The sequence below is a fragment of the Nicotiana attenuata genome, unplaced genomic scaffold, assembly GCF_001879085.1.
Source record: "Nicotiana attenuata strain UT unplaced genomic scaffold, NIATTr2, whole genome shotgun sequence".
NCBI classification, from domain to species: domain Eukaryota; kingdom Viridiplantae; phylum Streptophyta; class Magnoliopsida; order Solanales; family Solanaceae; genus Nicotiana; species Nicotiana attenuata.
Genome location: NW_017674618.1, coordinates 27,957 through 90,757, shown reverse-complemented (window position 1 = coordinate 90,757; position 62,801 = coordinate 27,957). Strand labels below are relative to the sequence as shown.

The following is a 62,801-nucleotide window of genomic DNA, read 5'->3' as shown; positions in this document are numbered from 1 at the left end:
TAATCTTGTTTACACATATAGTCGTCTTTAAATTCTATCCCTTACAGTTGCTAGGTAATTACTTGGTTAAAACAACTATTTCTTTAATCTACGATGTTATGTCTATTATGCCGGATCTTTGCATCAACGCTTTCAATCGTATTAAAAGCTACGACAGGAATAGTTAAATCTATCTGAGCATGCTTAAGTAAGCTATTAGCACAGATACTGTGTTGCTGCTTTGATATGATGAAAAAACAGGGAGAAACCAAAATTTTTGTTGCTGCTATTTAAGATCATTAACTGTGAAATTCATTATTTCTCCAAATCATGGTTGCCCGCTACATTGGGATCAAGTTATTGTATCGGCTGCCTTGGGTTTATATATTTGCTCTGTCATATTTTTTTGGATAGAAGAACATTGCAAATAGAGTTTGATATAGTAGTATTCCTAGCTAGGTAGATAGTCAACAGAAAAATTATTCTTTGTAACTGGAATGAGTAATGAGGTACTACATCAAATGTGGAACATAATAAATTTCTAACTGTAAGTTCCGACAAACATATAGTCAAAGAAAATAGGATATTTATTATCCAGGTAAGTTAACTAAAATTTTCTTCAGCTTATATCACGAACATAATAAATTTTTCTTGATTGATCATGTTTCCAGAAAAAAAGATATTTTTGCGAGGCATATCGAAGAATTCTCTTCTTCTAAATTTGATGCTACCTTTCAACACATGAGACCTCAGCTTCTGTCAAAAGATTCTACTTCTTGTTTCAATCTCCTTAAACTTATTATGTAATGTCTCCGAAATTAACATAGAAATATTGTTGTTCTATAGCCAATATAATGCTAATATATGTTTGTCAGAAAACTTATACTTCTTTAACAACTGTTCCATCAATCAAAAATTCTCTTGTATTGGTGAAAATTTTGAAGGTTCATTTTTAACCTTCTGCCATCTAACTTAATTCTTGTCATCGATGATAGTGTTAGTAATTTGTAAAAGTATTAATTGGTGACCATAGGTGCAATATATTAGAATCAAGTTGAAAAGTATTACTACTTGTTAAAAGTAGGAACTCTTTTCCTAATTTCAAGATGTAAACATTGAACTCTACAGTTCATTTGATTTATTCATATTCATGGCATGTTAGTTGGTACTGGGTACAAGGAAACTTGTACGCTTTATTTGTTTATCCTTTTACGTTCTTGTTTTTAAAATTTAGCGAAGAAAAAGTATAGTTTATATTACTGGAAAAAAAGATTTGAAAAGAGTCATATGGTATATTTAAGTTACATAGGATTTTATTTTGAATTATAATCGTTGGTCCAGTAGATAGAAATGAGCTATCCAATTATTGCTTATACGATACTACAATTAATTGACACGGAGAATCGGATAAGAGGGATTAATGAAATTTTACTCTCAAGTCTTAATTAAATATTACGAAGTTCAATCGTAAATATGATTTTTCACTCTTAGTCAAACGTCCCGGTCAAGCGATGCGGCAAAAAAATAAATTACCCAAGGCTCTGCTTCTAACTTAACATCATCCATGTTTTAACTTTTGATGCCTGCCTAAATTACTTTGTTTACCATGTTTTATCCAAAAGTTGCTTACCTTTTGGTATATTTGTTTAATACCACCATAATGAGTGCTGATATTCATGGGTTTGTAGTGCCATATATTTTACTTCTATAAGTTTTTGATTTGGTATATTATGTGAAAGCTAAATGCAATCAAAGATGTCAAATTTAAAACCTGTGAACTCCAACATGCTGGAAAAAAAAGGGAAAAACGTCAATGCTCTGAAGAAAGAGCATACCAAATTAAACAAGACGTCGCGAAATGATAGGACTAAGGGCGGCTGAAATATAAAAGAAGAAACAAAGAGAACTAAATTTACTGGAGCGCCGAACGACATACCTTCATTCTAGAAAGCAGAATCCAACCAGTGATTCCACTGAAGTATCAGCTTGCTACCAATTTAATAGAGAATTAGCGAAGCAGAGAGCTGCACTAACAGGAGCCTCATCTTCTACCTTGAGAACAGGTTCTACCTTGAGAACAGGTTTGCGCGCTGACATTTTGTTATCCTTGAATAAACTATGTGATTCACATGTTTTGTATGCTCATAACTTCCTCTTATGTTTTAGTATAAATGTGTTCACAGTTAATGATTCCACTTTTTCTGATAATGGGAAAGATGTACATGATCGTTCTCCCGTTTTTGAAGTTGGTAAGTGCGAAAGTATAGTGTTCAAAGTCGTGCAATCTTTCAAGACTCAAATTTATATGATAATTCGTTTTTTCTTAGGGTCTACATCAGGAACGTGTAGTGAACAATATAATATTACCATGCGTAACGCTACAAGCAAAGGTTCGTTTCCATCTAGCTTTAATGTCATTTCAGTCATTTCTTTTTCAGGACTGACCTTTTTCCATTCTGGTAAATCTAAAATATATAGGTCGTACATCTAAAAAAATGTGTCTCTGGAACACTAATGACTTGCCCAATAGTCCTTATATACTGAAAACTGTGCCGAATTGCAAATTTTGTAGAGCCAAAAGATTTCAATATGAATCACCGGGATTTTGTTGTGATAATGGATCAGTGAAATTGATTCACTATGGACTACCTGCTAAATTGCTAAATCTTTATTTAGGAAACTCTGAGGAGTCCAAACATTTTCGTACTTATGTTAGATTGTATAACAATATGTTTGCATTTACTTCTCTTGGAGTGAATTATGATAGAGATTTAGCAAGAAGAAATTGTGGTATTTATACGTTTAGAGTTCAAGGGAAAATGTATCATTTCATAAATGACCTCCTGCCTTCAAGTCAAGCAGCAAAAAATCTACAGTTATATTTCTATGATACTGATAATGAACTAGCAAATCGGATGGCATTCTCTGACAAGCTTAATGAATCGGTTATCAGGACTTTGATGGACACATTAAAAGTTAATCCATACTCTATCTTTTTGAAATCTTTAACAGATATTCCAGAATTATCAAACTTCTACATTGCGCTTAAGTCCGACTCTGGTTTAGATCAAAGAACATATAACTTACCGACATCATCTGAAGTAGCAGCAATATGGATAGAAGATGAAAGTAGTTCCAATATTTCTCTACCACATATTCGAATTTATACACATAGTAGTAAAAGCCAATTGGTAAATTACTACTATGGTTGTTATGATCCATTGCAGTATCCATTACTATTTCCTTATGGACAAAAGGATGGCATTGTGGTATTAAAAAAATTATTCGAACGAATAATACTATTAGCCATGGAACTTATTGTGAAAATGAACAGCTACCAAGTGTAGAAAACATGTGTTCAGTCGACATGCTACTTGACATGGAAGCAGAACTTCTGGAAAAAAAGAAAAGAAAAAGAAATACTGTGTCATGCCGTGAGTATTATTGTTACAAGCTTCAAATGAGGGACGATGAAGAAAATGGGGTTTTACATGCCGGAAGAGTATTCCAACAATACTCAGTTGACGAATTCATCAAGCTTGAGACTCAAAGGTTAGATTTCTATTCATTTAATCAAGATTTATTTAGAATTGATGCGTTAGCGGGGATTCTTGATGTTCTAAGACACGGAGAGAGAGAGAGCCATGCAACATTGGCAGACAAAGTTTTCTTCCTGCAAGTTTTATAGGAGGTCCTAGGGATATGCGCCGACGATATATGGACGCTATTGCGTTGGTGCAAAATTTTGGGAAACCTGATATATTTTTGACAATGACATGTAATCCATCTTGGCCAGAAATAGAAAAACATTTATTGGTAACAGATGAGGTACAAAATAGGCCCGATTTAGTTAGTCGTGTGTTTAGAGCAAAGGTAGAAGAGATGAAAACAGATATTCTAAAGAGTAATATATTTGGAAAAGTTGTTGCTTTTATGTACACTATTGAATTTCAAAAGCGTGGTCTTCCACATGCTCATTTTCTTATCATACTCAAAGACGAATATAAATTGTTAACTCCGGAAGCTTATGATAGAGTTGTTTGTGCTGAAATACCCGATTCTGATAAGAATGATTACCTGTTTTCAGTTGTTACTAAACATATGATGCACGGACCTTGTGGTAGTTTAAATCCTAAATGTCCTTGTATGAAGAACCGAGAATACTGTAAGTTCAAATATCCAAAAGATTTTGCTGATCATACATCAAAAGGAAAAAATGGATACCCAATTTACAAAAGGCGAAATAACGGTAAACGTGTAAATATTAGAGGACAATTTCTTGACAATTCGTGGGTGGTTCCTTACAATCCATATCTACTGAGCAAATTTAACTGTCATATTAATGTTGAAGTTTGTTCTGATATTAAAGTTGTCAAATACCTTTATAAATATATCTGCAAGGGACATGATAAAATTGCCTTTTTCGTACATGCTGATGATCCAAATATTGAAATAGATGAAATCAAAGAGTATCAATCTGCTAGATGGGTATCTCCACCAGAGGCAACTTGGCGTTTATTTGGTTTTCCCATTAGCGAAATGACTCCATCTGTTTATCATCTTCAGCTACATCTTGAAGGACAACAATTTGTCTCTTTTAAAGCCACACAGACCATAAATGCAATTATAAATAATCCCATGATTAGAAAAACAATGTTGACGGAATTCTTTTTGATGAACAGAGAAAATAAAGATGCCAAGAAACTAAATTTACTCTATAAAGAATTTCCAGAATATTTTGTATGGTCCAAACAATATAAAATGTGGACACGTCGACAACAGGGCACTGTTATTGGACGTATTGTGACATCTCATCCAACAGAGGGGGAAAGATATTATCTTAGATTATTATTAATGAATATTAGAGGACCAAAATCATACCAACATTTGCTAACTGTTAATGGAATATGTTGTAGTACATTTAGAGAAGCCGCAGAAAAACAAGGATTATTACAATGTGATAATAACTTGGTTGACTGTATGTCAGAAGCTGTAAGATATCAAATGCCTTATAGTCTAAGACGTTTATTTGCTACACTTTTGGTATATTGTAATCCTGCTAACCCAAAAGAACTTTGGAACCGATTTGAAGATTCTATGTCTGAAGACTTCAAGATTTTGCCACATTTGAATGAGAAACAAATTCGCCGTATGGCTTTAGATCATATTAACAACATTTTGCATTCAATGGGTCGTGATATAAATGAATTTGCACTTGTACCAGAAAGAATTGTAGCTTCATCTGCTGCTAGGGAGGCTCAAGATTCTCATTTTGAAAGAAATATAATTGTTAGAGAAGAAGATTTATTACTAGAAACAAAATTGAACAATGAACAGCGAAAAGCATATGATGTAATCCTTGATAGAATATTTACGAATAAATCTGGAGCTTTTTTTATCGATGGTCCCGGAGGAACAGGCAAAACTTTTTTGTATCGTGCATTATTGGCTGCTGTACGATCAAAAGGATTCGTAGCTTTAGCAACAGCAACCTCTGGTGTTGCAGCTTCGATTCTTCCCGGAGGACGGACTGCTCACTCCCGTTTTAAATTTCCTATTAATATTGATGAACAATTCTTCTGTAATATTAGTAAGCAGAGTTCGCTTGCATCATTGATACGAGATGCCAAACTAATTGTGTGGGATGAAGTATCAATGGCCAAAAAACAATTGATAGAAGCTTTAGATTTACTACTGAAAGATCTAATGGATACAAAGACACTCTTTGGTGGAAAAGTTGTCGTTTTTGGCGGTGATTTCAGACAAACTCTTCCAGTTGTTCGGAGCGGAAAAAAAGAGGATTTCATACGAGAAAGTTTATTGCATTCTGAAATCTGGAACCAATTTGTAAAATTGCGATTATCAGTAAATATGCGAGCAAGAACAGATCCTGCTTTTTGCGAATATTTGATGCGAATAGGGAGCGGAAAAGAAAAAACAAATTGCCAAGGTAAGATTGAAATTCCTGATTGTTTCATTGTTCCTTTTATAAGTGAAAAAGAATCGTTGAATCTTTTATTTAGAATAATTTATCTAGATTTATATACATCTGCTTGTGATATGTCTTCTACAACTTCTCGTGTCATTTTGACAACAAAAAATGATTTCGTTGACGAAATAAATGATATGCTAATAAGTCAATTTTTAGGTGAATCTAGGACATATGTAGCGTTTGACGAAACTATTGAAACTACCGACCAAAGTCAATATGAAGATTTCTTGCATACTTTACACCCAGCTAGCTTGCCTCTGTATAAATTAACTGTGAAAAAGAATTGTCCCGTTATTTTACTGCGTAATTTAAATCCGTGTGAAGGTTTATGTAATGGTACACGACTTATATGTTGTAATTTCGAAAGACATGTGATAAGTGCTAAAATTGCAAGTGGTGACTTGAAAAACACACATGTATTTATTCCCAGAATACCTTTGTTGTCTTCACAAGATGAAAACCTGCCTATTCCTTTCAAAAGAACACAATTTCCTATTAGATTATGTTTTGCTATGACAATAAATAAAGCTCAAGGTCAGACGTTAGATTTTGTTGGAATTTATTTACGAGAGCCTGTTTTTTCCCACGGTCAGCTTTATGTTGCTTTATCACGAGCAAAAAACTCAAGTTCTGTGAAATTATTGATCCGACCACCAACACCTGATAGCAACGATGATCATACAACATACAATGTAGTATATGATGAAATCATTCAAGCGTCTCTCTTGTGAATTAACAGTAACACTATGAGCAATCACTTATTTGAGATTTGATGTACATCTGACTGATATCCTACAAAAAATTGATCCTCAGCATCTACAAATTGGATTGATATCACATAGATGTTAACTGAGGTGTCTCTGCATCTTGAATCCTTGCTTCACTAAAGATCCTAAAGATGGAATACTACTTGAATATTGCACTAACTATCCGGTAAGTAATTTTTTTCTTGAATATACATCTAATACTTGAAACCTTGCTTTGATTAATAATTTTGCGTGTGCATCTATATGTTTACATGTTTGCCTATTTCTGGACAGATTCCAATAGTATACCAAATAAAATTCTTCTTCTTCTTTAGCTGTTGAAAATATGATATCTCCTTATCTTCTCCAGAATGAATGAAAGAGCTTGGCTTAGTTTCTGCAATGGAGATCTAAAATGAATTCGTTCAATATCAACTTACTTCAGATAATATTCCACAAAACTACTTGATGATTCCAAGGTAAGTTTCTCTTAAATAGTTTTAACATGTTATTTGACGAAATTTTCTAAATTGTTTGAGTTCTTTAGAAATGAATGACATCTTAATATTTTCATTTTACCTTTTCAGTTTCCCTTAACTGTATAATTTCTTTTGCTGAATACTTCTGTAGATCCTGAAGACATATTTGAAAAAAGAACTGTTATTCTCGCAGCTTCTTGCCATTATTGGTTGCAATAATTCTGCTAGCTTTAGGTTTGGGCGTCATTCAGTGTAGACATAAAAGAACAGAGAGTTCAATGCTAAAAAAGATAAAATAAAATATACTATTTTTGGTACTTGGCAACCATAACCAGATAATCAAATAGTATTGTTCTCTAATTGTTTAGTTTTCTTATCAACTTTATGGTCTAAATTCTCTACTTGTATAAACATATTGCAGGAAAATTGGCCCACAACCATAACAAAGATCATAACAGTTCATTGCTTGGTCTGCTTTCTACTTTGTCACAACCATTTATAATTCTTGATCTGGGTGCAGAGCCTCAAGAAGTCAGACGTTTAGCATGCCAAATAGTAAGTACTTCTGTGATAAATTCAAGGCTTTTTACTAGACTTAAAGTATGTGCATGCATAAACTAAATTTAAGATATTATATCTTATTATTTTTTCAGTTTCTACCCAATTGAAACCTTTTCTGTATGAAAGATTATTTTTCCTGAAAAATATGGCTAACTATGTATAGATACTCCTCTAGATTTCCAACTTAGTAACTTTCATCTTTGCTGGCATCTATAGTTAACTATGATGTTATGTTCTATCCATGATTTGTTGTTCAGTTAGGTGACAAATACTTTGCTGCTATTAACAACAATGAGATAATGCTCTGTGCATTCTAAGATCCAGAATCTATTTCAACAAGGAGACTGATCTTTTAACAAGGTTTAGATAGTTCGCTGCCTTAACAAATTGTTCCACATTTTTTGCGTAAATAGTTGTAAGTAGTGTGTGCCTATGTTTGTGAAGGCAATTAATATTAATTTTTGGATATTGGAGCAGCCTCTAAATGTTTTGCAACAACATATTATACTTGAATGCATGTACATTTTCAAAAGTTTACAACGTTTACCGCATGATGTTTTCCTTTATACTACTGATGTCAACGCTTACTCTTTAATAAAAGATTTACACAAATATCATTTACATAATTTTAATTTTAGTTCAGTTATAAAAGTGTGTGGCCATGTTTAACAATTCACTGCCACTAAAATATTGATAAAAACATTTTTTTTTCTTAAATGAAATATTTATTATCGAACATCACTAAACACTTTAAAGTTTATCTTATATAAACTACGTCATTGAGGGCGGGCTATACATGGGCGACAACCAGCTAGACTACATTAGAAGTCCAAATTAACAAATGAGACAAGCGGTCATTTTTCCTTCAGATTTAGTTACCTCAGTTTGTTATTTGTATAATATTTGTGTTTGTCAAAGCTACATTTTCAGACAGAAGCTAAAAGCTAAAGAGCTTCAACGCATCTTATGATAACTTATGATAGAGTCAAGCTATGATGGAGTCAAGGTAATGTCCAATAGATTGCCTTTATCTCAGGTTTGTTGAGAAAGTAAATTAATTTCTTAAATTATCTTACGACCAAGGTTTGCTAGCTATGATTATAATCATATTTATCTGTCTAATATAAATATTTGTTGAATTTCTTCACTATTCAGATAAACAACAAGGTTTAGGTGGACTCATTTGGTCATTTTTGTGCAATATTGGTAACATCGTCTTCTGCCAACTACACTTTCAATCTGTCAAGGTAAGTATATGAGTTCAAAAAAATTCTCACACTGCTACGTTCACGATATGGATAACTGTTCAATATGTTCTAATATGCTATTACTAAATGCTCCACCCTCAGATTGCAGTTATATTAAGCTGCCTTTGTTTAATATGCCTACTCAATTGTGAGATGCTGCTACTCACTCTATGCAATATACTTTTAAGGGCCATGAGACAACTTAACTACCAGATAGACGAGCGTGTGAGCTCTAAGGTTTTTTATATTCGGTGGAAGGCAGGTTGAAACTCTGCCGCAAGCAAGTGAAAGTTGGATAACAAAGGCTAAAGTGTGCATGTACTGAGATTTGAAAAAAAGAGCCAGTTGTAACAACCTGATTACCTGGTAGTCAACGACAATGTATTGGTGCTCTTCTCTTAGGGCTCAAAACAGCTATGTCAATAGTGGCAAGAGAAAGATTCATTACTCAGGTCCGATGCTTAACCTTCTTTGCCTTTCTAATACAAACTTATATTCTTTCATTAATTTTACTCTATCTATTTTTTGGTTTCTTACAGGCTTATTCTTGATTTTTGATTTTCTCTGTTTTCCTCTTGTAGATCACCACTTTTCTGATAGCAATAGCAGAACGGAGAATTGAAATTGAAGAGCTTCAGTATACGTTGCAGCTGACAATGACTATGGAATTCTTAACAAATACTAACTCACCATCAGGAACAGTAAAGATTCAAATTTTATGAAGTGCATCAGTGAGCTGTCATTTCGTCTATATCAAGAACAAGTATATGCGAGCTGACAATGGCAATCCCAATTTATAGTTATTTGTAGACCTTTGTCTTTTTACCTAGCTTATTAACCAAAAACTCATGTGATTTCAGTTCGTTTTATGATGTTTCCCTCTTCCACTGACCTTCAACAACAAAAAAATTCCAACAACCGAACTTCTTATGGTTGAAATCTTACGGTATGTGCTTGAATTTGTTCAGGATGTTCTTCAGCTCATTTTGTCGCTGTTGCAAAAAAAATACTAGCTAACACGTGAAGATGGTTTATTATGTTGAAAGCAGAGGTTTTTCTATGTGGGTCAACTGAATTGTCGTTTACTTCTTTACTGTGGTTCAATATTTTAGTCATTGTCACAACTTCGTTATCAATCATTTACAAATTCAGACGACTTGCACAAACAAAATTGTGAACACATTTTTTGTTCAAATTGATCTAATTGGTCCATACCAAATCTTAATTTAATATCCAACATTCTAATACCTATCACAATAATTCTCGATAATTAAATTCAATCCAAAACTTCAAAGACCAATAGACGTGCGTCTATTGTGTTTTTAAAATTCCTTCAAACAAACCATTCCAAACTAATAACAAATATGCAACGAATATTTAATTTTTTACAACTCAAATGAAAAAGTAAAAGGAGAAGTAAAGTCTAGCATATGATGTATATTTATTTAACTTCTAAAATACGATACTCATATAATGTTCGTATTTTCTAGCACATGGAATGCAAATAACGTACATTGGCCTCTCAACTGGATAAAAAAAATGGATATAAAGTGGATAAGTGCACCATTTTGTAACAAGTTATAAGGACTTTAGTTTAGATGCTTGTCAATCGATAGATCCTATCCCTGCAACTGACCACTGTTGGGATCAGTATAATTTCTTGCTTTCTGTCAGAGCAACATATTTTATTTTTTGAGTACTGCTGAAGGGTTAAATCACTTTTGGATTTACAATTATACTTCTGCGAAAATGAAGTAGCAAGCATAATTGCTCAAAAAATTGATACTTTAGCTCTAAACTGCCCCGTGCAACTTCTTTTGAATCTACTGCTTCAAATAATCATAGAGGATATATGAAAACTTTAAGGTTATTGGGCCCGGGCATAGCCCGGGCTAATCGTACCTAGTATTCTATAAGAGAGAGTTAACAGGTCTCCGTCAACATGCCTGCTTGTGCTAAGTGGGTATCTTGGTCATTTTACATTACATTCTCTTAATCTATAACAGAGAGTTATCTCTAACCTTCCTTGTGGATTTCAAATTACGAAAAAAATCAGAAATATTCAGCTCCCAAGTATGCAGCCTTTTGGAATTCCGTTTCATTCCTTAAGAGATCAGGTTTCCCAAATTGCTTCTACTCGGTCTGCTGACTCACACTCCTGAGAGAACGCCATCTGCTGTTTTTGCTTTTGGGTCGGTGGGCAATTTCAGATATTACTTTTCTTCCCCTACAATTTTCAATCAGTTTACACTCTGTTTGTTGTTTAGTTTCGCTCTGTTCTTCGGCTTTGTTGCTGCTACTCTTCTGATCACTTCCAGGTGAGATCAATTTATCCTATACTATTTCCATTATCTCCGTGCTCTTCTCTTTCTACGTGGTAGCTTCTGCTTTTCTGTTTTAGCCTCTGCCTGTTGGTGTTTGAGAAAACTATTCAACGAATTAGGCTTTTCTTTTGCACCAGGGTGTACTGGTCAAATTTGAGGCGAAGCATTTAGACATTCCTTAAATTTTTGAACTAAAAATTAGCAAGAAATTACGTTGAACTACAAAAAATTAAAATCTTGGAGGAGAAAAAATGAAGATTAAAAATATGAAGAAAGACTAAAATTGCAGAAGGAAAACGATAAAATAATTTGTAGGAGCCTTTTGATTAAGTGATACAGTGCATTTGGACTGATGTTCCAGCTTACCTGTAGAGCAAATGAGTTTGCTTTTCAAATTTTCATAATTATTTAAATTTTACTACTTCATATTGCTCTATTTCCATCTCTCTGTAATTTGTTTTGCTTCTTCAAGTTTGCCCACAAGTTTAGTTGGTACAAATCCTTACAAGTCTCACTTACCTTAAATCATTCGAAGTTTTGTCCTTTCTTGAATCTTCTTACTTTTTCTTTAAGTTGTTCCTGAAAGAAATTTAAAGAAAGGAATTTCAGAAGACATGATATTATAGTTGGTGATAATTTAGAAGTATTTAATAAAGGAAACCGGAGCAAAAAATTAGCACTAAATACCTGTTGAAACCTTTTTAACTACTTTATATTGGAGAAATTCTTTTACATGGTGATTTCCATGAAACTCATCTTAAATTATTGAAACGTGTAATTTTTATAGTTCAGATGATCATTGGCTTTTAGCTCTGAGCGGAGTGACATTAACCTGATGGCTTTTATGAATATTCAGACAATGGATTTTTAGCGAAAATGTGGTTTGCTTATTTTGCTTTAATGACTGATGCACACTGTTTGCAGGTTTCTGGAATTAACATCTGATTACTCTATCTAACTACTCCGTCTTTACGAGGTAAGCTAATAGAAAGCATCAGTTCCCCACCAAATTATTCAATTTTGCCTTTCACTTGATATCTTTTTGGAGAAAGGGTGTAGTTTATTTTTTAATACTGCTTACATTGGATGAGTATAGATGTCGGGGGATAAAAAAGATGTGCCTATATCACGTTCAGGACAAAAGAACAAAAGTCCATGCTTGGCAGATAGAAGTGTTGAAATGAAATTCAATCGCCGTAAAAAATATAAGGAAATATCAACAGATAGTAGGGGTGTTCAAAACCGATCCGAAACCGAAGACCGATCCGAACCGAAGCTTAATGGCTTACTGGTAACGGCTTAACGGACGGGGAACGGATTGGATTTTTTTTATTAACGGCTTATCGGTTTGGGGGCGGATTATTCAATTTTCTTAATGGATAATCCGTTAACCCGTTAAGAATATATATATAATTTATTTTTTATATATATATATTAAATATAAAAAAACTAAAACCCTTGAAAGTGATTAACAAAAACAAAAGGCCGTCTGTTCTGTTCTGTCTCTAAACAAAGTAACAAACCCGTCTGGATTGGTTACGAAGTTTGTCTCTGTAGTGTTTTGTTCTTGATCTTTTTTGGTGTGTATATATGCAAACAACTGCTGCCAATACCTTTTTAGTGTTTGTATATGGATGAAGTACTATGTTCTCTCTTTTCATACTTTCATTTTGGTTTTTCTTCAATTAGTCATGTTACTACTACTAGCCTTTTGGTCTTTGCCTAGAAGAAGAATAAGCTGCATTTTTGGTGATGCATGGTTTATGAGTAAATCTCTGTTGAAGTAATCTAATATTCATTCAAATCTATTATCTCTGGCAAAGCAAATTGAATGCATTATATTGCCTCTGAAATGTTATTTTTTTATGGCAATTCATTATTTCTAAGACGGGGAGAATGGGAGATATTTAGTGAATATGTATGTTAGGCCGATAAACCGCCTGATAAGAGCTAAACCGATACCAATCCATCTGATATCTTATCGGGTGGATAACGGATTAATACATTTAAAAGCCGATAACCGTTAAGCCAAACCGTTAAGAGTAAAAAGCCGCCCAATCCGCCCGATAAGCAGCCCTAGCGGATAGAAAGGAAGCATTATTGTTAAACCGCCGTACGAAGGAACTCGATTCAAGAAAATGTCTTCTAGAAAGTCGTACTCTGGATAACTCAGTCAAATCAACATCTCTAAGTAATTCGATGCTTCAAAGGGAGAGTGCTCTCATAATAAGAGATTTTTCTCTTACTTCAAATCAAGGTTAGCAAATTTAAACTAAATATGTTTCACGCGTCTTTATTAGCTGCTAAATGTGAAGTTAGTACTTTACCTGCTGCTTATGCGAAAGGAAAAAGTTTAGTTGGTCGTTTTTCCATCTTCGAAACAGGCGAGTATATGAAGCATATTATTTTAATAAAATTTCTATTGTCGCAAACCATTTACTTATGTAATTCATAATTGCGTCTATATTAGGATCCACATCAGGTACATCTAATGACCGATGTGGTGTTGGTTCAGAGAATGTAGCAAATAGAGGTTTGTATCACTCTCAAGTTAGAATAGTATTCATTATCTTCCTTTGGAGTGAAAATTGACTCCTAATTATTTCCGTAATATTCAGGAATTAGACTACATACAAGAGCCCCTCTGCGCGTTATTGGTTCATAAACCGAATATGTTGCTCTCAAAGTTGTCCCAAACTGTAAATTTTGTGCTGCAAAAAGATTTGGATATGAACCCCCTGGATTCTGTTGCAATAAAGGTTCAATCAAACTGACTTCACATGAAATGCCTATGGAGCTACGAGAATTATTTTTGGGTACTACTGAAGAGTCTGACCATTTCCGAACATATGTTAGGACATACAATAGCATGTTTGGATTTACTTCACTCGGGGTAAAATATGACAAAGACTTAGCTAAGAGAAATCATGGTATCTATACATTTAGAGTTCAAGGAAAAATGTATCACTTTATAGATGATTTATATCCTGCGAACGAGAAAGGAAGAAATTTACAGTTATACTTCTACGACAATGAAAATGAGTTAGCAAACAGAACTGCTTGTTCAACTAGAGTACATGAGTCAATGATCAGAAAATTGATGAATGTACTACAAAATAATCCGTATAGTGTTTTCTTGAAATCTTTGGCAGATGTTCCGGAATTATCGAACTTTTATATTGCGCTCAAATGTGACTCAGGTTTAGATCAACGAGTATATAACTTACCTACTGCATTTGAAGTTGCAGCAATAATGGTGGAAGAAGGCGCTCATATTTCAGTTTGCAAAGCCTATATGAGTTCTGTTATATGGATTTGCAAGATAAATTTCATGCTTTGAATGTTCTCACTCTTGAACTTATACTGACATTTCTGTCTTCATGTGACGCTTGTATCTAAATCTACTTCACTCGCTCCACCACGAAAGAAAGGGATGCGTCTTCTTTGTGCTTATTACTCATTTTATTTAACAAAATTTCGTTCCTACTATTGAGCTAACTTGATTTTATAATGTTTCTATTAGCTGTTCTGTTCAATGAAACTCTCTGATGTGCTCTCTCGACAAATTTATCTTACGCAGTAATGGTGCTCAAAAGTTGTTGGATATCGTGGTTGTTATTGCTGAGGCACTTACTTATGTTCTCTCATGGATGTATGGCAGTGTTAGCCAATTGGGTGTTGGAAATGCTATCCTAATTATCCTTCAACTCTTCTTGGCTGCTATCATCCTTATGTGCTTAGATGAACTTCTTCAGGAAGGATATGCTTTTGGCTTCTGGAATTTCCTTGTTCATACCTACCAATATCTGGTAAGTTTGTTACGGGCCACCACAAAGAATGTCTTGGGTTCCTCAATACAATCTTGGAGCTTTTGATTTCTCGTTTGTTATATTTTGCAGTGAAAACATTATCTGGAAAGCCTTTAAGATCAGTGCTATTCGAGAGGCGTTCTATCAGCAAAGTCTCCCCAATGTGACAAATCTGCTTGCAACTGTGCTGATCTTCCTTCGTGATGCTAATGAAAAAATTATGCTAACACTGTGATACAACTCAACCCACGTAATGTACACTTAACCATCAAGTTAGTCTCATTTGAACTTTCAAACCTATTGTACTTGCAATTTATGATTCAGCTGTTTAGCAAATAATGTTCGGAGTCTTGAAAAAGAAGAAAATAGAACATTAAAGTGATAAATTATGAGTAAGATACCGCCATATTGTTATCTCCTTCTACTTCAAGAGAGAAGATGAAACTGTAGATAAGCAGTAAGTTAATGAAATGATCAGAACAATAGACTACTTTTTGACCTGTGAATCTTTTGTGTTTGCATATCTTTCCACACAAAGTCGTCATTAGAGATTTCTCTGGTATTTTGTATAATGGTAATTCCAACTTTGTGGGATTACGCTGCATTTGTTGTGAAAGAGTTCTTAAGGACTCATGACCTTATGTTGTGATGTATAGTTTTCAAATTTACAGTTTTGGAGGAAACAAATTATACTACATTCAGAATTGGTTAATTGGGAATGAGATGAAGTTATTCAAATGGGAAAGATAAGCAATAAATACATATAATATCTTGACTTTCACATAGATGCCGGGATAGAACTTAGTTATAGGTTTGAATGCGAGGATATGGCTCTCAGATTGCGCATAAACTAAACATGTAGGTACATGCTACTCACCTTAATTTCAATTTTTTTTACACAGGACAAACACAAGGCCTACATCAAGTGCTACTCAGTTCACATGTAAGAGTATATTCTCATGATTTCTCACAAGATACTAGAGTGTTTGACTAGGTGTTTGTTCTTTTCACCATAATTTAGATCTACTAAGAGGGTATCTATGAATTAAATAATCAAGTGAAAGATGTAAGAGTCTTCTGTGGAGAGTGGTTCCCAAAAGAAAACGGACTTGAGTCCGGTAAGTGACTGCGGTGATCAATCCAACAGTAGCTATGGTTGAGAAAAAGGCATAAAAGAATGCAAACAAGTTCACCTAAGGTTCGTATCTGCTGATCTTGTGAGATTATACACTGCATCAAAGTTTCTGATTAAAAAACCTAAGGTTTAAAGCCATGAAGGCCATGGAAGCTGATGTGAAACGTGATCTAATCGTAAAAACAGAAAGAAAAATACACATTATGGTCCTTTGTTCAACTTTGTCACATTAATATTTTTAATAGTTGAAACAATAGCTAGATAATCATATACTTTTTCTCCAGCATGTTTGTTGATCAGGTTTGTCAAATTGCTCCTACTCAATCAGCTGATTCACACACCCTATAAAGGCCATCTGGTATTTTCGCTTTTGGGTAAATGGTGGGCAATATCGATTTCACTTTTCTTTCCCGTACGATTATTCAGGTCACACTGTTTATCTTTCTGTTTAGTTTCACTCTGTTCTTCGAGTTTCTTGCTGCTACAAATTTGCGTTTGATCACCTTCGGGGTGAGATCAGTTTATACTGTAATATTTCCATTGCCTCCATGCTCTTCTCTTTCTGTGTATGTAGCTTCTGTGTTTCTGTTTTAGCCTCTACCCTTAGGAGTTCAAGTACAATGATCAAATTTGAGGCGAAGCATTTAGACATTCCTTAAATTATTTAACTAAAAATTAGCAAGAAATTACATTGACCTACTATATATTAATATCTTGGAAGAAAAAAAATAAAGATAAAAAGTATGAAGAAAGATTAAAATTGCATAAGGGAAATGGTAAAATAATTTATAGGAACCTTTGATTGGGTGATACAGTGCATTTGAACTGATGTTCCAACTTATGTGATGATGAAAATGTATAAATTGTTCGAAATATATATGCTTACGGATAAAAAATCCCACAACACCAACTTGATGACATTAGCAAATAAGATTGTTATAATGTAATCTAAATGAACTCTGCCAATATCTCCATTCTTTCTAAAAGTCGCGTATTTTTTTTGCTTTTGCTCATCTATTGGTAGGGACTGTGTAAACACCGTGCTCTTCAACTGAAGTTTCTGTGTGGAATTGGCTACTGTCCTGTTGGTGCCCTCTCATTGGTGATAAACATCTTCAGTAAAATGTGTCCTATTACTCATTTCAAGACTTCTCAAAATCTCTTCGGAAACAGAACAACACAGGCTTATCTTATTCAGACCATTGTGTACAATAATGGCAGTGATGAATGTAAGATGAGGCATCTTCTCTGGTTTGACCCTACTCTGGACTTCCATTGTGTACTATAATTTCAACAAAAAGTTTCATGTTGAACAAATTTACCTAAGCACAACATATTTGAGATTAAGGTATAGTTAATGACGATCAATACTCTTTTGAATGCAGATTTTTTGTGAAAAAGGTTCCGATAAGGGTATACAAGAACGCGAATTAGACGAACAATTTCTTTTCCAATTGAGAGGCCAATGTAAGTACTTTCTAGCACATGGAATGCAGATAGCTTCGCTACTATAAGAGGCTTGGACAAGATAAACAGTTTATCATAAACTGCACAAGTGCACCATTTTGTAGCATGTTATAAGAATTTTAGTTTAGATGCTTGTCAATGGGAACCCCTTGTCTCTGCTCGTGTTTCCACCACTATCCACTGTTGGGATCAGTATAACTATAATGCTTGTTGCTTTCTGTCATAATCAAGGGTCAAACCAGTTTTGGACTTACAGTTATACTTTTGCAACAAATAAAGTAGCAAACATGATTGCTCAGAAAATTGATACTTCAGCTGTAAACTGCTCCATGCAACTTCTTGAATCAACTGGTTCAAATAATCATAGAGGAGATGCGAAAACTTTACAGAGGTTCTTATCATGTACAAGGTAGAAAACTCTCGAATTTCAAGTGTTTGATAGATGTTCCAAAACTCTAGAGTTCATCTAAAGTTCTTTCGTAAATGATATTTGCTCACTATCCCGTTTTCTCATTTCTGTGCTACAATGTATTTCTCTGTTTTATGACTTTTATCTACTAACAGTGAAGCCATTGTTGTAAACATTTCGTTTAGGCAGTGAATTTGCACTTTCACAATTGAGAGATCATTGATATTAAAGTTCTTTTTTACTTCTGAAATTATAGTTATTTCTATAGGGTAATTTGTTGTTGTTTGGAGATTTAAACAATTATAGCCGGAATGTATTTATGGACAATAACTGGTATTAGCCCAAGTTTTCATTACATTTCTTAGTGCTTGCAAGTTTTTTCAGGGGGTTTCACTTTTTTAAGTTTTGAAAATTCATAGAGTTTCACTTATATAAGTATTGAACTTCAAAGAGACATGGTCTCAAAATTTTATTCATTTAAGTTCGAACTTCGGGACATAATCCTAGAGTTTGACGTGCAACAATTTGAAATACAGTTAATATATCAGAATGTTGCCTGATGGTTCTATTTTTTCCATTCTGATAATTTGTATTACACACATGTGCTAGGATGTTTTTTACTTGTGTATTTTTCAGATTAGCTTCTTGTCTCGGCCATGAGGCAAAAACATTCTACTTCCTAATAACACAAGTATTAGGGAACTGGTAGAATTGTAGCACTTTGTACTCTTCGTTTTTTGAAACATTTTGAATCAAATTGTATAGATTTCTTCCGGCGTTGTCTCATGACTTGTAAACAAAAGTTTTTTATGTTAAATAAAAACTAATAAGGTTCTTGGGCCAGGGCTACTACCTCCAACTAGTATATATTCCTACTATTTAGAAGCGAGGGTTAAAAGGCCTCTTCGTCGTCCTGCTTGCTGTTCAAAAGGGTAATTTCGGGATTCCGTTTAAATTGTACATCTCGGAGTGTTGTGCATAAATGTAGGCGTGTCAGAATTTACTTTTTGGGGTGACATTTTGCCCTTGGTTTAGCCTTTTATCACTTTAGTTTACCTTTCAGAATTTGTAATATCAACCTCTTTTAGGGCCTTCTTGGTAAATCAATGTTTACCCTCCCCAACACCTGTCACCATCTTCATCTTCTCTCTGTCTATCCTTGTTCTCTGTATCATCTTTCCTTTGCTCCAGTAGAAGAACCGTCTTCAACTTCATCGGTTAATGGTTGGTTTGCCATTAGGTTGTTCTACAATTTTAGTAAATAGACAAAATTTTTGTTGACACATGAAACTGCAAAATCAAATCGTTTGAGTTTCTTCTAATATCTTTTAAGTGTGGCAAAACAGCTCAACAGGTTAGCCCTATTTTACTGCTCATGTGACATCTTTTTCAGCTTATCAAGTCTGAGATATTAAAATAGCTTTGAAGGGGATCCTCCAAATTAGGGTACTTCTCTAGAGCCCCCAAGAATCGCAGTAGATAAATCAGTGGAATTTTCATATGAAGAACTTGCTAACAAAACCAACAACTTCAGTCTGTTTACTATGCAGAGTTAAGAGGCGAGGTTCGTTGTTATTCTTTTTGATTGAAATGATTAACAATTACTTATTTGGATGCACAGATTGATCAGCAGCTTTGTTGGGGCTGCTTTGTTATGTCACTATCTCGTCATTCACATAATCGTCTGGTTCAACAGAATGTCAAATCTACCTACAAGTGCAGGAGCTGATATATTTCCTCAGCTTTTTGTGCTTGAAATGCAGAATGGCAAACAAACGATCCAACAAGAAGCATTAGGGGCATTGGCTTCTTTAGCCCAATCTGCTAAGGTATTAAATGGTGCATTTATTCCTGACCCAGTGCTATTTCTACTTAATATAATGAACCATTAAGGCTAAATATTATGCATCAGTAGGAGCACTGCGGAACCTACGGTAAATTCTTTGTGAAAATTTTTGAGGAGCTGACATTATTTAGTGTAAAGACTGACAAAAAGCTACATTTCCTAGAAACAACGTTAAGCTCTTGCCTTTCCTGCTGCAATTTTATACCTGCATGATGGTGCCCAAGCTTTGCAGGTGAATGTCATGTATTTGTTATCTCTTTCGTCTACCTCTTCTTTTTTATTAGAGAATAATGAATTATTTAACCTTCTTGTTTCATTCTATATCATGTAGTTCTTTTGGGATATTTATCATATTCACGTGAATGTGTTTGCTATAATCAGCCCAATGAATTTGGTAATCAGTTTTTGAGCTCTTTAACTTTGTGGCAGAGGTTTTCATCTTGGTTACTTGTCAATGGCATGACGTGGTAGGCATAAAAGAGGCAGCCAATTATACCAAGTGTGGTAGTAAGAACCTCTCAAATGACTGAATGGGTATTCTAGAAATATGGCATTTCTGTGTCCTCTTCCACTCGAAAAAAATGAATTGACGATTTAACATATGGCATCATAGGAAACTGATGATTTCTGTCTAAATTTGTTAATTATTTCATTTGGCCCTGCACTATGAAGAATATCTTGGATGAACTCTTAACTCCAACATGAAAAACTGATATACTGTTTCAATATTTTTTTGGGAGAATTTCTTGTTGCCATATCCATGTCAGGCCCATATCTCTGAACATTCTGTGGGTTGAATCATGTATATTGGTTGGTCCTTTGCTACTTCTACAAATCATACCATCCACAGATGATAACAATTTGGCATGATATCTTCCTTGTACAAAGTGCTTTGAGCTCATCAGTCTAAAAGATTCACCCTTGTATGCATTTAAATCGTCAATGTGTTTAATATATGACTCAGTAGTAAAAAAACTATAAGGGTATCTCAAGCACTGTCAGTGTAAATATATCTATCAGCTTAAATCTGATGCGACAAACTCGCAGGCTTGTAATTCTTATGTGGATCCCGCAGCATTCCTAGCTGCTATCGAATCAGGAACTGTAAGGGTACAACTTCTCCACATAATTATTTCTATTTTAGTTCATAGACAACATAATACAAAATAGTTCAGCACTATGAATACAAACTACATAACCTCAAATACTGCTTCATTAAGAGTTAACAAGTTCCTTTTTGTAATTCATCATCAAGAAAAAGTTTTCTTCTACAGGTTGAAATTGGAAACTATGACTCATTCTATGACGTGAGATTGGTCTTCCATCTTGAGCAGCTATCAAGAATTATATTTTACAATGAATACAACTATAATGTGTTGTTGACAAAAATAGTTGACCATCCACCCCTCCCCAGACCCATATCCCACCAGGTTGTTGTTGTTGTTGACAAAAAACACTTAAGATTTAACTATAGTTTCAACTGTGAAAAAGCTTTGATATTTTGATCAAATTAATTTCAACTAATTCTGCAAATGTGTGTTCTGTTCTTAATATTTGATGTCAATTTTATTTTGAGTATAAACTTTGACAAAAGGTGGCAAGGTCGAAGCCAATGAGGCATTCATCGGTGTACGCTTCTTATGAGAGAAATTTTTTTCCACCCGGAAAGTAGAAGATGCATGGTAAGATCCAGAAGAATAGTTGTGAATCTTATACCCTTTTTTAAGAATATTTGATTTAAATTTCTTTGCCTAACTCTATATGTTCCATTTGATTCGTATGTAAGTTTATCACTTTAAGTAATATGTTCTATCCGATAGCTACGGAATACCAATTAAAGTTAAGGAGCTATAATTTCTATTTGATCATTATCAGTCTTCTTATTTTAGTTGTTACAAATACAATATTTCGATTATTTATATAGGTTTCATTTCAGAGAAAAATGATTCTGCGAGGTAACATGCGAAGTTGCCAAGGTGAATATGCGTACTCGAAAAACGATGAGGATGAAAAGGATGACAGCAATAATTGAATCATTTATTGTGTGCAAGATATAATTCATGATTCACTTTCATTTGCAATTTACAGTCTCTCTGTTATGAATATTTGTCGTAGCTAATTTATCTCAATGGCACACTACAACCAGTTGGAGGCCACCTTAGTTGATGCAACAGTAGCAATATGTTTGATAATTTTGGTTCAATGTGACGGGGTCTTGAAAAGCTGATTGCAATAGCGAAAGACAATATACGCTTCCTTGGAAATGTGCCGCAACAGAAAAAGCACAAAATTTGCAAGAATCTTAATGTTAAGTTGCGTGACCAACTCATTTGAGGCTATGACTGAATCTGTAGATTGAGACATGTAGCTCTTCCGATAGAGGAATCAAATCAAGCACAAGTAGTATCACTGGAAATTTCCGATAAATATTGAGTGGTTTGACTAAGCATATTCAGTACTACAGGAAGACACCTTCAAGAGTACTCTTTCTTTTTTGGGAAACAATGGCATTTCTAAACTGCTTCTTTCTGCCTTTTTGTTGGTATTTACTGCAGTAAATATTCAATTTTGGGGTTTTTAGGAGATGGGTGAGAATGTATAATCAGTCAATGTGCTGCTTCTGCCGTCTAATTTTATAAACAAGAAAAAATCATTTTTATCTGAATTTCCTCTTAAAAATGATAAAAGAATTATATTTGATGAAGTACTTACAAGTGATTAGAGAAGTCTATGACAACTAATGCAATTTTAATTATTCATTATTGATACACTGTCTATAAATTCGCATTCTAGGTTTTTTTTTTCTTTCAGTTGTTTTGCTATAGGAAATGGCGTAATAGCTGCTTTGGTTTGTTGAGTAAAGCACGAGTAATGAAGCCGCTTAGCCAACCCACATCTACCGCAGCGCGCGCACGGAAACAAACATAGAGAGAACTTTAGAAAGTTGATTTTTCTTCCTCAATAGGCAAGCAATTGGATGAAACAAACATAGAGAGAACTTTAGAAAGTTGATTTTTCTTCCTCAATAGGCAAGCAATTGGATGAAACAAACATAGAGAGAACTTTAGAAAGTTGATTTTTCTTCCTCAATAGGCAAGCAATTGGATGAGTTCTGAATCTTCTGATATCACTTGCTCTCTTATGTTCCTTCTTTTTTGTAGAAAATTTACCTTTTCTATTCTTACCTTTATCCGACTTGCATCTCACTGGTTACATGTTTCTGTTGTAAAGATCTTATTATTCCCTATCCTTGCAAATGTGTACATAATATGTTTATTTGTTACAAATGGATGGTGAAGCTTAACTCCTTGCCGAAGGACTATTACATGTAACTTTTCTTTAGGATTATCTAATTGTTTACCTGGCATGAAACTGTTTTCTCTTGTAGCTTTCGAATAGAATCTGTTATTTTCTCTGTGATTATAATTTTTTTATATGTTCTGCTTTTCCCGAGATTCATGGAGAGCGCAAGTGAAGCAAACTTCAGATAAGCATGTCATTATAAAAACTGAATTTTCGAATACGAGGACTGAAATTCTGTTGTTTATGTTAAAGATATGTGACTATGATTTTCCAAATAAGCTTCTTCGGATAACATTGCCCTTGTCTTAATATTGGCATCTTCTATTGTGGGAACTCATGCGTCAATTATATTTATTTATTTATTTATATGACTTGTGCTGTACTTTACTGCATGACATTGTCCTTATCTTTATATATTTGTTTTGCTGCTTTTTATTTTTATTCATACATGCTCTATCTCATTTTTTTCTTTAATCATTTGGCAGTAGATTTTGAAGGAAAAAATGTATACAATGGAGAAATAGTTGGAGGAATTGAGGAAAAAGGTTCGTTATATGAAAGGTGAAAATGGGTCGGAAAGTGAAGCAGGTTTTGAGAGAACTATAGGAGATTTAGGTGGCCATCAAGAAGAAGATTAATTATTGTGAACTGTTTCCTTCTGGCTTCTGTATAGGTTTGTTTTATATTTAGGTGGTAGAATGTAGATCTTATTAGATATTACTACGTCTTGTTGTTGTATTGTTAGCTTTTGATGTGTAGTAGTATCAGTGGCGGGCCTAGGATTTTGTGCAAGCGGGTTCAATCTTAGAAATACATAACTTTAGTCGTACAATAGTAGTTGTCAAGTGGGTTCAAATAAAATATTTATATAAAATTTACGCAGCTTTAATTGTAATTTATACATATATACAGTATTATTTTTTGATGAAGCGGGTTTAGTTGAACCCGTTTGCCACCACGTGCGTCCGCCACGGAATAGTGTCAATACTAATCATCTGATCCGACTAATAAAATTTGTTGATTTTGATTAATTTTGAGTTACATTTTTTGTTTCACCTTTTCTAAGAAAATATTTTTGGCACTCGATTTGATTGGGATCTCTTCAAAATTCATTTTCAGTAATGAAAAGAGGAGCATAAAATCTTTATCCAATTTTGTCATTTTTACATGTCCTAAAATAATCCGTATTCAATAATAAATGTCGAAAAAAGCCTACATGTCCAACTTCTAAAGATCTTTTCAATGAACTACTAATAAATATTGACTTGTAATATTGCTGCTAGGGATTGCATCTCAAATAGTAGGTTGTTAGCTTGAAACTCATGCATCTCAACTCCACCAATTAATCTTAGTAGACTATAATAACAAAGAGGATACAAATTCCTAACTTATTATGTTCGGGCCCGGGCTCAGCACGGGCCATACCCTACTAGTAATGAAATGGGAGCGGATGGTATGCCTACCACGAGATATAATGAAATGGGAGCGGGTGGTACGCCTACCACGAGATATAATGAAATGGGAGCGGGTGGTACGCCTACCACGAGATACATGAAATGGGATCGGGTTGCACGCCTGCAACGACATATGTACTGACAGTGAAACCTGATTTTATTTCCCTTATCCGTGTTAGATTTAAATTATTGATGTTCTTTATTATTCTCTTGATATTCTGTTTTACCTGTTATCCCCCGAAGCATGTTTCCCCCTCCCATCATTACTTGCTTATAGTTGCTTTACTTTCTGCTGTAATTTATATAACTGCACAAGTTTATTTGATAGTCTGGTCCTAGCCTCGTCACTACTTCGCCGAGGTTAGGCTAGGCACTTACCAGCACATGGGGTCGGTTGTGCTGATACTACACTCTGTGCTCTTTTGCACAGATCCAGGTATTGGACAACATCAGTAGTTGGAGGGCTTCCTTCAGTCCACACGGAGACCCAAGGTAGACCTGCAGGCGTTCGCGGGCCCTGGCGTCTCCCTCTATCTTTATTCCCTGTTTCATTTTCTTTGTTTCAAAAACAGCTTATTGTATTTTCCTTCGGACTTTGTTTGTAGTGACTCTTAGACAGTCTGGGACACTGTGACACCATATCTTGGGTAGAGGCTTATGTTGGATTTCCGCATTTTCTATTCAGTTTTTTAATTTAAGACTTCCGCTTTATTATTTAATTCCATTGTTGCATGTGATTGCTGATATTTGCTAAAAGAGGTAATTTAAGGTTTGGCTTGCCTAGCTCCCACTAGTAGGCGCCATCACGACTCCCGAGGGTGGGAATTCCGGGTCGTGACGTAAGGAGTTTTCTCCCTTTGGAACCCCATTCCCTGCATGTTTCCACCATTATTGACGTACATGGCAGTGATAGCTTCTGAAGACCAAGTCCACTTTAGGGACTTTTCAAGATCATTTTTTATTCTTTCCAGTTCAGTCTGGAGATGCTTGTTTTTCTCAGATTCAACATACAGACTAGTTCTCACGGCCTTCAATTCGTTTTCAAGCCTAATGTGTTCCTCACTTGCTACCTCTTTTCCTTTTCCAGAATTTCCAGGTTTTGACTCAGTCCCTAGTCCCTCTATTGTTTCCCTCAGGTCTGCAATCATTACCAAGAGATCATCTCTTTCTTCCTCAATCTCAGTCACTCTTTTCATCAAGGCTTCTCTTTCTTTACTGAGGTTTTCAATAGTTTCCTTATGGTCAACAACTCCAGCCACTAAGTCATCTCTTTCAGTTTCTATATCAGCAATTATTTTGGTTAAAACAAATTTTTCTTTCTCCAGCCCACAAATGGTTTCCTTCAGATCAACTACACATACTACCAGATCATCTCTGGTTTGTTCAACTTCTCCTAGCTCTAAGGTCAAAGCATTCTTATCCTCCACAAGACTATGATAGGCAAATCAATACACTAGCTAAAGACATGTGTTTCTTAGGAGAGTAGGACTTCAGATTTCTCTGAACATCCCTGAAATTTACCTCATTGTTGTCATCATCTTCATCATCATCTGATTGGGCCATCAAAGCAAATATTGAATTATAGTCATTTTCCTCACTTTCAACTGCCATCATGGAGCTGTCACCTATATCAGTTTCATCTTCAGACTCATTAGAGGAGTCTCCCCATGCTGCGAGAGCCTATTTCACGACATTGTCAGCAGATCTCTTCCTCTTGAAGTCCTTTTCAGGAATCGGGTTCCTCTTGGCTGCTTTCTCAGGGTTGTACTTGGAGTAATCTTACTTCAGGAGAGGACAATCTTTGATGAAGTGCCCAGGCTTTCCGCACCTATGGCAGAGATCATAGTTCTTTGGTTTGCTAGAGCTGCCCCTTTTCAATATTCCACTATTTCTTCTGACCATCTTCTGAAATCTTTTGGTTAAGTAAGCCATGTCACTGTCCTCCTCACTCGAGTCATTGCTATCAGCTTTGAGTACCAGGTTCTTTTCTTTCTTTGGTTCTCTTCTTTCACTGTCTATCTTCCTCTTCATCTCGTAGGTCTTCAGATTTTCAACCAGCTCGTATATGGTCAACTCCTGCAAGTCCTTTGCTTCAGTAATAGCATTCACCTTGCTTTCCCAAGAACTGGGCAGGATACTGAGAATCGTCCTCACTAGCTTGTTCCTAGGAATGGTTTCACCAAGTGAGTGTAACTCATTTATGATGGAGGTGAATCTTGTGTGCATATCTTGAATAGATTCATCGTCCTTCATCCTAAAAAGTTCATACTCGGTAGTGAGCATATCAATCTTAGATTGCTTTACTTGAGTAGTTCCCTCATGTGCTGTTTGTAGAGCTTCCCATATCTCCTTTGCAGTTTCACAAGCAGAAATTTTATTGTATTCATCAGGTCCTATTCCACATACCAAAATCTTTTTGGCACGAAAATTCTTCTCCACAGCTTTCTTGTCTACGTCGGTGTATTCTTTTCTGGTTTTTGGCATTGAGAATAGAAGTTTTGCAAGTGCCTTTGTTGGGATGTAAGGACCATCACATATGACATCCCACAACTCAGAATCCTCAGCCATGATAAAATCATGCATTCTTGTCTTCCACCACCCATAGTATTGCCCATTGAACCTGGGTGGTCTGTATGTAGATTGACCTTTTTCAAAATTTGGTGGAGCAGCCATACGGATCCTTCCTAGGTGTTAGCCTGATAGGAGGAACCCGCTTTAGTTTATATGAGTCCACCAAACTATAGAGTACCTGGTCCTCTATGAGTTTTCACTGAGAATACTAATGAAACAGTAAGTAACTGAGACACGAAATTTTTACGTGGAAAAATCCCAACTCAAGGGAAAAAAAACCACGACCTACACCTGTAGGTTTTCAACTTCACTAACTTGTAAACACAACCACTTTGTAATGACTTTATTACAAAGATTTCAACTCAACTAACTTGTGATACACTTACCACAAGCCACTTTGTCACTCACTAGTTACAAAGACTTCAACTTAACTAACTTGTGATACATTTACCACAAGCCACTTTGTCACTCACTAGTTACAAAGACTTTAACTTATGACTAACTCTAGTCACAACTCAAACTCGGAAAGTTTATGGTTTTACAACGGGGTTCCTAAGCAACGCTTCTAGCTAAGCAATTTAGGAATTACAATAAGAACAATCACAAAGTTACAACTCAACTAAGGACAACAAAATACTCGATTTAGGAACTGGTCCGTAGTAGCGTTTAACTTTGTTCTTCAAGCTCTTGAGAGATAAGTTCACTGTTTGCAGAAGACTTGAATGCTTGAAGTGAATTCTCAAGTATTCAAGTGATGTTTTGTTATAATACTCTTGTTAATACACCCTTGATGACATCACTTGAATGATGTAAGCACTTGGTAGGTCAAAGACAAGTGACTGCAAAACTGCTGCACTGTGTGCACTGTTTCTGTGGCAGTCACTTTCCAGTTGTGCACAGTCAACTTTCGTACTGCTGTCGGGAGACACAAGGGATCAGGTCCTTGACTTGTTTCTTCATTTTCTACACTTGCAGCAGTTCACATTAGCTAGAGTCCAGGTTGGAATCCGTTCATTTGTAATGTGCACCAGGTGTGTCAGGTTCCATATCTGGTTCTTGACAGTAAGTTTGTTAGATCATCAAAACACAAGACAAAAACATTGAAAACCCTTCATTTTCTCAACTACCAAATTATTTAGTAGGCGTTTGGATATCAATTTGGTTGAAACTTGAAAAAAAGGACGTTTGAAGTTGTGTTGAAAACTAATTATTTATAAGTTGAAGTTTGAATATGCATTTTACGTGGAAAAAAAAATTAAAGTTCTGTGAGTAGTAGAAAATTTGCACCCAAAACTGGTCTCCACCAGCTTTTGGAACTTGAAAAATTTTTCTTCTAATTTTTTAAAAATTGAACAATTCCATGAATAAATAATATTTATTTTTTAAAAAACAAATAAGAAAAATGATGTCCAAACGGGAGCTTAGAGTTAAACTGAAGGACTCAATATATTCAACCAAATCTAGAAATAGATTTCGGAATCTTATCAACAGTCATTCACTATTGCAAGACAATAAATACAAGAGCGTATGTCATCTTCGACAAGAAGGCTACGTCTCATTTTATATTATAGTTAAGAAAAAAATTCTGGTATATTAGTTAAATTCATATAATTATCTCGATCTATATAACTTAATCATAGTAAACTAATAGTCAGATCTTCGACATGGTAAAGAGGATATTCCAACTTTCAAAGAAGCATAATTGTGTACGAGTAAAATCGGGGGCATGTCTATCCCGATTCCCCGATGAGAGAACGAAGGAGGAGCGCAAAACCGGGAGGTTGAAGTCGAGGTCAAATGCCTTTCGTATCGAGACCCCAGAAGAGTGAACGGTATATCCGACATCGGACATGGTAAAGCGATGCGTCCGAGTCGAGTGTGAGTTCAAGACCTCGGGAGACACGGTGAACGGTTATGCATGACGGATAGAGGGCCGTGATACCCGCCCTCTGCCAGATATCATGGCACGAATCTCGCTCGATGTCGATTATGGATCAACAATTATCGGGAAGAGAAGATTTTTATCCTTTTTAGACTTATATTAGGGATGAAATTAACTCTCTTACTATATAAAGGAGAAGTTTTTCTTTAATCGGACACGTTGTAACATGCATTCCAAGGCAAAAAAAGTTTATTTTTGTTCTCTAAGCTACTGTTGACAGCGTTGTTCACTAGTTCTGTTCTTTATTCACGACTGGGCCTAAATCGAGGACACAATCGAGGACGAGCTCATTATTCAATTCAAGATCAATCCTGTCCTTAACATTGCGAGTGGTTTGATTATTTGTTTCATCTTTAATTCACTTATCTATTATTCTTGATTATTCGTGTTAAATTAAATCTGAAATCGCGTATAAATTCAATTGTTATCCAATTTTAGGGTAAACAATAATATTCAAAACCAAAAGAACAGGTGGCGGAAAATAAGCATTGGTTATATTTGTTTTATAGTTAGAATACGTGTTTAATAATTGTCAAAAGGACCAAGTTTAGACAAATAATCTGCTAAATTTAATCAAATTATTATTTAGTTAATTGTCTCATGATCATTTGTTTTTAATATTTAGTAAGAATCATTGTTGTTTTTGCCTAATCTGTTAGTGTAAGTGTTTCATTTTGGTAGGTAGATAGGTTTTGAAAAATTAAGGTACATCAATGCGCCACTACAAATTAATTACTAGTCACGTTTTATTTTCTTCTCTTTGGGCATTAATTACTCTCTCTTTGCAATGTAAGTGACATATTTGATTCGGCATAAAATTTAATATAAAATAAATACTTTTAAATTTTTTAATTTTAAATATATCATAACATTTGTGTGATCATAACATCTTCTCATAAAAAAATAAAATATGACGCTCAAACTATTATTTTTAAATATAAATATGATTCTTTAAAAACCGGATTAATACGAAGATAGTGTCGAGTATATTGAAATGGAGGGAGTATTTCATAGCATCACCCACTATTTTACATGTGATTCAATTCAAATAGCTAGATGTCACCATCCTATTGGCATACATGTCAAGCTCAATTTCGGAGAATGTCCTGTCTTAAGTGGATACTTTCAGCGGTTCACAATAAGTGATCATTTTTTTTTGTCCATAATAAGTGTCCATTTACATAATCAAGAAGGAATTAATTTTATTTACCAAATTTTCCTTTATTTACATATTCTAATGTGTCAAGGTAACAATTAATTAAGGTTAATTTAGTGAATACATTTTTTTTTCTCTAGAAGTTCGTATTTTCTTAATAGGTGTCCCAAAAGTATTATAATTTAATTTTTCATACCAACGTTGTCCGACTCAATTTGCGCAACAAAAACAGTATCCACTGACCACTTTTCGATCATGTCTTTGAAAAATAGCTATTATTCCGGAGTTCTAAATATCACAAGTAAAACTTCAAGATAATATATTGGAATATTACTTGTAGAATTTGAAATTTCAAGACAATAGTCATTCTCTATTACAGCAGTTAAAAATTGACTATTTATGAATTTTACCCGTTTACGTAAATGGCGTGGCTTACCCACTTTTTAACATGGTATTTAGTTTTTATTCAGTATTTTCAATGCTGAGCAAAAATAGCCACCCTCTATTAAAAATAATACGAAAAGGCGTTTTTACCCTTTCTTCATGAGTGCAGTGTAAATATTAAAGACATGATTAACATTTACACTGCACACATGAAGTTAAGGATGCCATGTCCTTAACATTTACACTACAGATACGAAGTTAAAGACATGATGTCCTATAGTTTGACAACAGAAGGTGCAAATACAGGATATTTTATCCTTAATATTTACACAACATTCATGAAGTTAAGGACACCATGTCCTTAATATTTACACAACACTCATAAAGTTAAGGACACTATGTCCTTAACATCTACACTGCACACATGAAGGTAAGGACACCATGTCCTTAACATTTACACTGCACATTGAAGTTAAGGATACGAGGTCCTAAAGTTTAACAACAGAAGGTGCAAATACAAGTTAATGACATTGTGTCCTTAACATTTACACTACACAGATGAAGTTAAGGACGCCACGTCCTTAACATTTACACTGCACATATGAAGTTAAGGACATGATGTCCTAAAGTTTAACAACGGAAGGTGCAAATACAGGACACGTTGTCCTTAGTATTTACACAGCATTCATGAAGTTAAGGACACCATGTCCTTAATATCTACACGCACCCATGTCTAGCATTGGGATATTTTCGTTCGGACGGGTAAAAATTTATTAAGCACTGGCTAAAGAGTAAATACATTTTAAACAATGGCTAAAGAGTAAAGACAACTCTAATTAGTGGCTAACTGTGCACTTCCCCACAGCTTGCTCTATCAACAAGCCCAATTGCGAAGTAATCATGTCTAAACCTAGCAAATGGGCTGATTAGGCCTATCTGATCCACAAGCTACTATTGCTAGCTTGGGCTGTCTCATTGTATTTGGAAGAATAAGAGACTTTTACATCGTAGATAGGGGTGTGCATTCGATTTATCGATTCAATTTTGACCCTTATCGATAATTACTTATCGATTATCGATTTGTACATATGCTTATCGTTATCGTTTCAATAAGGTTTCGATTTTTTAGATTTCGATTTATCGATTTTGGGGGCTTATCGATTCGGTTATCGATTACACCAATAAGAAAATTTGCGGGATTCCACGAAAAGTATATTGTTATAAACGCGCCTAACTAATATGGACAAAAAGAAGCTAAAATAAGACGAACACCATTTATAATATTAAATTATGTCAACAAGCACATGCAACAAAACTAAAGTAAGGGATCAAATGTATGCCACCAACACTCCAACGGTATAAAAGAAACAAAACAAAACAAAACACATCATCACGGCTAATTCTGTTTTCCATTAATTTGAACTTCATTCCCTTGATCTTTAAATATGATCATTCCTTAAATGTGGTAAAGGAAATAATAGGGTAAGGGACTTAGGGTAAAGGAAAGGGTATAGATTAGGGAAAATAATATTGTATAGCCTCTTTCAAAATAGTAGCGGAATATATATACATTTTGTATGTTATATTAATCTACACAAATAGGTAATTACTCATTTAACAAGTGTCTACAGTCTAGGGGTGTGCATTCGATTTATCGATTCGATTTTGACCCTTATCGATAATTACTTATCGATTATCGATTTGTACATATGCTTATCGTTATCGTTTCAATAAGGTTTCGATTTTTTCGATTTCGATTTCGATAATAAATAATCGATTCGATTTATCGATAAACCGATTCGAATGCACACCCCTAATCGTAGATCACTTTTTTGAGACTTTTTTTTTTAAAAGAAAGCATTTTTCATTTATTCTAAATATAGCAGATTTATTTACAAAAAGAACAGGGTTTAAACATTAAACGTCAGTGACTTGCCCACATTTCAAGGGATCAGTTATGATCCATTTTAATCTACATATTAATCTTTCTCTCTCATCATTATACTAAAACTAAAGTTTTTCACTCCTAACTTACGCCATATTTTTAGCCTTACAAATATTGTCTTACATTCTCTCCAAATCAAAGAAATCTAACCTAATTTACTTTGTGGAATCAAAAGATATAGAATTGTTTTCTATTTTTTTCTACTGATATATTTCTAATGTAAAAACTCATTGGAATTTCAATTACTTCAATAACACTACCAGGTTCTGCAATCGTGTTACTTGTTCTTACTCGTAACTCTTTCATGACTTTTAATTCGGGAAAGACTATATATTTCAGCCAAATATGGGAATGGAAAAATATTTGATTTTATTACAAAGGATTCATTCCATCTATACAAATCATATCTGAATCACTCATAATACTATAATTATACAATTATTATTTTATATATAATATTAAAACTAATTTACATAAAAAATATATATCTAAAAGGTCTTGTGTAACGACCCGACTGGTCGTTTTGAGCAATTGAGTTCGGTTCGGCAGTTTGAGGTCACGAGCAGCTTCATATTATGTGTGTCGACTTGCGTGCATGGTTGAATTCTGTTTCCGGATGAATCAGAGTCGAATTGGAAGAAGGAATCTAGTTTTGGAAGCTTAAGCGGTAGGAATTTGACCGTAATTTGACTTTTGAGTATACGGTTCCGGAATGAGTTTTGGATGATGTCAGTAGCTTCATATGGCAATTTTGGACTTTGGCATGCGTTCGGATTCGGATTTGGAGGCCCGTAGGGTAATTTGAGGCATTTCGGCGAAAGTTGGAAAAGTTGAAGTTTGGAAAATGGAGAGGTTTGTCACGACCCAAAATCCACTAAGGGTCGTGATGGCGCCGGACACCATTGTCAGGCAAGCCAACACCAATTTACTAGTAATTTCTTGTTTTAATATTTTTGAAATCGTTTCCTTTATACATTAAACAATAAGTAATGAATTTTACTGAATAGATATTGACGTCTTTAACAAACTTAATATTAAATAATCCCATAATCATCCCAGAACCCGGTGTCACAAGTGCATGAGCAATCACTAAGAAATGAAATAAAGTACATTAACTGTCCGGAATACAAATTGGACAGAAGGTAATTACAATATACTGAAAGAAACTATACTGGCTGCGGGTTGCCTCGAGGAATGCAGCTCACCTACTCTCCGTATCATCCATGCTTCTACGCCCACTAGGCCACTAGAGATACATGTGCATGTGCAACAAAAATGCACAATAAGTGTAGCATGAGTACGAAAACAACGTGTACTCAGTAAGTATCCCGTCTAATCTCGAAGAAGTAGAGACGAGAGGTCAACTTCGACACTTACTAGTGGTCCAATAATAATACGCCAGTAATATAATAAATCAAAGATTTTATAAACATGGTTGCAACTCAATAGAATGAAGCAAATAAACAATTCTTTCTTTCATAGGAAATTTTCAAATTCCTTTTCATCATTTATACATTTATCTCAGGCCAGGGAGAACGAATATCAACATTTATAAATCTCAAGGCAAACATTACAAGCATGCGCAAATCATGCCGAGGTCGTACGGCCCGATCCAACAATATTTAAATTGTGTACTGCCAGAGGGTCGAATGGCGCGAACCATAGATGCATCTATTACCCCGCTCGTGAATCATACGTGCGACGCGGTAAAATATGAATAAACAATCACCCTGCTCGCGAATCATACATGCGACACAGGTACACATAGAAACACACATTCAAACAGTCAATCAAGACAAGGGAACAATTATTCAATGAGGTGTAAATTTCTCTTTTACAAGTCAAGAAAATGAAGTTTAACTCTTTTAGAAAATCATTTGCCACTTCGATATGATTTAAGCAATTTAAACTATCAATAAGGTTACAATTATTACAAGTAAGCATGCTTTTAGGTCCTAGACTACCCGGACATAAGCATAATAGTATCTACGCACGGACTCTTGTCACCTCGTGCGTACGTAGCCCCCACAAATAGCAGCACATATTCAATTAATTCACCTATGGGGATAATTCCTCTTACAAGGTTAGAAAGGAGACTCACCTTGCCCCGAAGTTCCATAAGAGGCATTCCACGCCCTTCTGAAGACTCAATTCAATGCAAAAATGCTCCTAAACTAGCCAATAATGATGTAAACCCATTAATATGTGTTCAACTACTCATTATAATCCAATTTATAATAATTTCTAACCCCGATCGAAAAGTTGACAAAATTACCCTCAGGTCCACGTGCCCGGATTCCGAAATTTTTCGAAGATAAAGTTTACCCATGACCTCACAAACTCAAATATATAATTTATTCTGAATCTTATGCCCAGAATCGTGGTCAAAATCCAAAAATCTCAATTTCTAGGTTTTTCTTCAAAATCCCTAAATTTCCACAATTTTTACATGTTTAACTCCATATATAACACTTGCATTTAACCCATAACTGGAAGAAATCACTTACCTTTTTGATGATGATGGAACTCCCTCTCAAATGCTCTCAAAAAACGCCTAAGACCAAGTGGGAAATGAGGGAAATGGGCTAAGTCTCGGGATAAAAAGCCCTGGGTTCCAGTCACAGATGTCGCATTTGCGACATCCGGCTCGCAAATGCGATGGTCGAATTTGCGACAAATGCATCGCAAATGCGAAGCCAAGCCATCCCCGCCCAGGTCGCATTTGCGACCAAACTCTTCGCAAATGCGAACGTGACAGCCTCGCAAAAGCGGCCCTTAGTTCGCAAGTGCAAACTTTTCCAACAACAGCCCAGGCTCGCAAATTCGAGCTCCCTCTCGCAAATGCGATGGTCGCATTTACGACCAAAACACCGCAAATGCGGCCATACCAGTACCAGCAATCCCATTTCTTAGCAAATCACTCCGAAGCTATTCCGAATCTCACCCGAGCCCCCGGGGCTCCAAACCAAACACCTGGACAAGTCTAAAAACATAACACAGACTTGCTTGAAGCCTCAAATCACATCAAACAACGCTAAAACCATGAATCGCACTCCAATTCAAGCTTAATGAACTTTAAGATTTCAAACTTCTACTTTCGATGTTTAAACCTATCAAATCACGTCCGATTGACCTCAAATTTTGCACGCAAGTGATATTCGACATTACGGACCTACTCCAACTTCCTGAATCAGAATCTGACCCCGATATCAAAAAGTCCACTTACAGTCAAACTTCTCAAAAACCTTCAAACTTCCAACTTTAGCGAAATGACTCCAAAATGACCCAAGGACCTCTGAATTCACTTCCGATCGTGCTCCCAACACCAGAATCAACATACGGAGCTATTCCCAGACTCGTAATCCTAAACGGACATCGGTAACACTGAAATGCACTTCAACCCAAACTTATGAAATTCTTCCAAAAAGCTAACTTCCACAATAGGCGCCAAAACGCCCCGGGTCACCCAAAACCCGATCCGGGCATACGCCCAAGTCTGAAATCATCATCCGAGGTCGTTTACTTGAAGATCCAATCTTAGTCAATTCTTTCAACTTAAAGCTTCCGAAATGAGAATTCTCTTTCCAAATTAACTCCGAACTTCCCGGAATTCAATTCCGACCATGCGCACAAGTCATAATATCTGAAGTGAAGCTACTCAGGGCCTCGAACCGTTGAACGACGCGCTAGAGCTCAAAACGACCAGTCGGGTCGTTACATTCCCTCCCACTTAAACATACGTTCGTCCTCGAACGTGCTGAGAACTGCACTGGAGCTGTCCGAAATCATTGTTTAACTCCTTGAGCACCTACCCGTGCTACTACAACCCAATTGAGCACATTAGCTCGATCAATTCTGAAGATATTCCCTTTTATTCAAGAAAATAGGCTTAGAGCTCAATTCCAACATCCCGAATTCTCCGTCAGGCCTGCTTCCAATATATGAACATCGTATCAATCACTACACGAGGTACCAGAACATGACTGCATACCTTTGCTGAACTCTCACCATGCACCACATCATTCACAGGACCATAATAACATTCTCTGATCATAATAACCAACATTCCCCGAATCTGATGCTCACAACGCACCTCATGATATATATAAGTCTTGTCCCAACTCTTGCAATACCGCCAGGACGGAAGAGATGTGTAAAAATTTATAACCAACTGCCAAGTCAACAAATCGTTGAGTCTATACTTCTAACAGGAACCATTACCTCATTCTGAACCAAATAATGATCTTTGCTCTTTAATATACTTCATATAATCCGACTGCACTGATCCTAGATCTAATAATCTCGTCTCACCCAGTACGAACTGCTCAGGCAATAAGCCACTCCGGTCATGATCAAAAGTCCTATATGATGCCGTAACGTGCCAATAGGCTGCAAGCTCGAACGTGACACATAAGGAAAATGAACTCTAGAAGGGACTACTCAACTCGCGCAACTAATATGAACTTTCCTCAGAAAATGGGAAACAAAACACACAAAATCAGATATAGGGAACAGTACTCAACATCACACTGTCGCGGCGTGCAACCCGATCCAAACAACATACCCGTGGCGGCGCGCCACCCGATCCACACATAAAATTCGCATAAGGAGATACACACCGAGCTAAATTTCTCATTACAACAAAATACCGAATATCGGTCACAAGCACGCTAAGTGCATAATACCATCCCTAGGGAGACATGTGGCATCATAAGCTAACGAAATCAAGCACAACTGAGGTGCGATATATGTTCTGAAACTAAAGAGGCATCCTGCTCATATAACACCATCGCTACGCGGAACCTCAACACATAAGAAAATTATCGAGCCGTTCACAACTCACACGGCAAAATATAGCATTACATGAAATAGCCGACGACGAAATAACATCCAACGTCCGAATACTCCTCCATAAGGAGCGCTATGCTGAAATGAATACATCCGGCCTGATATAGAGTCCATATTTATACTAAAATCCGTTCACAGACCTCAAGCCGATTCTGATCGTACCGAACTAGGCCCATAATCTTTCCTGGGTCCATAATAACCCCTCTTTCCTATAACTCACAAGGACAACCATCATAACCGGAGTAAACCTCCACCGTCCACAACCCAATAAACCGAGTTTCCTCCAGGCATAAGTTCTCAAATTAGTGATATTACCGAAATCTTCATACTTGGTTTAAATCTTCAATCAATCAAGTGACTACATGTCACACCAATACAACCTTCCCGTAGGATGCGCTCTCACGACCTTCCACACCAAGTAACAAGTCTGCACATCCATACCACTAGCCGCATTAACACTGAAAAGCGATCAAGATTCCATAACCAGGATGCAAAGCCTTTTTCACAAAACACCGATCTCAGGTGACGCTGAAGACAATGCCAACTTACTCTAATCATTCAAATCCCTTTCCTGCTCATTTGAGCTCGTGACATCCTTGTGTCACGACCCTAAAACGGACCTGGTCGTGATGGCGCCTATCATGAAACTAGGCTAGCCGACACAAACCTCCAAACCAACCAAATATTCATTATAAGACGTTTAAAGTTAATAATTAGCTAAAAATCCCATAATATGAGTCATAATAGACAGTGCGGAAACAAAACACAGCCTGACATTAGGGATATCACTAGTCATGAGCAACTAGAACTCATCTAGGCATAAGAAAAGACAACATAGTCTGAAAGAAATGCTAATACAAGACTAAATAAGATAGGAAGGAGAAGCACTGGGCTGCGAACGCCAAGCAGCTACCTAGTCAACTCCGAGGATCAGCTGGTAGCCAAATCAGCACTCGCTATCGCGACCCAAAGCTCATGGATCTGCACACAAGGTGCAGGGAGTAATGTGAGTACGCCAACTCAGTAAGTGATAAAAGTAAACGCAACTGAGCAGTAAGAAAACACGTGAACCACGTCAAGATGCTACAGCAAATCAGTATAAGTCCAGAACAATGCATTAATACAATAAAACTCATAACCACAACTCAGTTCAGTAAAAACCTTTTAAAACATCTTTCAATAGTTTCAAAACGAGTGATAAAAACAGTGAGTAAAAGAATAGAAACATAAACAGCCCCTCGGGCAACAACATGAATCAACAACCGCCAAGCGGGCAAAATATCAACTAAACCAGCCCCTTGGGCTACCTCACAATCACTCGTAATCAGCCCCTCGGGCAATAACATGAAACAACAATAGCCTCTCAGGCAATATCACATCTCACACTAGGTACCCGCGCTCACTGGGGGTGCACAAACTCCGGAGGGGCTCCTACATCCCAAGTGCTATAGCAACCCATCTCGTGGCATAACAAATCAGGCCCTCAGCCTCTCATATATCACAAGTCAGTGTAACACGCTGCGACGCGCAGCCCGATTCCATAACATCCTCACAATACAGGCCCTCGACCTCACTCAGTCAGAAATCTCTCAAGCCCCTCGGGCAATAGTAAAACATGATGCTCAGCCCAAAATATCATTTAAGATATTAAAACTGAGTAAATACGGCTGATTTATGGAAATAGTAGAATACAGCATGACTGAGTACAGGTTTGAAGTCAATACAGTAAGGAATAATAGTAAGAAGCCCCTAAGGGTCCAAAACAGTCGGCACGAGGCCCAAACACGGCATTCAGCCCCAAACATAGTAATACTTTCCAAAATATAATAATATCAAACAGTTTCCAATTAAATACGCGACTTAATAGGAATACGGGATGGACCAAGTCACAATCCCCAACGGTGCACGACCCCACGCTCGTCACCTAGCGTGTGCGTTGCCTCAATATAGCTCAACGATGTGAAATTCGGGGTTTCATACCCTTAGGATAATATTTACAATCATTACTTACCTCAATCCGGTCCAAATTCTAGCTCGCGATGCCCTTGCCTCTCGAATCGGCCTCAACTCGCGTCGAATCTACCCAAAATCAGAATCATAACATTAGAATATGTTAAGGGAACAAAGCCCATGCAAAAATAATCAAATTACACCACGGAACCCAAAATTGACCAAACCCGACCCCCGGGCCCACGTCTCGGAATCCGACAAAATAACATCAATAGAATCCTTATCCTCCCACGGGTTCAAACATACCAAATATACAAAAATCCAACCACAAATGAACCCTCAAATCCCTAGATTAAGGTCTCCAATTTCCAAGCCCTAAACCCTCAATTTGGCTACTAATTTCCATAGATTTCAAGCTTAAACAGGTAAAAACCAACCTAGAAACAAGTTTAGGGTCCAAAAACCTTACCTCCACGAAACCCTCTTGAATTCCCTCTTCAATTTGCTCTACCAAGCTCAAACCCGTTTGAAAAATGGTGAAAAACCACTCAAAATCGCGAAGGGCTAAATTTATATATTCTGACCTAGCTAAACTGGTTCTGCGGTCGAAATCTCGCACCTGCGGACCCGCACCTGCGGTCCCAGGTGTGCATCTGCGGAATCCACTAAACCGCTCAAGGACGGCACCTGCGATCAAAATCTCGCACCTACGCCATCGCAGGTGCGCACGAACATCCGCATCTGCGGTTCCAGCTCCTCTCGCCCAGTTCCGCATCTGCGACTCTCCTTGCGCTTCTATGGGCCCGCACCTGCGGTCCCCAAGCCGCAGGTGCGGTTATGACAGGAGCTTCAGCAACTTCAGCTACAAATTTCCAACTCCAAACCTCCCGTCAACCATCCAAAATCACCCCGAGGCCCTCGGGTCCTCAACCAAAAGTACGGAAAAGTCATATACCACTATCCAAACTTATACCAATCTTCGAAACACCTAAAACAACGTCAAATCAACAAAATAAAATCGGATTCAAGCCTAAGGTTTCCAAAAACTTCCGAATTCCGCTTTTGATCAAAAAGTTTATCAAACCTCGTCCGAATGACCTGAAATTTTGCACACACATCACACATCACACAACGGTCCTACTGCAACTTCCGGAATTCCATTCCGACCCCGATATCAAAATTTCCACTATCCACCGGAAAACACCAAAATTCCAGTTTCGCCAATTCAAGCCTAAATCTACCCCGGACCTCCAAAACACATTCTGATCACACTCCTAAGTCCCAAATCACCTACCGAAGCTATCCAAATCATAAAAACCAAATTCTGAGATCATTTTATCACAAGTCAACTTCCGATTGACTTTTCCAACTAAAAGACCAACTTAAGAGACTAAGTGTCTCAAACCTTTCTAAAACCATTACGAATTCGAACCGACTAACCCGATACCATATAACACAGATGAACTAAGCATAAAGAAGCAGAAATGGGGGAAATGGAGCGGTAACTCACGAAACGACCGACCGGGACGTTACATCCTCCCCCTCTTAAGCAAACGTTCGTCCTCGAACGAGTCAAGAAACATTCCTGAAGCCTCAAATTGGTGAGGATATCTGCTCCGCATCTCCCGCTCGGTCTCCCAGGTAGCCTCCTCCACGGGCCGACCTCTCCACTGCACTTTCATTGATGCTATATCCTTTGACCTCAACTTCCGAACCTGACGCTCCAAAATAGCTGCTGGCTCCACATTATAGGTCAAATCACCCTCTAACTGAACCGTGCTTAAATCCAGAACATAAGACGGACCCCCAATATACTTCGGGAGCATGGAAACATGAAATACCGGATGCACACTCAACAAGCTGGGTGGCAAAGCAAGCTCATAAGCCACCTCCCCAATCCTCCGAAGAACCTCAAAAGGCCCAATGAACCGAGGACTCAATTTACCCTTTTTCCCAAATCTCATAACACCCTTCATGGGTGAAATCTTTAGTTGAACCTTCTCCCCAACCATATAGGACACATAACGAACCTTCCTATCAGCATAACTCTTTTGTCTCGACTGTGCTGTACGAAGCCTCTCCTGAATCACCTTCACCTTGTCCAAAGCATCCTGCACTAAGTCCGTACCCAAAATCCTGGCCTCACTCAGCTCGAACCATCCAACTGGAGATCTACACCGCCTCCCATATAGAGCCTCATATGGAGCCATCTGAATACTCGACTGGTAGCTTTTGTTATATGCAAACTCCACGAGCGGTAAAAATTGATCCCATGAACCACCAAAGTAAATCACACAAGCGTGCAACATGTCCTCCAATATCTGAATAGTGCGCTCGAACTGCCCGTCCGTCTGAGGGTGAAAAGTTGTGCTCAATTCAACCTGAGTACCCAACTCTCTCTGCACGGCCCTCCAAAACTGCAAAGTAAACTGAGTGCCTCTAACCGAAATGATGGAAATTAGAACACCATGCAAGCGAACAATCTCCCGGATATAGATCTCTGCCAACCGCTCCGAAGAATAGGTAGTACAAACAGGAATGAAGTGCGTGGACTAGGTCAGCCGATCCACAATTACCCAAATAGCATCGAACTTCTTCAAAGTCCGTGGGAGCCTAAATACAAAGTCCATGGTGATCTGCTGCCACTTCCATTCTGGAATATCCATCTGCTGAAGCAAGCCACCCGGTCTCTGGTGCTCATATTTCACCTGCTGACAATTTGAGACACTGAGCTACAAATCCCACAATGTCTTTCTTCATCCTCCTCCACCAATAATGCTGTCTCAAATCCTGATACATCTTCGCGGCACCCGGATGAATGGAATACCGCGAGCTATGGGACTCCTCCAGAATCAACTCCCGAAGTCCATCCACATTGGGCACACATACCCGGCCCTGCATCCTCAACACCCCATCATCACCAATGGTCACATCTCTAGCATCGTCGTGTTGAACTCTGTCCTTAAGGACAAGCAAGTGAGGATCATCATACTGGCGCTCTCTGACGCGATCAAACAAGGAAGACCGAGATATCACACTAGCTAAGACCCGACTGGGCTTCGAAATATCCAACCTCACCAACCGGTTGGCCAAAGCCTGAACATCAACTGCGACAGGTCTCTCCCCAACAGGAATAAACGTAAGACTGCCCATACTCACAGCCTTCCTACTCAAAGCGTCGTCCACTACAATGGCCTTCCCCGGATGGTACAAGATAATAATATCATAGTTCTTTAGTAGCTCCAACCATCTCCGCTGCCTCAAATTGAGATCGTTCTTCTTGAACAAGTGCTGGAGGCAACGATGATTAGTAAACACCTCACAAGACACTCCATACAAGTAATGCCTCCAAATATTCAATGCTTGAACAATGGTAGCCAACTCTAAATCATGAACATGGTAGTTCTTGTCATGGGGCTTCAACTAACGAGAAGCATAAGCAATAACTCTACCCTCCTACATCAACACACACCCAATACCCACTCTCGAAGCATCACAATACACTTTGTAAGAACCTGAAGTTGATGGCAACACTAACACTGGAGCTGTGGTCAAGGTAGTCTTGAGCTTTTGAAAGCTCGCCTCACACTCATCCGACCACTGGAACGGAGCATCCTTCTGAGTCAATTTGGTCAAGGGTGATGCAATAGATGAAAATCCTTGAATGAACCGACGGTAATAACCCTCCAAACCAAGAAAACTGCGAATCTCTGTGGCTGAGGACGGTCTGGGCCAACTCTAAACCGCCTCTATCTTCTTCGGATCAACCTGAATACCCTCACTGGACACCACGTGCCCCAAGAAAGCCACTGAATTGAGCCAAAACTCACACTTGGAGAACTTTGCATAAAGTTTCTCCTCTCTCAACGGCTGCAATACCACTCTCAAATGCTCTGCATGCTCCTCATGACTACGTGAATACACCAGAATATCATCAATGAAAACTATGACAAACGAGTTGAGATACGGCCGGAACACGCTGTTCATCAAATGCATGAACGCTGGTGGGGCATTTGTCAGCTCAAAAGACATCACCAGGAACTCATAGTGACCATATTGGGTCCTGAAAGTTGTCTTAAGAATATCCGAGTCCCTGATCTTTAGCTGGTGATACCCTGAACGGAGATCAATCTTGGAGAACGCCCTCGCTCCCTGAAGCTGGTCGAACAAATCATCAATGCGAGGCAGGGGATACTTGTTCTTAATTGTAACCTTGTTCAACTGTCTGTAATCAAGCACATCCTCATAGTGCTATCCTTCTTCTTCACAAACAGGACAGGAGCACCCCACGGCGAAACACTAGACCAAATAAACCCCTTATCAAGGAGTTTCTGAAGCTGCTCCTTCAACTCCTTCAGCTCCGCTGGTGCCATACGATACGGTGGAATAGAAATGGGCTAAGTGCCCGGCACCAGGTCAATTCCAAAATCAATATCCCTGTCTGGTGGCATGCCTGACAGGTCTGCAGGAAACACATCGGGAAAATCCCTCACTGCTAGAACAGAATCAATGCTGGGAGTCTCTGCACTGACATCCCTCACAAATGCTAAGTATGAAAGACAACCCTTCCCAACTATCCGCTAGACCTTTAGAAATGAAATCACCTTGCTGGGAACAAAATCTGTCGAACCTCGCCACTCAACCTGTGGCACACCCGGTATAGCCAACGTCACTGTCTTAGCATAACAATCGAGAATAGCACGGCACGGGGATAACCATTCCATGCCCAAAATTACATTGAAATCCACCATACAGAGTAACAAAAGATTCACTCGGGTCTCCAAACCCCCAATGGTCACCACACATGACCGGTACACACGGTCCACAATAATAGTATCGCCTACCGGAGTAGATACACGAACAGATGAAACAAGAGACTCACGGGGCGTATCCAAGTAACGAGCAAAATATGATGACGCCTAGGATCAAATAACACAGAGGTATCTTTGTGGCGGACTGAGACAATACCCGTAATCACCGCATCTGAAGCAATAACACCAGGCCTAGCTGGGAGTGCATAGAAACGGGCCTGACCACCACCTGATTGACCTCCCCCTCTTGGGCGACCCCTAGATGACTGTCCTCCACCCCTAGCTGGCTGGGTGGGCGGTGAAGTAACTGGTGCTGAAGTCGATGGCCGACTCCTCTACTGAGATGTACCCCCAAGACGACGAGGACACTGCCTCCACATGTGCCCCAACTCTCTACACTCATAACAACTCCCTGGTGCTGGAGACGGGGACTAAAGGGAACCCCTAGCACCGGAATGACTAGCAGTGGGACCTGGCATAGAAGAGCCCTGAACTGATGGAGCACGCGATGAACTCTGGGCTGGGAGGGCACTAACTGATGAATGGCCCTGCTGAGAACTATTATAACCATGGCCCGATGATGCCCCACGATAACCTGAGCGAGCTGACTGAGCATGCCTGAATGGGTGGCCTCTGCCGTGCTGAAACTGACCTCTCGAAAGAGCACCCCCAAAATTACCAGATCCTCGAGGCCTCTTGGCCTTCCTCTCCTCTCGCTCCTGGCGACGAACTGACTCAATCTCGCGAGCGATATCAACAACTTCCTCAAAAATAGCACTTGACTTCCTCTCCCTGGTCATGAGAATCCGAAGCTGATATGTGAGGCCATCAACGGACCTCCTGATCCTCTCTCTATCCGTAGAAACCAACCAAATAGCATGACGAGCTAACTTTGAGAACCTCATCTCGTATTGCGTCACAGTCATATCTCCCTGTCGCAACTGCTCGAATTGCATGCGCAGCTCCTCCCTGCGGGACTGTGGCACATACTTCTCCAAAAAGAGAACGGAGAACTGCTTCCAGGTAAGGGGCGCCGCACCAACAGGCCTACGCCTCTCATAAGCCTCCCATCAGGTGAAGGCAACTCCAGAAAACTGAAAAGTAGTAAATGCGATCCCACTAGTCTCCAGAATACCCGCAGTGCGAAGAATCCTCTAACACCTGTCAGAGAAACCCTAGGCATCCTCGCCCTCTGTACCACTAAAAGTCGGAGGCTGAAGTCTACCAAACCTCTCAATTTGCGTTGCTCGTCCTCTGGCATAACCGGAGCTACATAACCCTGAGCAGCTGCCACCAACTGGGCTGGTGGTGCCTCCGGTGTCTGCAATCCTTGAACAACCTGCTCGGGTGTGCGGGCGGCGGGAGTCTGAGTGCCTCCCCTGGCCTAAAAAGTGGCTGCGGCAGTAAACTGCAACTGCCTGAGCAAGACTAGTGCACACGATCAAGATTTGTGCCAAGGTCTCCCAAAGACCCGGAATGACAATAGGCACAGCTGGTGCCCTGAGCTGGTGCTGCTGGAGCGCCCACAACTGGGAGCTGATCCTGAACTGGGGCTGCTGGTGGATCTGCAAGTGCTGCCCTAGCTGTTGAGCGGGCGGCACCCCTGCCCCTACCACGACCTCGACCGCGTCCTCAGCCTCTAGTGGCCCCAACTGGTGGTCGTCCACCCTGACCAGTAGCGCGTGTCCTCACCATCTGTGAGAGAATAGAATAACAGAAGTTTAGTACTAGCATCAACAGATTTGCACGACAGGAATTCAAGAACAAGAAGTTTTTCCTAAAAGGTTCTGTAGCCTCCCGAGGATAAATACACACGTCTCCGTACCGATCCGCGAGACTCTACTAAACCTGCTCATGACTCGTGAGACCTATGTAACCTAGGCTTTGATACCAACTTGTCATGACCCTAAAACGGACCCGGTCGTGATGGCGCCTATCATGAAACTAGGCTAGCCGACACAAACCTCCAAACCAACCAAATATTCATTATAAGACGTTTAAAGTTAATAATTAGCTAAAAATCCCATAATATGAGTCATAATAGACAGTGCGGAAACAAAACACAGCCTGACATTAGGGATATCACTAGTCATGAGCAACTAGAACTCATCTAGGCATAAGAAAAGACAACATAGTCTGAAAGAAATGCTAATACAAGACTAAATAAGATAGGAAGGAGAAGCACTGGGCTGCGAACGCCAAGCAGCTACCTAGTCAACTCCGAGGATCAGCTGGTAGCCAAATCAGCACTCGCTATCGCGACCCAAAGCTCATGGATCTGCACACAAGGTGCAGGGAGTAATGTGAGTACGCCAACTCAGTAAGTGATAAAAGTAAACGCAACTGAGCAGTAAGAAAATACGTAAACCACGTCAAGATGCTACAGTAAATCAATATAAGTCCAGAACAATGCAGTAAAATAATAAAACTCGTAACCACAACTCAATTCAGTAAAAACCTTTTAAAACATCTTTCAATAGTTTCAAAACGAGTGATGAAAACAGTGAGTAAAAGAATAGAAACGTAAACAGCCCCTCGGGCAACAACATGAATTAACAACCGCCCCGCGGGCAAAATATCAACAGAACCAGCCCCTCGGGCTACCTCACAATCACTCGTAATCAGCCCCTCGGGCAATATCACATCTCACACTGGGTACCCGTGCTCATTGGGGGTGTACAGACTCCGGAGGGTGTCACGACCCAAAAATCGACCCGGTCGTGATGGTGCCTATCGTGAAACTAGGCCATCCACTTATTTCCAAGTACTCCATTTACCAATTAAAAACTTAAGAAAAATTATATTTTTAGCAGAAATCCATTAAGATAAAAGTCGAAATCCAAAACATGCGGAAAGAAATACAAGCCTGACGTCGGGTGTCACTAGTCATGAGCAAAAGTACTACAACTGTTCGAAATAAACAAGACTACATAGTCTGAGAATATCCAACAATTCGGCTAAGGGGAAGATAGGGAAGGAGAATTCGGAACTGCGGTCGCCGAGCAGCTACCTCGCAATCTCCAAAGAATAGTCCACAACGATATGATCAGCAGCCGCTACCATGACCCAATACCTGGATCTGCACACAAGGTGCAGGGGGTAACGTGAGTATACCAATTCAATAAGTAACAAGTCCAACCTATGGACTGACAGGTAGTAACGAACTAAACCTCAGCAGGTAATAACATATATAACTGAACAGGAAAATAGACATGCTTACAGTTCAAGTAAAGCTCGACAGTATTTAAATGCAACTGAACAGTACAAAGTTCAAAACTCAGAGATTCTATATGTACCAATGCACAACTAGCATGAACAATGTTCCATGAACCTCCACTCACAAGTGCTCAACCACTCGTTACAGTATATGGCCATCCGGCCCAGGGAAGATCCATCCCGGAATATCTATCACTGACCGCAATCATCTAGTACCGAGGACACAGGCCAATCCAGCCTCACGGAGAAGATCCATCTGCCGATATAATACTTCGGACAAGATCCATGTCTAGGGAAGATCCATCCCTCAATATCATCAACTGCGCTCACTGGGGGGTGTAAAGACTCTGGAGGGGCTTCTCTTATTAGCTCAAGCGCTATAACAAAGCCAACGAAGGCTTGTTCAATATCTCGATGCGGCGTGCAGCCCGACCCTATACTTTCACTCAATATCAGGCACTCGGCCTCACTCAGTCATAACTCACCAGTCTCACACACACGGCTCAAAATGTCATGATACTAGCCCGGACAATAATATGATGTGTTAAATAGCAATAACCGAGACTGAGACATGATATAATATGCATGAATAGGAGTGAGTACAGAATATCAACAAAACTAATGATATGATAGCAAGAAACGACCTTTTGGGTCTCAATAATATTGGCATGAAGCCTTAACATGATAATCAGCATGATTCACAGCTCATCAACTAAATCACATAATTACAACACAGATATCGGTAAGAAAGAACCACTAAGCGGTGCTCTGGAATGATCCGGGCCAAGTTTCTCACGGTGCACGCCCACACGCCCGTCACTTGGCATTGCGTCACCTTGATAATAATCATAGAACACATAGTTCGGGATTTCGAACCCTCAGAACCAAGATTGGAAGCGTTACTTACCTCAAGCCAAGCCAAACTCTAGCCCGCGACGCCCTTTCCTCTCGATTCGGCCTCCAAATACCTCGAATCTAATCAAAATCAGTTTGTAACCATCAATATACGCTAAAGGAGTGAAACCCATATGAAATTAATCAAATTACATCACAAATCCCGAAATTGACCAAACCCGACCCCCGGGCCCACGTCTCGGAATCCGATAAAAATTACATCAATGAAATCCTTATCCTCCCACGAGTCCATGCATACCAAGAATGCCAAAATCCGACCACAAATGACCCCTCAAATCCCTAAATTTAGGTCTCCAATTTTCAAGCCTTAAACCCCCAATTTTAACCACTAATTACCACAAATTTCAAGCTTAAACAGTCAAAAACCATCATAGAAACAAGTTTAGGGTCCAAAAATCTTACCTGCATGAAACCCTCTTGAATTCTCTCTTCAAATTGCTCTCCCAAGCTCAAACCCGCATGAAAATGGTGAAAAACCACTCAAAAATCGCGAATGGTTAAATTTATATGTTCTGCCCCAGCTAAGCCGCTTCTGCGGTCGAGAACCTCGCTCCTGCGGACCTGCACCTGTGGTCCCAGGTGTGCATCTGCGAAATTCACTTAAGTTCCAGGAACCGCACCTACGCCTTACCTTCCGCACCTGCGGTCTAGCCGGTGCGCTAAGCCTTCCGCACCTGCAACTTCTGGGCTTCTTGCTCTTGGCCGCATTTGTAGCTTCCCAAACGCTTCTGCGTGCCCGCACCTGCGGTCCCCAATCCGCAGGTGTGGTTATGACAGGTTCAGCAGCTTCAGCTGCAACTTCAAGTTTCCAAACTTTCTGATAACCATCCAAAACCATCCCGAGGCCCCCGGGACCTCAACCAAAAGTACGAACAAGTCATATACCACTATTCAAACTTATACCAATCTTGGAAACACCTGAAACAATATCAAAACATCGAATTAACCACGGATCCAAGCCTAAGAACTCCAAAAACTTCCGAATTTCGCTTTTGATCAAAAAGTCTACCAAACCTCGTCCGAATGACCTGAAATTTTGCACACACGTCACAAATGACACAACAGACCTACTGCAACTTCCGGAATTCCATTCCGACCCCTATATAAAAGTTTTCTCTACCAACCGGAAAACGCCAAAATTCTAATTTCGCCAATTCAAGCCTAAATCTACCCCGGACCTCCAAAATACAGTCTGATCACGCTCCTAAGTCCCAAATCACCTCATGAAGCTACTCGAACCATCGGAATTCATATCCGAGACCTATTTCACATAAGTCAACATCCGGTTGACTTTTCCAACTTAAACTTACTCAAAAGAGACTAAGTGTCTCAAACCTTTCCAAAACCTTTCCGAATTCAAACCAAACAACCCGATACCATATAACACAGATGAACAAAGCATAAAGAAGCAGAAAAGGGGAAAACAGAGCGGTAACTCATGAAACGACTAGCCGGGTCATTACAAAGGGGCTCCTACAGCCCAAGCGCTATAACAAGCCATCTCGTTGCATAACAAATTAGGCCCTCGGCCTCTCATATATCACAAGTCAGTGTAACACGCTGCGGCGCGCAGCCCGATCCCATAACATCCTCACAACACAGGCCTTCGGCCTCACTCAGTCAGAAATCTCTCAAGCCCCTCGGGCAACAGTAAAACATGATGTTCAGCCCAAAATATCATTTAAAATATTAAAACTGAGTAAATACGGCTGAGTTATGGAAACAGTAGAATACAGCATAACTGAGTACAGGTGAAGTCAAAACAGTGAGGAATAATAGTAAGAAGCCCCTAAGGGTCCAAAACAGTCGGCACAAGGCCCAAACACGGCATTCAGCCCCAAACATAGTAATACTTTCCAAAATATAATAATAACAAACAGTTTCCATTTAAATACGCGACTTAATAGTCGTACGGGATGGACCTAGTCACAATCCCCAACGGTGCACGACCCCACGCTCGTCACCTAGCATGTGCGTCACCTCATTATAGCACAACGATGTGAAATCCGGGGTTTCATACCCTCAGGACAACATTTACAATCATTACTTACCTCAATCCGGTCCAAAATCTAGCCCGCGATGCCCTTGCCTCTCAAATCGGCCTCAACTCGCGTCGAATCTACCCAAAATCAGAATCATAGCATTAGATATGCTATGGGAATGAAGCCCATGCGAAAATAATCAAATTACACCAAGGAACCCGAAATTGACCAAACCGACCCCCGGGCCCATGCCTCAGAATCCGACAAAAATAACATCAATAGAATCCTTATCCTCCCACGAGTTCATACATACCAAATATACCAAAATCCAACCAAAAATGACCCCTCAAATCCCTAGATTAAGGTCTCCAATTTCCAAGCCCTAAACCCTCAATTTTGGCTACTAATTTCCATAGATTTCAAGCTTAAACAGGTAAAAACCAACATAGAATCAAGTTTAGAGTCCAAAAGCCTTACCTCCACGAAACCCTCTTCAATCCGATCTCCCAAGCTCAAACCTGTATGAAAAATGGTGAAAAACCACTCAAAATCGCGAAGGGCTAAATTTATATGTTCTGCCCCAGCTAAACCGCTTCTGCGGTCGAAATCTCGCACCTGCAGACCCGCACCTGCGGTCCCAGGTGCGCATCTGCGGAATCCACTTAACCGCTCAAGGACCGCACCTGCGATCAAAATCTCGCACCTGCGCCATCGTAGGTGCGCTCGAACATCCGCATCTGCGGTTCCAGCTCCTCTCGCCCAATTTCGCATCGACGACCCTCCTTGCGCTTCTGCGGGCCCGCACCTGCGGTCCCCAAGCCACATGTGCGGTTATGACAGGAGCTTCTGCAACTTCAGCTGCAAATTTCCAACTCCAAACCTCCCGTCAACCATCCGAAATCACCCCGAGGACCCGGGGACCTCAACCAAAAGTACGGACAAGTCATATACCACTATCCAAACTTATACCAATCTTCGAAACACCTAACACAACGTCAAATCAACAAAATAACATCGGATTTAAGCCTAAGGTTTCCAAAAACTTCCGATTTCCGCTTTTGATCAAAAAGTCTATCAAACCTCGTCTGAATGACCTGAAATTTTGCACACACATCACATATGACACAACGGACCTATTGCAACTTCCGGAATTCCATTTCCAACCCCGATATCAAAATTTCCACTATCGACCAGAAAATGCCAAAATTCCAATTTCGCCAATTCAAGCCTAAATCTACCCCGGACCTCCAAAACACATTCCGATCACACTCCTAAGTCCCAAATCACCTCCCGAAGCTATCCGAATCATAAAAACCAAATTTCGAGATTGTTTTCTCACAAGTCAACTTCCGGTTGACTTTTCCAACTAAAAGACCAACTTAAGAGACTAAGTGTCTCAAACCTTTCCAAAACCATTCCGAATTCGAACCGACTAACCCGATACCATATAACACAGATGAACAAAGCATAAAAAAGTAGAAATGGGGGAAATGGAGCGGTAATTCATGAAACGACCGGCCGGGTCGTTACATCTTGTCAACACCGAACCGCAACCTTGATCCTTACTTTCAAATTCCATACCACTCACCGCACCTAACATGCCAATATGCGATAGTACAAGATTTTCATCATAACTCTGGAACCGCTAATAGATTAATACTTCATACTTTTCACCTAACTCATTTCAGGAGAACCATAGCAACACACAAGTAAATTCTCATAACCGTAGAATATGCAATCTTCAAGTAGTGGTCTAAGCCACCATAGCTCTTCTGGGATCCGCCTACACATAACATGCCATTATACTAGAATACTTCTGAATAAAATCAATTACCGCGACCGACAAGCCTCACACGTACCGTCACAAATCACTTAATAATTTAATCACAGTGAAGAAACTGATCACTGCCACCAGTATGCCAATTCAACCATGGCTAACCAATCCAACCTCTTCCAATTTATCCTTAATTGCCTTAGAATAACAGTAACTTCCTTCACCACATAACGCACTCAACCCGCACTCATCCCGAGTGGCCTTGTAACACGAGACCATGCTGTCTCAAATCCCACGAACCACCTCATAAGTTCCCTGTGCGCATATTCGCATCTCAACTGGTACATCCATTCGATAATTCCTCTACGAATCCGAAGTCATTTTCTCTTAGTCCCCCAAATGTTACACTACAAGCCGAAGATATCATAGAACATTCCAAGCGTATTTTAATACTCTGCTGTAAAATCTCGATTCTTAATCATACTTATGGGCTCGAAATCATTAGGCACCACACTATAACTTTTGAATCTACTAGGACCGTTGTTGAGAGCCACCCACTCTGACTTGGTCCCGCATATAATCAACTCCATGAATCTTCTAGCACATGAATACCCTCTCGACGAAGCCCCGGCCGAATCACTTTCCTTGAAACCCGCATCTACATAAGGCATAAATCATGTACCCTTCCCCAAGTCTGAACATGAGCCAATCAGACCAACTATAGCACACCTTTACCAATTCCTTTGCTCAAATTACCACTTATGTTCTTTTCCCTTAGCTGTAATAGCTCACGAATACGCCGATAACATGAACCTCACAAGTAGATAACCATGCAACCTAATCATAGGAGGTGGGACTCTCCCACTTAGCGTGAAGCCACCATTATGCAACTATGGAACCCACCAAGATTCCTTATCTCCTATTGACATAACCTTGCGCAATCAAACCGCTAAAATCCTCGAAATCCTTCTGTTAAAACCCTTTATGAATACTCTGAATCATTAACCATATTCACATGACCGATCTCCTTACCGTAGCCGGTAGAATTCTTCGCAGAAGCTTTGCCAACCACGCACCCGTTGATCTGCTCACAAGAGATAACCCACCTGTGGAAATTACATGCCGACATCCCCCAACGACGCTGCACGGGTTACAATCACTATGACATCTATAACCCATTTTGAGCCTGTGCTCATTCGCCTACTGCACTAGTCCGTTCTCTTCTTATGGACATCAACTAAATACACGACAACATCTTCCAACTCAAAATCATGTTGTATCCTTCTTCACATCAAGAAACTCCTTTCCGTTGTATCAAATCTCCTGTCGTACAATGGCCGATATTACAAGTCAAGTCCGAAAACCCAGTCACAGACCACCCTGAATCCCAATTCACTCTAGACTTTTTCTCCGGGTGTGTAGTTATCTTGCCACTGATCCCATATACTACTCTGCCACTCTCCCACTTTGGGAAAACTCACTTCTTTAAGAAGCTACTCGACTTTCGCTTCCTACACCCGGCCTTCTAGAAGTGTAACCACCGCATGACACTCCCCACGTGTCCTTCCCCATCCTTCGCTGCCCAGTTGTTACCTTAAGTCAAATCTATCTCTGACAACCGCTCCTCCAATATTATTCACAATATCCTGCCCCAAGGCAAATTGTAGAAGACCATGACACCGGCGAACTTAACACATCCTATCGAGGACGACGATACCACTTCGCAGGTGAAAATCCCACCACACTTGAAAATACCGAGTCTTGTTACTCCACCAACCCAAACCTTGTCATTCATAGTCCGATTGCCTTTCTTCTGTCGAAAATAAGATACTGGATCTCTAAATCATTCACTTAGCAAACCTCCTCTCAGGTCATTCACTGCCCCAACACATAGGCAAACATTCCACCCTCTAATCAATACTGCGCGATAACTGTTCAAAAGCTTCGTAGCAAACTGTGCATAACCTCGAAGCTCTCGAAAGTACAACTACTAATCTGAAACGACAGAATATCCTTCCACAAGGCGACGACAATAGCTCAAACAACCATGTAGGGAGAAACATCCTGCACCACGTTCGTAGTACCATTACAATTGCTCACTCGCTAATTCATGACCAGCGTTTCGCGTCACATAAGATTGAGTGGAAAGGAAATGAAGGCATAAGCCTCAAAGGGAATCAAACCGCACGATGAGGAATCAAGAAGGGAAGTTCTCCTAACTGACCTTTAGCCTCTCGAAGATAAGTACAGACGTCTCCATACCGATCCGCGAGACTCTACTAGACTTGCTCATGACTCGTGAGACATAAGGGAACCTAGTGCTCTGATACCATGTCGTCACAACCCAAAACCACTAAGGGTCGTGATGGCGTCGGACACCACTGTCAGGCAAGCCAACACCAATATACTAGTAATTTCTTGTTTTAATATTTTTGAAATCGTTTCCTTTATACATTAAACAATAAGTAATGAATTTCACTGAATAGATATTGATGTCTTTAACAAACTTAATATTAAATAATCCCATAATCATCCTAGAACCCGATGTCACAAGTGCATGAGCAATCACTAAGAAATCAAATAAAGTACAATAACTGTCCGGAATACAAATTGGACAGAAGGTAATTACAACACACTGAAAGAGACTATACTGGCTGCGGGTCGCCTCGAGAAATGCAGCTCACCTAGTCTCCGCATCATCCATGCTACTACGCCCACTAGGCCACTAGAGATACATGTGCCTGTGCAACAAAAATGCACAGCAAGTGTAGCATGAGTACGAAAACAACGTGTACTCAGTAAGTATCCCATCTAATCTCGAAGAAGTAGAGACGAGAGGTCGACTTCGACAATACTAGCGGTCCAATAATAATACACCAGTAATATAGTAAATCAAAGATTTAATAAACATGGTTGCAACTCAATAGAATAAAGCAAATAAACAACTCTTTCTTTCATAGGAAATTTCCAAATTCCTTTTCATCATTTATATATTTATCTCAAGCCAGGGAGAACGAATGTCAACATTTATAAATCTCAAGAAAACATTACAAGCATGCGCAAATTATGCCAAGGTCGTACGACCCGATCCAACAATATTTAAATTGTGCACTGCCAGAGGGTTGAATGGCGCGAACCATAGATGCATCTATTACCCCGCTCGCGAATCATACATGCAACGTGGTCATATATGAATAAACAATCACCCTGCTCGCGAATCATACATGCGAAGAAGGTACACATAGAAACACACATTCAAACAGTCAATCAAGACTTCATCAAGGTAACAATTATTCAACGAAGTGTAAATTTCTCTTTTACAAGTCAAGAAAATGAAGTTTAACTCTTTTAGAACATCATTTGCCACTTCGGTAAGATTTATGCAAATTAAGCTATCAATAAGGTTACAATTATTACAGGTAAGCATGCTTTTGGGTCCTAGACTACTCGGACATAAGCATAATAGTAGCTACGCACGGATTCTCGTCACTTCGTGCGTACGTAGCCCCCACATATAGCAGCACATATTCAATTAATTCACCTATGGGGACATTTCCTCTTACAAGGTTAGAGAGGAGACTCTCCTCGCCTTGAAGTTCCATAACAGGCATTCCACGCCCTTCCGAAGACTCAATTCAATGCAAAAATGCTCCAAAACTAGCCAATAATTATGTAAACCCATTAATATGTGTTCAACTACTCATTATAATCCAATTTATAACAATTCGTAACCCCGATCGAAAAGTTGACAAGACTTCCCTCGGGTCCACGTGCCCGGATTCCGAAATTTTCGAAGATAAAGTTTATCCATGATCTCACAAACTCAAATATATAATTTATTCTCAATCCCATGCCCAAAATCGTGGTCAAAATCCAAAAATCTCAATTTCTGGATTTTTCTTCAAAATCCCGAAATTTCCACAATTTTTACATGTTTAAATCCATATATAACACTTGCATTTAACCCATAACTGGAAGAAACCACCTACCTCTTTGGTGATGATGGAACTCTCCCTCAAATGATCTCAAAAATCGCCTAAGACCAAGTGGGAAATGAGGGAAATGGGCTATGTCTCGGGATAAAAAGCCCCGGGTTCCAGTCGCAGATGTTGCATTTGCGACATCCGGCTCGCAAATGCGATGGTCGCATTTGCGACAAATGCATCACAAATGCGAAGCCAAGCCATCCCTGCCCAGGTTGCATTTGCGACCAAACTCTTCGCAAATACGAAGGTGATAGCCTCGCAAAAGCGGCCCTTAGTTCGCAAATGCGACTTTTCCCACAACAGCCCAGTCTCGCAAATGCAAGCTCCCTCCCGCAAATTCTATGGTCGTAGTTGCGACCAAAACACTACAAATGCGGCCATACCAGTACCAGCAATCCCATTTCTTAGCAAATCACTCCGAAGCTATCCCAAATCACACCCGAGCCCACGGGGCTCCAAACCAAATACCCGCACAAGTCTAAAAACATAACACGGACTTGCTCGAAGCCTCAAATCACATCAAACAACGCTAAAACCATGAATCGCACTCTAATTCAAGCTTAATGAACTTTAAGATTTCAAACTTCGACTTTCGATGTTTAAACCTATCAAATCACGTCCGATTGACCTCAAATTTTGCACACAAGCCATATTCAATATTACGGATCTACTCCAACTTCCGGAGTCAGAATCCGACCCCGATATCAAAAAGTCCACTTACAGTCAAACTTCGCAAAAACCTTCAAATTTCGAACTTTAGCCAAATGACTCCAAAATGACCCGCAGACCTTTGAACTCACTTCCAATCGTGCTCCCAACACCAGAATCACCATACGGAGCTATTTCCAAACTTGGAATCCCAAACAGACATCGATAACACTGAAATGCACTTCAACCCAAACTTTTGAAATTCTTCCAAAAATGCTAACTTCCATAATAGGCGCCAAAATGTTCCCGGGTCACCCAAAACCCGATCCGGGAATACGCCCAAGTCCGAAATCATTATACGAACCTGATGGAACCTTCAAATCCCACTTTCGAGGTCTTTTACTCAAAGATCCAATCTTAGTCAATTCTTTCAACTTAAAGCTTCCGAAATGAAAATTCTCTTTCCATATCAACTCCGAACTTCTCGGAATTCAATTCCGACCATGCTCACAAGTCATAATATCCGAAGTGAAGCTACTCAGAGCCTCAAACCGCTGAACGACGCACTAGAGCTGAAAACGACCGGTCAGGTCGTTACAAACTGAGAGTTGACTTTTATGTTATCGGGGTCGGAATGTGATTCCGAGAGTAGGAACAACTCCGTTATATCAATTGGGACTTGCCTGCAAAATTTGGTGTCATTTGGAGTTGATTTGATGTGGTTCGGACTCTTGGTTGCTATTCTATAAGTTCTTGAAGTTCATATTGATTTTCATGCGTTTTGGCACCCGATTCGTGGTTCTAGAGGTTATTTTGGTGTTTCGATCGCGCGAGCGAGTTCGTGTTATATGTTTAAACCTGTGGGGGTGTTTGGTTTGGAGCCTCAGGGGCTCGGGTGAGTTTCCGATTAGCTTCGGATTGTTTTGTTAATCTTTATGTGTGTTGGTTCTGGTTTTCTCGCATTTGTGAGGTTTTGGTCACAATTGCGACTACCGCAATTGCGAGGTAGTCATCGCAATTGCTATACTGGGCTGCTGGGGACTAGGTCGCATTTGCAAAGAAAATACCGCATTTGCGAAGCCTGCAGAGTTCGGGAGAATTGATATTGTCAGGTGGGATCGAGTTGCACGCCACAACAGGAGTGACAAGGGTGGACATGTGGGATCAGGTTGCATGCCGCAACAGGAGGAATAAGGGTGATATATATTGAGGGGTAATAAGGGTAAATTGGTGGGATCGGGTTGCGCGCCGCAATATATTATATTTATTTTTATGATATATGTATTGAGGAGTAATAAGAGAAGATTGGTGGGATCGGGTTGCGCGCCACAACGTATATATTATTTACTTTTATTATAACTGTTACGGAGGAATGAGGGAGGATTGGTGGGATCGGGTTGCGCGCCGCAACATATATATATTATTTACTTTTATTATAACTGTTACGGAGGAATGAGGGAGGATTGGTGCGATCGGGATGCGCACCGCATCAATATATGTGCTTATGTATTCCTCTTTGACTGTGTAAGTTATTCAGTAGTTTTACATCTTACTTAAGGATTGGTTATAGCTGGATACTGAAAAGACTCTTGAGTTATGTATTTATTTCTACAAGTTACCAATTTTCAAAGTAAATTTATTACGTTGAATCATTTCCTCCTGACCTGCTAAGTTATTTGTAATACAGTGATTTAAGATAGAGGAATTTACACTACGCTACTTCGTATATATATATATATCAAGTTATATTTTATTTCATTTAATTTCTCAAATAAATTTCCTTAACCCGTTTGAGATTAAGTTTTACTTAAAAGGAATCTATCAAGTTTTAGTTTAATAACTCCTATGTTAAAGGCAATAATTTATTCGATGTTGTATTTTATTTGGAAAGGGTATTTTCTTCATTCAAATGATTTATAAAAATAACTTCATCTTTTCTCGCTGATTTCCTAATTGGTTTAGAAACTGTAATTTATTTATGTTATATAAATAAGACTCCTTGAACATCTTAATTGCATTGGTTACTGACATTATGTAATGCGTAGCACGTGAATTTTGTTGTGCAAAGTGAGATGGAAACATGTGGGCACAAGGTGCCATGTGTGCTAAAGGTTTGGAAATTGAGATTTTGATATGAGACGCCGAGGATTTGAGATAGTCGGGATTGTGTATTAGAAATGATGTGATTGTGTGATGACCCAAAAGGTCATCACTCGTTTTGAAAGTAAATTCTGTGTTCTGAGGCCTTAAAAACCTCTTTTTGTCCCACCTCAATTTGCATGCACAGCCCGGGCGCGTTTCCGGAAAGTTTTTATGTGGAAACTAAGTAAAAAAATGGAAATTGGCTTTTAAAAACTAAATAAAGTTGACTTTGGTCAACATTCTTGGTAAACGGACCCGGACCCGTGATCCGACGGTCTCGTAGGGTCTGTAGTAAAATATGAGACTTGGACGTGGGCTCGGAATCGAATTCCGAGGTCCCATGCCCGAGAAATGAATTTTTAAAGAAAATTATTTTCTGGAAAATGCAAAAAGTTTTTAGAAGTGAATTGATGCATTTTCTTGATGGTATCGGGCCCGTATCTTGGTTCCGGAGCCCAGTACAAGCTTGAAATAATGATTAAGCTGAATCTAAAAAATTTGGTAAAGATCGGAATTGGTTTGGTATAAAACGGACCTATAGTTGAGAAAATAGTAATTTTGATGTTCTTGAGTGATTTCGTGAATTTGAGGTTTAATTCATAGATGTTGATGTTATTTTGATGATTTGATCGCACGAACAAGTCTGTATGATGTTTTTGGACTTGCGTGCATGTTTGGTTTGGAGCCCCGAGGGCTCGGGTGAGTTTTGGATAGGCCACGGAGTGCATTTAGACTTGAAAAATAATTGTTGCAGGTTCAGAGAAGTTCCAGGTCTCTGCACCAGGCTTCGCGGTCCGCAGTATATCTTCGCGACCGCGGTGGGGGTTCTATGCGGTCCGCGGTGAGCAAGGCGCGACCACACTCGATATTTCGCGGTCCGCGCTGGAGCTTCGCTGCCGCGGTCCTTTTCATGCGGTCCGCCGTGAGGGTCTGAGAGGAGTATATAAACGGGACTTTTCAGCCATTTTTTCATTTTTCAAAAACCTAAAACATAAGAGGCAATTTTTCAAACACTCTTTCTTCCCCAAAACACAAGTAAGTGATCTTAAACTCATTTCTCTCACTCATTAACTTCTTTTTACAAGATTTCATCCTAGAATCTAGGGTTTTCATGGTGGAATTGGAAATTTTGGGTAGAACTTAGGAATATTGAAATTTGGGGATTTAGACCTCAAATTGAGGTCGGATTCCAAAACCAATTATATACCCGGGCTCGGGGGTGAATGGGTAATCGGGTTTTGGTCCAAATTTCGGGTTTGGACCAAGCGGGCCCGGGGTCCATTTTTGACTTTTTTTGGGAGATCATTTGAAAACCTATTTTCATGCATTAGAATTGATTCCTTTAGCATCTATTAATAGTATTAATTAAATTGTGGCTAGATACAAGCGAATTAATGGTGGAAATAAGAGGTAAAGCGGCCATAGTTCAGGCACCAGGTGTTCCACCGCCCGCTCAGCCAGCTAGGGGTGGGGGTAGAGGTGCTAGAGGTGGAGGTAGAGGTATTAGAGGTGGAGGTCAGGCCGTTAGAGGTGGAGGCCAGCCAGCAGGAGGCCGTCCCAGGGACGTAGCTCAGAGAGGTGGGGCCTAGCCCCGATGTTATGCTCTTCCAGCCAGGCCCGAGGCTGAGGCCTCCGATGCAGTCATCACAGGTATCGTTCTGGTCTGTAGTAGAGATGCTTCAGTTCTATTTGATCCAGGGTCTACATACTCCTATGTGTCATCTTATTTTGCACCGTATCTGGTCATGCCTAGTGATTCTTTGAGTGCTCCCGTATATGTGTCTACACTGGTGGGTGGGTGATTGTATTGCGGTAGATCGTGTCCATCATTTATGTATAGTTGTGATTGGGGGTTTTGAGACCCGAGTTGATCTATTACTTTTTGATAGGGTTGATTTTGATGTCATATTTGGGATGGACTGGTTATTACCTTACCATGGTATATTGGACTGTCATGCCAATACTGTCACCTTAGCTTTGCCTGGTTTACCTCCTTTAGAGTGGAGACGGACTCCTGGTCATTCAACCCATAGGTTATCTGCTATATGAAGGCTCGGCGTATGATCGAGAAGGGGTGTTTGGCCTATTTGGCATATGTTTGTGATTCTAGTGCCGAGGTTCCTTCTATGGATTCTGTGCCCGTTGTTCGTGAGTTTCCTGAGGTATTTCCTTCAGACCTGCCGGGTATGCCACCCGACAGGGATATTGACTTCTGCATTGATTTGTCTCCGGGCACTCAGCCCATTTCTATCATGCCGTATCGTATGGCCCCGCCTGAGTTGAAAGAATTGAAGGAGCAGTTGCAAGACTTGCTTGATAGAGGCTTTATTAGACCTAGTGTCTCGCCTTGGGGTGTGCCGGTGTTGTTTGTTAAGAAGAAGGACGGGTCGATAAGGATGTGTATAGATTACCGGCAATTGAACAAGGTCACAATCAAGAATAAGTACCCATTGTCGAGGATTGATGATTAGTTTTCCCAGCTTCAGGGTGCCCAAGTGATTTCTAATATCGACTTGAGATCTGGCTACCATCAGTTGAGAATTAGGGCATCCAATGTCCCTAAGACAGCTTTTCGCACTCGGTACGGGCATTATGAGTTCTTGGTGATGTCATTCGGATTGACAAATGCCCTAGCAGCTTTCATGGATTTGATGAACCGAGTGTTCAGGACTTATTTGGATTCCTTCATGATTGTCTTCATTGACGATATTTTGATCTGTTACCGCAACCGGGAGGAGCACGAGCAGCATCTTCGAGTCGTTCTTCAGACTCTGAGGGATAGTCAGTTGTATGCTAAGTTTTTGAAGTGCGAGTTTTGGTAGAGTTCAGTTGCATTCTTCGGCCACGTTGTTTCAGCAGAAGGTATTCGAGTGGATCCGAAGAAGATAGAGGCAGTCAAGAACTGTCCTAGACCCGCATCAGCTACAGAGATACGGAGTTTCTTGGGTTTGGCAGGCTATTACCATCGGTTTGTGGAGGGGTTTTCAACTATTGCAGCCTCGATGACCAGGTTGACCCAGAAGGGTGCCCAGTTCTGGTGGTCGAACGAGTGTGAGGCGAGCTTTCAGAAGCTCAAGAAGGCTTTGACTACGGCGCCAGTGTTGGTTTTGCCCACAGGTTCAGGGCCATATACAGTTTATTGTGACGCATCTCGTATTGGACTTGGTGCGGTGTTGATGCAGGATGGCAAGGTCATCGCTTATGCTTCACGGCAGTTGAAGATTCACGAGAAGAATTATCTAGTTCATGATTTGGAGTTAGCAGCCATTGTTCAAGCAATGAAGATTTGGAGGCATTATCTGTATGGCATGTCATGTGAGGTGTTCACGGATCACAAGAGTCTGCAGTATTTGTTCAAGAAGAAGGAACTAAATTTGAGGCAGAGGAGGTGGTTGGAGCTGTTGAAAGACTATGATATCACCATCTTATATCATTCGGGGAAGTCCAATGTGGTGACTGATGCTTTGAATAGAAAGTCAGCCAGTATGGGCAGTCTTGCGTATATTTCGGTCGGTGAGAGACTGCTTGCTTTGGATGTTCAGGCTTTGGCCAATCAGTTCGTGAGGTTGGATGTTTCAGAGCCCAGCCACGTGTTAGCTTGCACAGTCGCTCGTTCCTCATTATTTGAGCATATCAGAGATCCGCAGTATGATGATCCTCATTAGTGTGTCCTTCGAGACACGGTGCTGCACGAAGGTGCCAAGCATGTTACAGTTGGAGATGATGGAGTTTTGGGGCTGCAGGGTCGAGTTTGTGTGCCTAATGTGGATGGACTTCGAG

At 39.1% G+C, this 62,801-nt stretch overlaps 1 protein-coding gene and 1 long non-coding RNA gene across 21 annotated transcripts; both read left to right on the top strand.

The window, feature by feature from the left end:
* The first annotated feature begins 3,696 nt into the window (after positions 1-3,696).
* LOC109219012 lies at positions 3,697-9,726 on the top strand. The gene is made up of 3 exons (XM_019383412.1): positions 3,697-5,929; positions 8,913-9,004; positions 9,586-9,726. Exons 1-3 carry the CDS (start codon positions 3,697-3,699, stop codon positions 9,724-9,726), a joined length of 2,466 nt encoding a protein of 821 aa, XP_019238957.1.
* A 1,287-nt stretch (positions 9,727-11,013) lies between these two features.
* On the top strand, positions 11,014-22,560 carry LOC109219013. 20 transcript variants are annotated; one of them, XR_002066882.1, is made up of 11 exons: positions 11,014-11,322; positions 12,253-12,304; positions 14,909-15,137; positions 15,228-15,409; positions 16,040-16,080; positions 16,159-16,335; positions 16,557-17,501; positions 17,658-19,712; positions 19,912-19,977; positions 21,042-21,098; positions 21,269-22,560. It is a non-coding gene; the product is annotated as an uncharacterized LOC109219013 (long non-coding RNA). The 20 variants fall into 20 exon arrangements; XR_002066881.1 differs by having other exon boundaries at positions 21,042-21,104; XR_002066868.1 differs by having other exon boundaries at positions 19,912-21,104; positions 21,269-21,676; positions 21,931-22,560.
* The last annotated feature ends 40,241 nt before the right edge of the window (positions 22,561-62,801 follow it).

Bases quoted from the DNA above. Each gene is read 5' to 3' on its own strand.
- LOC109219012 (XM_019383412.1), top strand. From the start codon at position 3,697: ATGGACGCTATTGCGTTGGTGCAAAATTTTGGGAAACCTGATATATTT. The intron at 5,930-8,912 runs GTAAGATTGAAA...TTCACTATTCAG, and splicing joins AGAAAAAACAAATTGCCAAG to ATAAACAACAAGGTTTAGGT. The intron at 9,005-9,585 runs GTAAGTATATGA...TTCCTCTTGTAG, and splicing joins TACACTTTCAATCTGTCAAG to ATCACCACTTTTCTGATAGC.